This window comes from Argiope bruennichi, chromosome 3 (genome assembly GCF_947563725.1).
Source record: "Argiope bruennichi chromosome 3, qqArgBrue1.1, whole genome shotgun sequence".
Taxonomy (NCBI): Eukaryota; Metazoa; Arthropoda; class Arachnida; order Araneae; family Araneidae; genus Argiope; species Argiope bruennichi.
Window position 1 is genome coordinate 40,925,660 of NC_079153.1, and position 61,607 is coordinate 40,987,266.

Sequence of the window (61,607 nt, forward strand, 5' to 3'; positions counted from 1 at the left end):
GTATTTTCATCCCTACCTCTGCAGAAAGCGGTTTTAAAAAGAAATAAAAATACCGATGGAGAAACCGTGAATTGTTTAACTATAATATAGTTATAATATTATTAATAATAATTTTACTATCTAATATAATTTTATCGATAATAATATTATTATTATTATAGAAACACAAAATAAATATATACTTTTTTTATATATGAAACACTGTACAAACACCGATTTTCATTATCAAAGAAAGATAGATGGAATTCAGACAGATTTCACCCTAGATTTCAGGCATGATATCAAACGGCTTCATTTGCTTCACCATGCAGCAACCGAAGCTAAATTTTGCCGTAATACATTCGGTCAAAAATATTTTTAATCTAAGATGGACTTGCACCACTTTTAAAATAAGCATATTTTCAATACTATTAAGAGCTAAAATTTCCATCTCCAAAATACTAGATGATTTTATTTACTTTAAATTGTATACGCATAAAAAAGATCATAACAAGAGTTACTAATCTGTACTAACATTATCTCCCTTTTTTTCAAAAATGGACTTGCCCCACTTTCAAAATAAACAGCTCATATGCAGTTCTACTTATTTGCAGATCTAAATAGAGCTAGTTACATGCAGTTCTAATTAGATGCAGATCTAATAATATGCTGGTCTGATTCGGGCCTAATCATATGCAGAACCTATTCAGATGTGACTAAATGTAATTCTATATAGATGCGGATCTAATTAGATGCAGGCCTAATTCAGATCTGATTAGGTTCGAACCTAATTAGATGCAGTTCAATTTAGATGCAGGTCTAAGGAGAGCCTAATTAGATGCAGAACTGATTCAAATCTAATAAGATGCAGATCTATTTACAGACGGGCCTTATTAGATGCAGTTCAATTTAGATGCAGGTCTGAGGAGACTCTAATTAGATGCAGTTCAATTTAGATGCAGGTCTGAGGAGAGTCTAATTAGATGCAGTTCAATTTAGATGCAGGTCTGAGGAGAGTCTAATTAGATGCAGTTCAATTTAGATGCAGGTCGGAGGAGAGTCTAATTAGATGCAGTTCAATTTAGATGCAGATCTGAGGAGAGTCTAATTAGATGCAGAACTGATTCAAATCTAATAAGATGCAGATCTATTTAGAGACGGGCCTTATTAGATGCGGATCTGATGCCTGCCTAATTAGATGCAGGTCTGATTAGGGCCTAATTAGATGCACACCTGATGCTGATATATTTAGATATGGATCATATTAGATGCAGACCTCATTCAGGCCTAATAAGATGCAGACTTGCTACATTCCTAAATAGATGCAGTTCTATTTAGATACGGATCTAATTAGATGCAGATCTGATACGGTGCTAATTAGATGCAGATCTAATTAGATGTACTTACATGCAGTTCAAATTTAATGCAGATCTAATGAGATGTAGTTATATGCAGTTCAAATTTAATGCAGACCTGATTCAGATGTGATTAGATGCAGCCTGATGCAGACCTATTTAGATATGGATGTAATTAGATGCAGATCTGTTGAATATCTACTTAGATATGTATCTAACTAGATGCAGATCTGATACAGGCCAAATTAGATGCAGTTCTATTTAGAAGCGGATCTAATTTGATGCAGATATGGTGCGAGCCTAATTAGTTGCAATCTAATTTGATCTAATTACATACAGTTCTAATCAGATGCAGGTCTGATGTGGGCTTAATTAGATACATACCTGATTGATATCTAATTAGATGCGGCTCTAATTAGATGCAGTTTTGATGCTGGTCTAAATAGATGCAGCCCTGATTCAGGCTTAATTAAATGCACACCTGATGCAGATCTATTTAGATATGATCTAATCAAATGCAGATCTGAAGCAGGCCTAATTAGATGCATTTCTATTTAGAAGCGGATCTAATTTGATGCAGATTTGATGCGGTACTTCTTAGTCATTTAAATGTAGCTAGTTACTTGCAGGTCTAAATAGATGCAAATGTAATTAGATGCAGGTCTGAGACGGGCTTAATCAGATGCCGACCTGATTGAGATATAATTATATGCAGATATATATAGATGTGGGCCTAACTGGATGAAGTTTTATTTTGGTGCGTATCTGATGCGGGCTTAATTAGATGCAGATCTGATTAGAGATGCGCACATGATGCTGTATTATTATCGAAACACAAAATTCAAATACACTTTTTATTATTTATGAAACACTGTACAACCACCGATTTTCATTATCAAAGATAGATAAATCGAAACACCCTCGGTTTCAGACATGATAGCAAACAGCCACATTTGCTTCACCATACGGCAACCGGAGCTAAATTTTGCTGTATTCGGTCAAAAATAATTTCACTCTAAGATAGATTTGAACCACTTTCAAAATAAACAGATTTTCAATACGGTTAAGAGCTAAAACTTCCATCTCTAAAATACTAGAACGTGATTTTTTTTTTACTTTAAATTGTTTACGCATAAAAAAGGTCATAACAAGTTTTATCTATTCTACCATTATCTCCATTTTTTTTTCAAAAATGGACTTGCTCCACTTTCAAAATAAACGGCTCATATGCTGAATCAGATTTACAAGGGAGGCACCATTCAAAATGTTCTACAAAACTTCGATAGAACGAGATGCTGAATTTAAAATTATCGATTTGCCACCACAATGAGGAAGACCAAGTGATTTTAGAAATATAAAATTATCTTTTATGTATGAAAAAAGGAGGTCTATTGCATTTGAAAAATGCAAGAAAAGGATGGATTTATTACCATATATAACTCCTGTTCATCACGGACATTTTAAAATGTTAAATCTTGAATAAAATTCAATTTAATTATACCGACATATAAACTGAAAATGTATAATTTCATTGAAATTCTTAATAAACTTGAATTGTTTTTTGTTATGTTATATTTTCTACAAGAATACTCTTTGTTTTGTTTCACTTTTTATCAAATGAATAAATAATTGTAAATTTTTGAATAGTATTTGGTTTTTATTATTAAAAAAAAACAGACTGATGTAACTGAAATATTTCCCATTTAAATGAACGTTTACAATAATTTATTAAATTTGAAAGTGAGGCAAGTCCATTTAGTTGTAATAAAACTCTTATTTTTTTAATCAGCACTGTAAACTATATTGAATTATAAACTTACATTATCTGGTACCACAAAGTACAAAAAATATATCTATTAAAATTAAAAATCTAAAAAATTATTTAAATTTATTGAAATACAAATCTTTAAATATCTCGCAATAATAAAAAATGGACTTGCCCCATTTTCAAAATAAACGGTTCATATGTTAAAACAAATTTAGTGAAGGGTCAATCACAAATTAAAATGCAAATATTTACTGCTTCAGTGCAGATAATGCGACGCAGGAATGCATCATAAGGAAATAAAATATGCTTCATATCTTTAGTTTGAGATACAAATTTTAAAATCTATGCATCCTGAAAAACGCTTTAAAATTTTATATCATGAATTACAGAATATAACTTAAAAATAGCACAGTCAATGAACTTGTAAAAAAATTTATGTAATCTTCCCTTTAAGCAATCTTTCCTTTAAGTAATCTTTGCTTTCAGTTATTATTTTTACAAATTTTTAATTCTTTTGAACCAATAAATAGCAAAATATTATTTATTTATTCAATCATAATTTGTGTACGACCCCTAAAACACGAACATCCAACATGATTTTTCCTCTTTGCGAACTCGTATGCTGGTATCGAAAAGTAGTTCAAGTCAGCATTTATGTAGTTTCATATCTTTGAGACTTTTTGGGATAAATTGCTGAAAATTTCTACATGGCATTTCTACATTAGAGGATGGGGTGCATTTTACTGACTGGGAATTTTTTTGTTCGGAGTCAAATAAAAATTAAATTTTGTATTTTTTTTTTTTTTTTTTTTTGAAATGTAATCCCTTGAAAATTTTAACCGATTTCATAACATTTTACAACTTTTTTTTATGCAACTTTGTAATTACAGTCTATGATCAATATTTAAGGAATAAAAGCCGCATTCAAGGTTTTTGAGATACCCTGTATATAGGCGAGCATCTGGTCTTCGAAGGTGGCTAATCTATATATATAAAACGCTAACGTACGTAGAACTGAAAACGAGCTTATTACTAATTGTCGAATGGCAACAGATATAACAAAACATCATACGAATTTCAGACTGCTTCATTCATTGAACATTTTTATAGCTGCACTGAATCAAACTCTTGGCTTAAGTAATCAACGGAGCTGAAAAAATATTATTAGAAATATTCTGGATATAATTTCTTATGTCACCAGAGAGAACATTCAATCAGAGGAAAGAAGATATAAAAGAAATCTAGAAATAGATTTAAAACGAAGAGTTCAATGGAGCGCAAATATAGGCTTGACTGCTGCCAGACTTTTAATCGTGCTAATGTAAGACTTAAGATGAATGTACCGTTTCTGACCAAGCATGTCAAAATAGTGCCAATCATCGAAAAACTCTTTAAAAGTCTGCAATCCTGGGTATGTACAAAAAATGCTAACGAAAGGCTTTTAAAGTCGCAAGAAAAAACTATCACGATTATATTCGACGTGAAATCGCTCCTAAATTTTTCAGTTTTGGCGTCCATATATGTGGGTGTGATGGGTTTTAATGCATCAGTCCACTTGAATTAGCTTAATCTTTTTATTCTTGATTAACAATTGATGATTCTGATGAGCTTTACAAATGAGAATTCAATGATGAAGGAATTTATATTACATGAAGATGGACAGTTGATGTCGTTCAAAGGATCTTTCCCACCTACGCGTGGTGCACCAGCATTTTCAGAGGAATCCTTCAACGCAAGAATTCCAGTTTCGGCCCTTTCTCAGAGTATCACGGCTTCTCGGTTTCCGGTCGCACCCTTCTCGGCGGACGTCCGTTCTCTCCCCTCGTCTAGTGAACTCTGAACTCTGCCCTCCGACTGCTGGCTATCACCGGAAGAACGCAGAGCGCCCTCTCGTGAAGTTAATTTACCACATCGCTCGGCCATCGACATGTGAGGTCCTCCGAACTCTGAAACACACAAATGAAGGGAAAAAAAAAAACAGAGACGACATTGAAGACAAAGGATAGAAATAAAAAAACAAAACAAAAAAGGGTGATGATGAAAAAAAGAAATGTATTGATCTCAAGTTGCAACTGCATCAGTCCAGGGCTTCATGTGATCAGCTGAAGTGGAAGTTGTCTCGGGCCCTTCATGAGATCCTACTTTTGCTACGTCGTAACAATCATGTGGCTTTATCTTGACCACTTTGTAAGGTCCAAGGAACTTAGGTCTTAGCTTCAGACCTTCTCCTAGCTGGGTTCTTTTAATTGCTACCAAGTCGTTTATTTTAGAGGGTGGGGCAATTCTACGATGTTTGTTATATTGCCGTCGGTTCTCTTCTTGAATTTTGAAGATATTTGCTTTGGCCTCCTCACGAATTGTTTCTTTTTCTTGAATCATGGAGTGCAAGAATTCTTGATCTAGGATTTCTTTGATTCCTAGGTCCGTTTTGTTTTGCATCTTCACACCTGTCCCGCGAATGACCTCTAGTTCCATCGTTTCCGGTACAACGATGAGTTCACGTCCACCCACCTGTACGTACAAGACATCCTCTTTTATATGGTAATCATCTTTGAGTTCTTTCTCGACCAGAGTTTTCAGCAATTGCATACGTTCGTCAGCTTCTTGTGCAGTTGAGATCTTAGATGTAATTTTGCTTTGGGAACGGGTGACCATGCACACTGCATTCCTGCTCAATGCATCTACCTGTTTATTTTCGGTGCTTACCAATTCATTATTCTGAATAAGACTCAGACATTTTGGCGAGAAAATTCCCTCCATTACTAATTGATCACTTATAACTGCCTCAATCTCAACGGGTTTACATTCCTCATTAAAAGCAAATGAAAAGGTTGCAGTTTGAGCAGAAACTTCATTTCCAAAACAAGTTTTAATTTTTATATTTCCCGTTATTTTTTTGATAGGAAAAAATGATTTGTTCACAATTATAAGTTCACTTCCAGAATCTTTTAGAAATTTTACTTTTTTTCCATCCACAAAAATATCAATATATTCTAGCATATTTTTTGGCTTAGTTCCAATTCCCGATATAACAAATTTGTTTTCTGTCTCACTTTCATTTGTAGATTTTTCAAATCGTTTTGGACAATTACGGGCGAAATGAAAGCTTTCCCCCTTTTTCCCGCATACATAACAAATCCTTTCCGGTTTAACATTTTGATATTTGTTTCGACGGAACGATTCACTTTCCATTGCCTGTTTTTGAAACCTTGATGCTTTCGTTTCACTACTATGTACATTAGAATTACTGACTTCAGATAACGATTTACCCCGAGATGAAAAAAATAAATCACATTCGCGACCCAACTGAGTTGGCGGAAACCATGTTTTTCCTTCGCGAATACCTATGTATTCTTTAGTTCGGAAATCTAAAGTTTCGTACAACTTATCTGCAACAATTAAATCACATAATTTTTTAAAATCTCTTTTTACTTCTCTTACCTGACAATAGTAATCAAATGTTGCCGTTAATCGCGATGCAAATTGTACATGCGATTCGCTTGGTAAACGTTGAGCATTTTTAAAATTGCTAAGACATTCTCGAGGTGTCGGCTGAAATTCAGCTAAAAATAACTCTTTTAATTTCTCATAATCCGACAAATCCTGCTCAGTTGCATACGTTAAAACATTATTAGCTTTAACCCCCAGCAAATTAATTAATATCACAGCTTGGAAGTCTTTAGGAACTTCTTTAGTAATAAATGCCTTTTCTAAGGAAGTAAAAAACAAATGCAATGCCTCGGGTTTATCAGGAACAGAAATTGTTAGTGTTTTAATACTTCTTATTAAATTTTCAACACTAAAAGGCACATTTGATCGCTCACTAGGCAATGATTGTTTTTTCAATTTTTCTAGCTCAATCTCCTTCTCGAGTCGGGCCAATTTCATTCTTTCAATCTCTAACTTGGATTGTTCGGTAACTGCCTTAGCCGTACGATCCTCAACGATCGATTTGATGACGCCACGGACAAATTCTTGATCCGTTTTAAAAACATCGGAATTCTCAATTAATTTCTTAAGTTCCAAAATTTTAGCATTTTCTGACACAGTTTCACCGAGTTCTTCGGCAAGCATTTTTAAATCACACTTCTTTAAATTATTTAAGATACTCATTTTCAGAAATATGAAAGACTAAATATAGAACAGAAGTAGCACAGTACCTTTTAAAATTTGTTGTTCACCGGCTTCGAGCCCCCATGGTTGTGGGTGTGATGGGTTTTAATGCATCAGTCCACTTGAATTAGCTTAATCTTTTTATTCTTGATTAACAATTGATGATTCTGATGAGCTTTACAAATGAGAATTCAATGATGAAGGAATTTATATTACATGAAGATGGACAGTTGATGTCGTTCAAAGGATCTTTCCCACCTACGCGTGGTGCACCAGCATTTTCAGAGGAATCCTTCAACGCAAGAATTCCAGTTTCGGCCCTTTCTCAGAGTATCACGGCTTCTCGGTTTCCGGTCGCACCCTTCTCGGCGGACGTCCGTTCTCTCCCCTCGTCTAGTGAACTCTGAACTCTGCCCTCCGACTGCTGGCTATCACCGGAAGAACGCAGAGCGCCCTCTCGTGAAGTTAATTTACCACATATATTACTCTTAAATCTAACTGTAATCGTTATGATTTACCTACGGAAATTGATACTCATATCTTTTAAAACAATTATCTTATAAAAAATTTTTGGACAAAAAAATATACCTTTTTAATTATATCAGTCTCATTTTCGTACAGTTTTTCATTTAATTTTGTACAGTTTTTCAATTTGATATACTAACTGAATGAAAGTTTTCAATTTGATTCAAACTCTCCGTCAAAACATTCAAGCACATACTTTTGCCAATCATTCAATCCGTAGTAGCATATTCACTTTCGCTTTTATTTAATACTAGCCGCCTTTGGCGACCAGCCGGTTCGCCAATCTTAATGTTCGTTTAAATTTTAATAATTAAATAGCTTGGACCGGAGTTTAACCCCCTTCTTCGCAATCTTTATTATGCACTATAATTGAACATCTGCTCCTTTGCTTTTGAACATTTCGCAAGGCCGTTGTTGGCGATTTTTAAAGAATATCTTTCTTAATTTATGTAATATCTCAAGAATTTGTTAACAAAATTTTCTCAGATTCATCATGAACAGATCGATTCATTAACAATGTTTAATTTTAAATGCATCAAACACTAAGAAAATAAAATGAATCGTTTAAAATAATCGGTCGAAAACAGATTTTAAAAAAACTACTTAAAAAACGATGTACTTAAAACTATAAGCATATACAAAAAAATATATAGCTGACATAAATACAATTTAATTACAAAAGCATGCAACTAACCTAAAAATAATTTGAATCATTGAAAACAGGTTAAAAAAAATACTTAAAAAACGATGTACTTAAAACTATAAGCATATTTAAAAAATATATAACTAACATAAATACAATTTACTTACAAAAGCATGCAACTAACCTAAAAATAATTTAAATCATCCGTTGATAACGGTTGTCATGGCAACAAACAGAATGCGCATGCGTGAATTTTCTTCGCCACTTACGGTAACTCAAATGCGTGAATTTTTCTACGCCAGTTGGGGTAACGCTATGCAGATTAGACATTTTTAATTTCCTTTATTCTGTGTTATTTTAATTCAAAAGTACTTCAGAATGAATCTGAAACATGGATTAATTAACAATGTTTAATTTTAAATGCATAAAACATTAAGAAAATAAACAGAATCGTTTGAAAAAATCGGCCGAAAAATGTTAACCCTAGCCTCATTACTGTTGGGAGAAAGAAAAAAAACGGAAGCCTTACTCATTTGGCGGTGGGGAAAATAGAAGATTTTTTTTGGCGAAAAAGTTGGCGGTGGGGAAAATGGAAGATTTTTTTTGGCGGGAAAGTTAGTTTTTAAATGATAATTAAAATTCTAATTAAAATTTCAAAAAAAGGGACCTCAGGTGCACATTCCCGACCTCTAAGGTATACATGTACCAAATTTGATAGCTGTATGTCAAATGACCTGGCCTGTAGAGCGCCAACACACACACACATTGAGCTTTATTATAAGTATAGATTACACTTTCCTTTTTGCAGCAAACTGTTCTAATCGAATTCATTTGTTTTGGGCATATGAAATTACAAAATGAAATAATTTTTTTTAAAGAAATGCATCCATATTACTAATTAACAGCCTAAAGAGTCAAGAATCTAGGCGAACAATTTAGTCTCTGAAGGCGGCTAGTATTACTTAATCATGTTTCAGAAAAAATTTTATGAAATGTTTTTTTTTCTGTTTCCAGATGTTGATTTTGTTACAACTAATGCACATACTATGGTGAATATTAAAAAGTACAAATGCTGTTCAGTTAAATTAAAATTTTTAAAGTTTGACCAAAAATTCTCTATGTTTTATGATAAGCATTAAATACTTGGCTTAACATTAAAAAAAAATTGAAAATGAATTGCCAAAATTTTATCTACATACAGGACCACGCAATTCTTTCGAGTACAATGTAGAAACCAAACTGTATTTGTAAGATGTTTAACTCCTAAAATAGGGCCTTTTATTTATTTAGGGCCCTTAATATATTTTTATTCATTTATAGTTAGAGAACATTTTTCACAATAAATTTTTTTAAGACATACAAAATGGCTTCTAATTATAAATGCAAAACCGCAAAGTAAAATAATTTTTCTTTGCTAATTTTTTGAACTTTTGAGCAGTTTAATCAATGAAAAAATAAGCTATGGAGAAAATATAATATATACATATAAATGATTATAATTTTTAAATAGTTTTTAATTATTATTTTAAAATAATTTTGTAAAGGGACAAGATTTTTTATAACTTCATTATAAGATAGATGAAAATAATAGACGCATTTCAGGAATATTTATTTAATTATTTTCTAAGTTCCACATTTCACAAGACAAAACAAACACGAAAATACACGACACTCACTTAGAATACAATCTAATAATGACACCCAAGAAGGATCATGGGAAATATACCTTGATGTTAATAAGGTAACGCCATCTGTTGTATCAAAAGAGAAGGTAGTAGAGTTTTGTAACCGCTACAATTTTTAATATTTAAAGAACCATGTTCATAGATTAGTTTCCGTATTGTGTTAAATTTCGTAACATCATGTTTCATGCATTATTAAAATTATGGGTTGCATGATTCGTGAATCTTTGTTGTTAGTTTTCATACGCAGTATACCATTTAAAAAAAGTTGGTGCACCTCGTGAGACATAAATAAAAAAATAATAAAAACAAAGGCGGATTCCCGACAAGATAGCTGGGTTGAGGAAAGGTGTGTGTGTGCAGGCAGGACGTTTAAAAAGATATAAACTGTCTAATTGCAGAATGAATAAATTTGCAAAGTATGCAAATTCAGCGAATAATGAAATATTAAGGTAATGCTAATATTTTGTCAAGTATAATTGGTTAGGTTCCTATTATATTCTTTGATTTATTCGTGAACGTATTTCATTACGATGACTCAGTTATTAGTACAGTATACTCCTGAATATCCGGTTCGCGATTATTCGTCTGCCATACTATCCGGACTTGTTTTCTTTTATCGTAATTAAATGAGGAAGGCAAGGCGTTGAATTGGCAACATTGCGAAGCATTGGAGGCAGGCGTCTGCTACGAGCTAAAATGCAGAAGCAGTCATCTATTAAGGACTTTTTCAAAAACTAAAAACTGTAAATGTTGACTTTAACCCTAGAGTTATCTTTTCAAATCTGTGTAATCATTTACCGGTAAGGAATAAAATCAGTTTGAATCAATTTTCTTAAAAATTAGACCAACTATTTATATATTTTTTTTAAATGTTTTCAGTATTTAAATGAATCATTACAGAATTTATATTAAAATGTGAACAGTTTATATCCTTTAACTTACTTTTTCTCTAATAAATTCCTGAAGCGTGCAGTACAGTATATAAACATATATAAACGACCAGTATAGAGGCTTCTATACTCGACACGTTGGCGGCAACTGTTTCTATGTTTCATTGGGCCGCGGTCGCATTCACATTCTACGTGGATCAAGATAAATAGAGGGCTTAGTACTCAGAAGAAGTGAGAAAATACGTATTATGACTACGAGTATTTTTTTTATTGAACATTTATAAATCCCCCGTGCACCACAAAGTATCACACGGGACTACGAGTATAGGTATAAAAATTTTGTCTCCTGATATTGGTGCTCAAAAAAATAAGTCATTAGAACTCCGGCCGGCCCTCCACCATATTAGGCCGGATGCTCGGAAGTATACCGCATATTTCTGCTTACCGTCTGATAGATCTGCTTACCGTTTGCTTAAATAATAGTGCGTGCAAACTTGGAGGTCACACGATCATAAATCATAATAAACATTTTTTTTTTTTTTTTTTTTTTTGCAAAATTACTGAAATAAAAAAATGCCCTAAAATAAATCGATAATATGCTATCAAGATAAAAATGTGTTGATAAAAAAATTAAATCGACCAATTTATTAAAAGTGAAATTTTATAGTTGGCCATTGCCCAGAATCGCAAAATGCCTAAATTCGCTGCTTAAAAAGGCTTTATTAACGTCGGAAAAAGAAAAAAAAAATCTTTTTTTTTTTTTTTTTTTTTTTTTTCAGTTTGTTTACCATACGTTTCAGTACTTCATTTTTATAAATTTTCGAAGTTCTGTTTAAGTAAATCATGATGCTAAAACATTATTTTATTTTAGGATAATCAATTGATGTTAAAACGGCAGGGACATATAGAGGGTTTAAACTGTTCCTACAGTGAGCTGCGAAATTTTAGACAATATTTCAGGCTTGGGTTTGACTTAATAACGAATTTTTAATAACCAAGTGAGTTCATGAATCAATTCCAATGTGGTGACTAATATAGAAAATCTTTCTTAATCAAAAAAATTATTTATCTTCTGCAAGCATATTCTTTTTTTTTTTTAAAACCAATTTCATGTAATTGACAAAATGCAACTATTCCATCACTTTCTATTTTAACTGTGATGAATCGTGGCTAACGGTTCTCGGATATACATTATGTAATAGCAGGAAAAAAAATTAATGCGCTAGAAAATGCTATTTAAGCATCATAATTGCGATGTGGTGTACAAACGGTGACGAAATCAGTTCGGTAGGAAAGAATGAGAGAGAGAGAGAGAGAGAGAGTGCTGAAAAGGTCAGTCAGAAACTCTTATCTGACCTTCACCCGTGGTACGCATATTTGCGCGCCTTTGGCAACCCGGACGTCGCCAAACTAAAAATTTCCCCATTAATCGAAATGAAAAAGGAAATAACCATTTAGAAGGTGGTTTTCAGCTGTCAGAAGTCACGCGTAATAAAATGGGGAATTTTCGATCGCAGCTATTGTTTCACTATATTAATTTCCTGAAATCTTCAGAAAAGGGATTTTGTTTTTAGTTCCGGTGCCAAGATATTGGTTTTCTTCTGTGTGTGTTGTGTGTATTTCTTTTGTTTAAGAATTTTTACGTTGCGACAACTCTTCCAGTCTAGAAGAATGACTTCTTTGATAAAGTTTGGAGTATTTTTCGTCCTGTTGATTACCGGAGCTCTTGGAAGTAAGTGGGTTTTTTATATATGTAAAGATTGCTGTATATAAAGTGTCCTGAATGTTCTGGACATTCTCTTATTTCCATTTTTGTACCGAATTGGGATAGTTTCCTGGATTATCATAATTCAGAATCTGAATTATATATGAAGAGTTTTTATTTACAAGCTGGTACCCGGCGCGTTGCTGCCGCAGAAGAAATAATTTTAGAAATATCGTTTGAAGTTTGAAATGTTTAACTAGGAATGATATTTATTTTCTTGTCGACAATGAATACAATCATCGAAATTGAATGATATATAAAGGAGAAATATAAATAATATTTATTATATATATTTTTAACATTATTATTTAAGTATACCTTAGAGTAGACAGTATTTTTTGTTTTTCCGTCTTCGACAAAAACAAACAAATTTCTTAGCTGCCCAACTTGTGAGCATCTAACATACAACTGACAATGTGAAAAACATGGATTTTCTAGGTTCAAAGTAATAAGTTGGTAAAGTTTTATAGCCATCGGGTGATCAGTACGGCAGGGCATAAAATCCGAACAAACAAAAATTCTTTTTTATATATATTAGATATACATATATTTTATATATATAACCTTCGCACAAGGGCTAGCAATGAGTTGAAAAAGTTTTAAGGTACGACATGGTAAAAAATACGAACAAACAAAAATTCCTTTTTATATATTAGCTAAGCAATTCCTATTAAAAATTACGAATTGTATAAGTTGAGTAACTAAGTTAAATGTTGCCTGATATATGCTATTTCTCATCGTTCTGTTTGTCTCTAATACTTTTGGTTTTCAAAAACGAGAATAATACAAAAATAGTGCCTTCACCGTGTTCCCCCTTCCTTTACCAACATCCATCCGATGCGGTTTTATTTCCCTTTTTTTTATTATTCAGCACAAGATTTAAGTTCGAAAAAAATTTACTTTTGAAGAATTCGTTTTCTAAACTTTCAATGTACATAGAATAAAGTCACTCTATCTTAATGAACAATAACGTTTAATACTATCATTTCTATGAGTCATATCAACTTCTGTTAAATGTAATCTCTTGTTATTGTGAGAGTCAACATTAGTGAGATTTTAAAAGAAGAGATCGATCGATGAAAAATGGATGAAATGACAATTATTTATTTATCTTGCATGGTTTAATTCCGTGAAATATCTGAACAGAATTTTATTAAAACATTGAAGACAAATAGGTTAAAAGAGATTTGTAGAATTTTATTAGAAAAAAATGTACGTTTTATTTATTTTTTAAAACAAAATCCAAATTTCTGTTAAGTTTATGTAGAGCTCTCTTATGTGACCCATAAACAATCTTCTTATCGGAATACTATCTGGTCAATTAAAAGTCAGAACAATGATATTGGTTGCCGAAATTAATCGATTTTGGCGATGAATAATGACTCCAAAATTTCATCAAAATCTATTGATATCTTTTAACGAGAAAAATGTCTGTAAACTAATAAATAATTCAGACTAGATTTTGAATAAATGAATAGATAATTTAGAAGTAACGGTAATACAAAAAAATACTGGTTATGCATCTTTATATCTTCTTGTTCTCGTTTTTACATTTGTACTGTTCAATGCCACCGTTATTATTTTTATAAAAGATGTTATTTGGATCTTTCAATCTCTTCTCACCAATGTCTAAAGCATCACGGATAGAATTTTCGAAATAATCTTGTCTCTATAACAATCCTCCCAAGTATCATAAAGATTTTTCGATGTATTTTTCAGTAATTATGTTGTATCATTTCGGAAAATATTTATTGCTTAGAATGGAATGTTTATATTACTTAGTAATTGAATTAAATACGTATAACTCGTTGAAGTGAATAAAGTGATTACTAGCTATTATATAACAGCATAGCAATAAGAAGGATGACATTGTATATTTTAACACATTAGTTCGTACTGTCATTATTTCCATTTATCTGTTATGAACGTGTTTGAGGAAAGAGAAAAAGTTTTTATTAAATTATTTACGGTAGTAGCCAAAGATAACGGTCCACTTATTTTTTTTAAAATATGAAATTATAAATTCAAGTATGGTAAATAATGCTGTTGAAAAGAAAACAGTTTTGATCAGCTAGTTATAGAAATACATGATTACATCAATTTTGTATTGTTGCACATCCTTTAAGTCATTGTGCCAGGTTCGTGGCATTAATATATTATTTCAGTACTACTTCAGTTTTATTATATTCAATCTTTAATATTATAGAACCATATCTTTAAAAATATTAATATATTCTGTTTTTTGCATTTTAATTACTTTATTATTGCAACATCTAAAAAACCCGCGTGGCTAATTGTTGAAATTTAGCCTCGCGGCTAAATCTTAATCGAAATATAAAACAAATTTATAATTTGGCCAAGTCTTTAATCGAAATATAAAACATTCGTAATGTTAAGAAATACTGCAAAAATAGCAGAGTAAAATTTCATTGAACTTGTAATTAATGGTAACATCATAAATTTAGAAGAAGAAAAAAACTGTATATAGCTGTAGCGGATTGAAATGAGCGAGGATAGAACCTGGGACTTTGTGGTTCGCAGTCCAGTAACATAACCATGATACCAAAACAATTGTTCGGGTAGCAGAGCTGTTAACTGGCTTATATGCTATTCATCACAGACTCTCCCTCCAGTGAGTCGGAGGTGAGACGAACGATATGGCTGTTGAGTGGTGATGTATTTATAGCTGTTGTCTAATGGGCCTGTATCCAGTTGAGTAGCGAATGCGTGTGGGTGAGTTTTTGCTGCGTCAAGTGAGTCTGACGATGCTACCCGAGCAATTGTTTTGGTATCATGGTTATGTTACTGAACTGCTAACCACGAAGTCCCAGGTTCTATCCTCGCACATCACATATCGCTGAATAACTATCTATTACCTCTTTTAACCTACAATTTCCTCTTATGAAAGAATTTGCGAAAGTGAATCGAATCTTATGTAAATTATTTTTGGGAAGAAAATAGAATTAAGAGTAGAATTTACTCATATTGGAATTAAAACTAAATGATTTCATTCTTTAAACGTTATAAAACAGCAAGCTTCTGAAAATTGTATCATAATTTACTTTGACTTTTTATTTGAACTTATTTCGCGGTTACGTTAAGCCGGATGTTCATGATTACGCTGTGTCATAACAGTGGAGTGGTGACACTCTAAAATCGATTACCAATGTGAAAATGTGTCAGAATTTACATGACTTGGAGTGGGATTTCGAATTCCGATCCTTATTCTCACTTCGTCTTTGTTCTCAGTATATATCAGTTGAGCGAGAGGCTGTGGGTCCATGAAGGAGAGCTTTATTCAAACTCATCAAGAGAGTTGGAATAAAGCTGGTATGGATAGGTCTTGAATCGTTGCTCAAATGTATGGGTTAAAATAAAAATGGAGCGGTGTGAAGAGTCGCCACTTGAGGGGCATGAAAGACCGGATTTATGTGCAATTGGAAAAACAGTCTTGTAAAATCTGCGTCATATATAGGCCAGTATATAGCACATTCAAATTAATGTAGCCTCTCCTGAAAAAAATAAATGTAATAAATTAATTCTCATTTTCAATTACTGGTCTGTTTCATAAATCGAATTACGGAATTTTTATTTATATTGAAATTTCTGAGTGATTAACTTGAAAGAAAATTAATATGTTTAAATCTATTTGGTGTCCTCTATGATCTTATATGAATTAAAATAGCATTAATTGTTCTAAATAGGATATGTTTTCTAATTAAAATTTTAAAAAAGAATTTTATTAAAGAAAGAAAAGAATTAGAAAAGAAATAATAGGCAAGAATCGAAAATCTTTCCTTTTTTGGTAAGTAGCCGTTTTTGAAATTATATTTACCAAATTAATATTTATGATGTTGCCAGTAAACGAGCTGATTTATGAATTATTTATTTTTGAAAATTTAGAATAAAATTTTAATATAATTAGTATTTATAGTCTGGGATAATTTTTGTAACTTGGGTCCTGTGGTGAAAAAGCCATTCAAGACACTCTACAGACCTAAGGCAGTCAAATTCGGCGTGAAACTATTTCTTGAGTAACAGGTGTTCCTTAATGTAGAGAAATTAAATTTCAAAATTTTAATGAAGAAAATTTTAATCAGATTTTTAACTAAGAATTAATTGAAATTTTAATATTTCTCATCAATAACCCATATCATACTATAGTACAAAGCCTATTTATACACCTCTTATACAACCAACACAATTTTCAATGACACCATCGTACAATTTTTTCCCTTTAATTAAAAATATTTCTAAGTATACTTTTTACAATACTTTTCATTTTTTTATATGTGCGTGACATCTCTGTTATATAATTAAGAGTAGGTTTAAAAAACAAAATAAAATGTAGACGAACCTAGTCTCAAGCAGTATCGTGCTACTGCGTTTCAGATTAAAGGTTCGAATTTCCTTTTTTTTTTTTTTTTTTTGTTAAAATGAATTGACTCTTGCTTTTCATATGGTCAGTGTAATAAAAAAATTGCTATTCAGATATTTACTATCAGCATTACAAAAATCATATCTATAATTATAAAATAAAGTTATTAAAGTAAAAAATAAATAATTTCATCCATTATTAAGTGTAAGTTATAATTTTTTGCATAATAATTATTTATTTTTATTTATATGAAAAAAAATTAAAATGTATATTATTTTATAAAAAACTAAGCGCAATATATTATCAGAAATGTTATTTCTGTTGCTCAAGCAAGTTTAATATAATAAACTTTAATAATCTCGATAGAATTTATTAAATTTCATTTACTATGGCATTACCTATTCTAATAAACGACTATATTCTCCCACTGTTTAACTGATTTTAAATAAAATGTATGTTTTCAAAAATATGTCAAAGCGAAGATTGACAAGCGGTTTTTCCCTCTTTCAGTTTTAAGAGTCAGACTCCAAATTTGTTCAAAATTTCAAAAATATATATGGATTATATAATTTATATAATATTATCCTTATCGTGGTATTTTTCTTTTATTAAAATTTAATTGCTTATTTTATTAAATGTATAATAATTTTTAAAAAGCCGCAAATCGCCAATGCATGCTCTAGCGGTTAAATATGCATGATTCCTTCAAATCAATATAGAAATTAAGTGAATTAGTGAAGTTATCAGTTTAATAAATTACGTTAACGAATTCAGCTAGAATGATCCCAGAATTGTTATCCCACTGTTGCCAAAATATTCTAGGAATTATCCATTCTTTGAGCGTGATGGTCTTTGGTTTAATAAAATATTTACTAGCAGAATTTTTTTAAAATTTCTATGACGTCTGATAAAATCGGGAAGGAAATCATCTGTTCCGAGAGCCCTTCGAGTACTTCTTAGAAGTATTTATTTTCTTTTTCCTGAACCGTGTCATGTCACGACCGGGTTCCATGAAAATTACGCATTACTGACTATTGATAAAAGATCGTTTTGTCTTTTGTCCGTTCTTCCTCAATCAAATATTTCGCTCTGTTTAAGCTGTCATTTTATATAACTTCCTTTACATTTTTTGGTAGTCAATTTATTTAAATACAAATTTTTTATTTTAAAAAATACAAATTTTGATGCCATTCTATTTTTTTTAAATAGTAAAATATTAAATTTTATCGAAGTTTAAGATGGATAATAGTCCCAATTAACCTCTCAAAAATTGGTAATCGACATAGAATTAAATGTCTGTCTTATCAGAATTCTTTTAATGATGGTAATTGGTACAAGGTAGTAAATGATGAGCATTCATGTGATCAAAAAAAGATTCCCAAGGTCGAAATCATTTAAATCAATTGATGAAATGTTCGAAGTACGAGAAGATATGACTGTTTATGGGTTAAAGAACTTCAGTGTAAATATCATAAAAATTGTTTTTAAAAGCATTTGTATTAGTGCACTATAAAGTAATACTTTTTATTCTAATAATTCTTACTTTTTAGTCTTTAGTTTATAATTCATTAATATGGAATCTTGAAATCACAATATCATTAATAGGTGGAGTCACTTATATGGAATCAAAATTCAATTAAGTTAAATCTATTAACTCATATTTAAGTTCTAAAAATATTAAACTTATGTATTGTCATCAAAAATATGTAAATATTCAATATTTAAAAAAAAATTAATGGACCAGTAAGTAAATAAAAAATCGGTTAATGTCCCATTTTTGCTAACACGAGACAAATCAAATTAAATTAAAATGTAAAAATATGGCTTTAGCTAACCGTTCTAGACAGTTAGCTGTGTTAGAATTTTAGTTGATATTTTTTGCTTGTTGACTAAAGTATTAATATGTGATAAATGTTTAAATAAATATTTAATAGTTTGGATTTAAGTAAGACATTCTAGCTATGCTTTAAATAAATAAAAAAAAGGTGGAGTATATAAAAGTTTGTTTTAAATGACATTTTTAATTTCTTACCTCAATTATACTGCGTGACTTTGACGAGCGTGGTGAGTGCAGATCGTTGAGACAAAAAGAGAGTATTTATTTGCAGAGAGGAGAAAAATATAAAAGGAATTATTAGTTGGGGAGAAATAATAGGCTTGTAATAAACACGGTTATACTAAATGTGCTGTATTTTCTCCTTACTTCTCATTATTAATGTATCTTTAATCGCACGTTATGAAGGATCAGAATGCAATCAGATCTGAAAATTACGATTCATTGAGTAAGAAGACTTATCAAAATAGGTTCGTCTGATACCACCTAATTTTTACGTCATACCCGTAACTAATAAAAGCCAGACCATACCGTAATAAGTGAATTAAATGCTATAATGAAGAAAAGTTCTCGCAGTTCTTGCGATGTAATGACAATTAACAATATAATTATTATTAAAAATTAATATCTGAAAAGCCAAACTTCTATTCGAAGTGGGGTTGTTTTTTTTTGTGGTAAAATCGTGTTTTCTTGGAGTAAATTTTTAGATACAAATCACATATTGATTATATATTAATATTTTTCAATCTTACCTACATATGAACTGGAAAATTTAAATTAAAAAAAATCACGAATGCACTTAGTTTAACAGGTTATTCGAAACAATCTGCTAGATTGCAGTATTTATTTTACAGTTTATCTATCATTACTTATTTTGAACTTACATTAAGTTTTATCATGGTGAAATAGGATATATATATATATGTATATATATATATATATATATATATATATATATATATATATATATATATATATATATATATATATATATATATATATATATATATATATATATATATATATATATATATATATATATATATATATATATATATGTTTTTGAAATTTTAAGATATTCTAAAGACATTTGTTTTTATAATCCTAAATACTAGTGGAGAGCTTCAGAATTGGCGCCAAAAGAGAGTACTTCAAAACAAGAAAAAAGAATTTCCATAACTGGATTAGTTTTTGATTTCTTGTTGGTTGTGATAATTTTCATTCATATATGAAAGAAACCTTGATGCAAATTTAAGTTTCCTTTGATTCATGTTTTCATTAAGTATGGCTTGCACGCTTATTGTTACATCTAATGAAATGGAAAAGTTTGTTTCGTTTATTCATGAAGAAAAATACTTTTCATATTTATATCTTCCATATTCACAAAATTTTATAGGTACTTAGTGTATAGGTACTTTTGATGGATAGGTACTATGAAATTTCTTATCAGTTTAAACCTTCGAAGATTATTTAAAAGGGGGAATAGAGAACCGATTAGAATTTAATAATAAGATAATTTAATTTTTAATACAATGAATCATTATTTAAAAACAAAATTTAAATTTAAAACAGTAGAAACCAGGAAAGCTTCCTCGAAATTTTCTCTCATACTCTAATAAATGTATTTGTATATTGTTAGCCACATGTTAGCAAACAATGATTCAGAAAAAGTTAGTAGAGCTCGCTGTTTGGCGATTAATCGTCGGGATGCGGTTAATACAAAAGTACAAAAAAAAAAAAAAAAAACGATTGTGTAATTTGGAAGCTTTTCCTCCTTAATTGATTGAAATCATAATTTAATACAAAATTGCAATCACGTACGAAACAGACGAAATTTAACATATTTAAGTTTAGTTTAGTATATTAATGTTTTAGTTAATAATTTAACACATTATATTAACGTTATTTCTTTTTAATGCAACACTAGGGCTATTTTAGGGAGGACCTCGTCATTTTGAACCGCGGTCAGATGACGAGGACGACACCTGAACTGGTACCCCCCTTCTCTACACCGCACCAGCGGGAGACATTTGACCCTAACGGATTTAACGTGCAATAGACCCTCTTACACGAGGGTTCTTCGATGGAATCGGGTCTCAAACCTGAAGCCCTACTGCTCACGAGTCGAGACCTTACCATCAGGCCACATCGGCCCATATAACATATTTTAAGTTATTGGGTTTTGAGTTATGCGATTACAAGTTTGTAAAAGTATACACGATCAACTCCTTGGCGAATTTGGTTCCAAATTTGTTACATATCTGCACTTTAGATATAAAATATGAGTATTAAATTTCATCCATCTAGCACTTTTCGTTTTTATAGTTATTGTGTTAGCTTATATTTAGACAGCTTGAGAGAGAGACCATCTCTGAGTGAATTTCGTTTAAAATTTGATAGAAATCTATTAATATGGTATGAAGTCCGTATACCAAATTTGATCCTTCTAGCTTTAAACGTTTTTGAGTTATAGTATTTACAGATTAACATAATTTCAAGAAGGATTTTTTCGGAGATCTGAAACGTGGAGATTCGTCAAAATCTCAAGCTCGAATTTTTGGAACGATTACAATATTTTCTCTTTGCATTATTCATGTGCAGAATAGTAAAAAAAAAGTCATAGTTGTTCTTTAATGGATTTGAAATTATGTAGAGATCCATTCTGAATTTTTTTTTCGAACATTATGTAAGACACTAAGATTCCAAAAAAATTTGGTGCTTATTATTTTTAATCGATTGATTGTTTTTTTATGGAGCAAGGGCCAATACCGGCCAAGCTGTGCCAAACTCGAGTTAACTTAAAATACAAAAAGTATACTCATTACAGCAAGGGGGATGTAAAGTTAAAATAACAAAGCGAAAATAGAAATTAGATATTATGCATGAAATTGATGTCAAGTAAAAATGAAAATATATTAATATGGTAAGGTTCACCAATTATATCTTTCAAATTTGGATAATCACTGCCGAAATATTTTATTCTTAGAAAGCGGTATTTAGAGCATTCACATATGATATGCCGAACTGAAATTATTGTGCTACATTTTGCACAATTTGGAGCTGTGTCTAAATGAAGTAAATGTTTGTGAGTGAAATGAGTATGACCTAAGCGAAGCCTTGTTAACACAACACTCATTCTACGGCCGAGAGAGTCATTCTTAAAACCAGAAATAAGTGGTTGGATGGAATGCAATTTATTATCAAGCTGCGAGTCCCAAGTGCTCTGCCATATACGAAGCGAACATTGCTTTAAAATTTGATTTAAGTCTTGAAACGGAATAAAGGTTATGAGCATATTGTTTTTAATGCCGTCCACACATAAATGCTTTACAATGAACATATATATTTTAGATGAACAGATGAAACATAATTCGTAGTAGATAAATGTTTACATTTAAAAAAATTGATTCTCGATTTCAGTTATTGTATTGTTCTGGTTGTTTCCATTCATGTTTTCTGGTTATATTGAACACACTATCGTTAATATCATTCAATAACTTCTTGTAAATTTAATTTAAGAATTCCTGAGTGGTTTTTTTTCCAGACGCACTCACTTTATCAAAGGCTTTCAAAACAAGCGACGTAAAATGTAAACGAACGGAAGCAGATAAGAACAGTTGTAGACAAGCGACACCATTTCACTAACATTACTTTGATAATTAGACAACATTGATGAAACGGTACAGATGTCTGCTGCTGGTATCTGCTTTATTATTAGCACGAGTATTTAGTTTTTGGGGGCACACAGTTTTAGAAAGAAAGCATATTTGTAAAATTTTGACTGTCTTATATTTAACGTGCTTTCCAGTTATCTAATTCATCGGTTGCGGATTGACAGGATACTACGAAATCCGCTTCTGAAGCGCTGAGGAAATCCGCGTGATACGTGGTCCGTTTCATTTCAGAGTAGTGGTCTTTCAGTTTGATAAAAACATCTATAAGACATAACTGTGTTTATGACTTTGATTATCATACTGATAATTAAGTCATCGTGACTGAAGAAAGGAAGGTCAATATTTTCTTTGTTGATTTTAATTTTATGATGACAATCTTTCATAACCAATAATCGCCATAAAATTGAACTATTTTATCACCTTTGACTTGATTACGATGTATGTTTTTTTTTTTTTTTTCAAAATCAAAGATATATCAGAGGTTGTCATCGTTTTAAATTCAAACATTTTATTTTGTAAGTGATTATTTTGAGAAGTTATTTTCTATACCTAAAACGTTCTTTGTAAATAATCAATATTCTTCCTGTAGATACATTCTTTTTGGAATGTCTCCTTTGTTTGTAGGAACTCTTCTTTTTATAAAGGTTGTCCCAAAATTAATTTGAATTTGCCACCATTCGATCAGTAAAGTGCTGGCAACCCTATTAAAAAAACTATTTGACAGCTGATAGTTTAGGGTTAGTAAAGGTGGATCGTTACACGATAGAACAACGTGTTTCCGCAAGATTTGAATTAAATAAAAAACAGTTTTTTCCCTTTAAATTGTTATATTTTTATTGAATCATAAAGTACACAAGATAAGGTTATGTATGGAATAACACATAGGGAAGATGGCCTCTAAGGCTTTACTGGCACATACTCACTTTTTTTGTCGAAATTTTCCATGACCATTTTGCATAAAAGTGACTAAATTTCGTTGACACAATATTGAATTTCTTCCTTCAATGCACGCGTGCTTGTGAATTTGTTCGCATAGACTTTTAACTTCAAACAACCCCATAAAAAAACCAATGGTGTTAAATCACACGATCTAGGGGGCCAGTTCTCAAATTTTTGAACCCACCAGACTTTCATTATTTTTTAGATATTGTTCAGCAATGAAAACACGTTGTTCTATCGCGTAACGCTCCATTTTTACTAAGCCTAAACAATCAGCTGTCAAATAGTTTTTTACATCCTCAACACTTAACTGCCCGAATGATAGCAAATTCAAATCTTGCGTTAATTTTGGGACACCCTTTACTTGATGTTATTAAATTTAATATCATTTAAGGAAATATTCCAACGGAAACATGTAATGTCTCTGGGTTGTTATTATCTAGTTTTGATACTGGTTTATAAATTTGACGGAGCATAAATTAGAATCTTGCACTTTAACGAATCCAATTTCAAATGCAAGTGAAGGTTATAATGAAATTGACCTGCACGGTGCATAGATATGAAGGAATGCATTTTGATATTGCAGCTGTGGATGAAGCTGAGAAATATTATAAAATATTTTTGATAAAATAAATCGATGGAATAACATCTTAGATTATTATATTGTCATTGTACTTTCTCTTTTAAGTTTCAAATGTGTAAATGTCGCATTTAATATTTCCGTATAATTTTCACTTCCATATAAGTCGCAGCGATTGAATTTTTGGGCAAATATTTTGGAACTAGAATTGACTTCAGAAGTGAAACGCGTGCAGAAATCTCCATCGCATATACAAACACAAGTAAAAACATTATATATTATAGCTTCCGAGCCGATACAATAAAATTATGATACTATTATTTGTTCCTAATTGAACAAATTAATAACTTGAATAGTTATGATGTCATTGTGATATGATTTACCTTTTGCATGTTTGTTATCAGTATATCAATATGCAAACCAAGCTCAGAAAAATGTCATTTTTGAAATAATTACAAAGTAATTACAAAATATTCATAGAGCTATGAATTGATATAATTTTAATAATATTGATTCTTAATACTTATTAATGCTATTTGTGAACTGGAGAAAAGTAGAATGCTTAATTTTAATTTTCATATTTTCAGTTTTCCATGTAAATCATTAGATGCAGCACTCTGGCTTTAAGTAGTAAAAAAGAAAGAAGATATTTATGGTATCTAGATACGTTGTATTTTGCCTACAATTTATCTTTTTTTAGGTTCTTCGAAATTCTCCTGTTATACTATATTAATATTTGAGTAGTATATTTTTAATTTCATATTGCATTTAAAAAATATAATTAAGAAATTTTATTATCTCTATTATATTAAATTACAACTAAGGAAAAAGTTGGGAAATGTTCCGACAAAAGAAAAGGTAAGTTTTTGAAATAATCGCGTAAAGTGCTGCTGATATGCAGTTTCAGAAAGCATCCAAACATTTTTTGATACTGGATTACATATTACTATTAAATAAAGCCTTTGATGCTACTTTTTATTGATTAACTGTATTTTCAGTTCTGTACGATCAGTTTAAATGTATCTGGAGATGAATTTAACGTATAAAAGTTATTTTGAATGATTCTTTAATTTAGCCCTCAAATTTTCTGTTTTTACTGTCTGGCAGAAAAGTTAGTTGCCCCAAAAATATTTTATTACAAAAAATATTGTAATGGATTATATTAAATCTATGTAATAAATTGACTGAGTGATTATGAACAGAAACAGAAGTTTAAAAAAAAACATTATCACAGTTTTATAGTTCTTTATGCTGATATATTCTGAAAATATCCTGCCTCCTCCAAAAATTTCACGATAAGCTTTTCCATTTTGAAACCGCTTTTCTTAATAAAAGTTTTTTTCTTTTTGTGTACAATAACTGATTTAAATCCATCGATCGTAATGGATTGTTTGCATAAATATGAAGTTTTAGATAACCTCATAGAAAGTGTCAAGCATTTCTACACCATCGGTGTCATTATTTGATTTGAGGCATTGCCAGTAGCGCAAACATTTAATCTCATCAGATTATTCAGTTCTTGAGCTCAAACTTCTTAAATGCCATATTTGTACTTGATACCTTATCGCGATGACAGCTTACCCTCTTACAAATCGTTCTTGGACATCTTATGGTCATTAGGAATATGCGATATATTCCTGACTTCGTTCACTTAGTCTAAACTCAGAAGAGTCACTTCGCCGTCACATTTTTTAACGTAAATATTTATAGTTTATGAAATCAGTTTACGAAGCGGAAAAGCATTGTCATCTAAAGTTTACACATTTTCAAAATATTTTCAATAAGAAAGTGTTGAAAAGTATTTCTCGATAACAAAAATGTGTTCGATCTGAGAAAGACTCATCTCCATTTTTACAAAGTGAGTTTCTAAAGCTAACAGAATAAATTGTAACTGAAATCTTAAGTGACGTATCATTTGTAACATTTTAATGATAAAACAATTTGTCATTAACACGTATTTTGAAACTCCGTTTTTTTTTTTTTTTTTGTTCTTTTGAATTTGGAATGCGCAATATTTCGACACTGTGTAACATAATAAAATTTTGAAATTTTATGAATAATTTTACTTTTACTATGTTACGCTTATTATCTTTTTTGTTATGATATGAAGACTGTAATAAAGACATGAAAAACAGACAGAAAATAGAATCTTTTGATTTTCATAAAAATTAAAGTAAACCCTTAATGCCGGAAAAGATTTTTTCTTTCTATTTGTTTTTATCAAAACAATTTCCGCATTAGGTTTTTGTTTGGTTTATAAATGATGGGCTTTCAAATGTCTTTTTTAATAAATTATAATACACAATAGTAATGTTTATTCAATGCATAGAACGTTTTTTTTATCTTTAAAAAATCTCATCTGTTTCATATTTATAACTAATTCAAAAACACCTTAAAATTCAAAAAAATTGAGACAATGGAAGATTGCATGAAGAAAAGTGTTTTCAAAATGTCTGAAGTTACATTTACAGATTTAATTATAGCAATACAATACCAGAATCAAAACTGTTACAAGTGCTTTTTCTTTCCTAAATTTAGATAAATTTTTGAATTTTTTATGAAGACAAAATAATCGTAAATAAATAAAAATGAAGGAATAATTCCAGAATTAGAAAAATATGTTTGGACTGATGTATAAATAGAATATTTTGGAAGATAAAATTTTGGTAGTTTTGCAATTTTTGAATATTTGAGAAGTTCGATGTCTTTTTGGGCAAATTGTGTATTGCATTAAATCATTTTTCTTTTAAATTCATAAATATTTAGATTTTTTTTATCTTATAAAATCGTTTGCGTTGCTTAGTTTTTTTAATACTTTAATTTAATTTGCTGTTTAGTTTCATATTAATAACGCTCATTCTCTCAGTATTGAAGCATTATAAAAATTTCATAATAATTGTTTTTTTAAATCTTATTACAGGATTTCTTCCGGGGGAAATATTTCGGAATACATCGAATAGTAAGTTGTATTTTTGAAAATTTTTATTTGTTGAATTTTTTTTCTTTTATATAAAAAATGTTTAATAAAATTTCCTCCGCTGTTTGAAATTTTTAATAATTTATGATATAGATTCTTATATTTTACATTATTGATTTAGAATAGAAAGTGTTATGAAGTTTTCATAATTTTTTTTTTATAAAAAACAAACAAACATAAATCTTTGTTGAATATTTGGAAGAGAGTTGGCATGAAATTGATGAAATATTAATAAATTTTTAAGTTTTATGTTCTTAAAATATTATTTATTCTTTGATTAGTTTTATAATAATATTCAATCGGAAAAATTTCTGCAGTTTACAATGATATTTATCCAATTGCGAAATTAGGTGGATTGTGCAAAAAAGGATAAATTCTGAATATTTTTTTATTTTTTATTTTCCAATATAATTTAATCGGTTGTTTAATGCCAAATAACATCATTTAATTAATCATATATATATATATATATATATGTTTTAATTTACTACATTTTATTACAACTTTATTATTTTAAGAAACTTATAAACGAAGGAGAAATGGAATGATAAAATCGTTTCCTTAAGCTAAATCCAGTTTTATTTTAAAATTGCGAAGATAAGATAGGATCTAAAATTACAATAATGTGTACTGAAAAGTTAACGATTTACATGCAAATTTTTTATACAAGAATCTTTTGAACTCACTTCGGTAAAAGTTTGAATTTCTGATAATTTTAAACTTCATTAATTTGGGAAGCTCTGAAGAAATAAGGGAATTAGTTTATATAAATTAGGAGAAATTTTCAGCACAAAAATCGATTAATTGTGTCAAAAATAGATATTACTTCTTTATAATTTTATAAATGATTTGAAAAGCAAAAATTGATAAAAGGTATAATGGAAACCTATAACTGTCAAGTTCAGCTGCATAAATTAAATTAGGGGAAATTTTCAATTTAATTAAAAAATATTGTAATTAAACATATAATTTTAATAATTAATTATCACAATATTACAATTCTTGATCGAATTATTTGAAATAAGTCGGCTACCTGCAAAGGATGTACTCGAAAGAATCAGCTTTTAATTAGCCAAAACAACAGAAAGTAAGCTTAGGGATTATAGTGGACAAATAACTTGTTATATTTTTAGAAACTGTTTCGTTAAATGGTTACAAAAACTACAAAAGTATTAATTTTAATACCATTAGAAATACTGCTTCTGTTATAATGTAAAGATTGTATTATATTTCCATATAATTGGATTTCATATTGTACTGTTTCCAATTTAAAAGTTTCTTTCTTTAACTCTATAGATGATCAATTTGGCAAAATGTATAGCTTATTTTTACATAACAAACATCCATTTTAAGCTCCATCTCATGAATTTTAACAAAACTCCATTTCTCATGAATAATGAAAAATTCTATACAAAAAGTATATATTATGAAACGTGGATAAATTGTTTATATTTCATGTTACACACAATTGTGAGAAGTTAAATATTAATACGATTTTTTTTTTGTTTGTCACGTGAAACATTTATGTTTGAAATATCTAAAAGTCCTATTTACTGAAGATGTTTTGTATTAATGGAGGATACCACGAATATTTGGATAAGAAGCCATTTAATAAGTGATCAGATTTTCTCTTCTCTTAACCGTTTAATGATGGTTTCGGAGTTGAGTTATCCCTACTCCGATGATAAAGCGTAATCTCCTACAGGAGAAATTAGGCCGTGGTCGATTATAGTACTTAATGCTCTCTTCTCAATTTCCGTGTAACTATCGAGACAACAATTTTTCAATTAAATCCTGGTTGCCTAGGCATGTGGGGGTCACTCTTTATCGAGTACTAGTCATTCTTCATTGAAAACCAGTCGCCATTTTTTACTTGTTTATTTAACTGTAGTTGCTATAACTTTTCAATCTTGGAAACAGTTTAATTGTTTTAATTAAGTACTTTAAAATATTATATAAGCATACTTGCGTACTGTTTATAGTATATTTTCTAATGAAAACGAAATTCATCAATTCCATTTTTTTCTGTCTTCGTATGAATATATTAAGATGCATTTTGCCGATTTGTTAAAATTTTCTATTAGTTTATTAATTTAAATAGGCATATATCGATGTGATATAATACAACTTTTGAAGCACCGCATGACTCGCTAGAATCTTGTACTTTTCCTGATTATTATCTTATAGAATTTAAATTAAATTTTTATGTTTTACAGCTGAATTATAAAGTTTAGTTAGCATTAAAACAGTTTCCTGTAAAGAGGTCTTTGCTGAAATTAAAAAGAGTTCAAGAAATACAAGTGATTATATAAAAACACGAATTAAAATTCAATAAAAATATATTCTTTGTTCTCAAAAATTTGGTAAATATTAATTTAGAGCATTTAATTATTAATTTATTTTTAAAAAAACACAATATTGTAATAGCAATATTTATGTGCCCAAAATATTGCAAGATGTGTTAAATTGTTTAGAAAAATTTACTACAGGGCTATTAAGAAAAGAAGCAGATTAAAAATATTTATTTCTAATGAAACACAATATAGATACGTACGATACATCATTGAATGGAGAAAAGTTCAAAGTTTCAATTTTTTTTTTAATTCGGATAATCCCAATAAAAGCGGTACTGTTTATTTACGAGAAATGGAACATTGCAACGTCTCAGGAAAAGTTGTTTTATGTGTTGCATTACGCAAAGAATGAATTCATTGCTGCATTGCAACTTGTATTTCGCTGTAAATTCAGCTAAGAACCACCTCGTCATACATAAATTTACAGTTGGTACAAGAAATTCATAGCAGGTGTTGCATGTATAGGGAAAAAAAAAAAAAAAAGCACTAGCCGTCATCGTACATTAGATGAAAATGTTGAGCGTATTTGCATTGCTTTCAAACGTAACCATAGAAAACGACAAGGAAAGGAAACGGACAGCTTGGAATCTCGCAACCAGTTGTATAGCGCATACTTAGAATCTAAGCCTGCTACTCTTTAAGGTCTGAAAGATCAAATCCTTACAGCAGTGAATTCAATAACCGGGGTCCAGTTGCTTCGCGTGTGTCAAGAAATGGCTTTCCGATTCGATGAACTTATGTTAAATGCTTAGAATAAAACTCTGAGCTTTTCTCTATCCAATGTGACATATTCATCTCTATCTATTGTTATTCATTAGAAATTAAAATTTTAAACCTTTTTCATTTCTTTTTTTTAATTGCCTTGTATATATAATAAATATTGTCACGAAGATGTAAAGAACTATGCCGTTAGCTTAAACAAATAATTAGATTTATTAGAACGAAGCAACTCAAAACACTGAGAACTTATGTATTATTGATGGGACTCAGCTGTTACACATATATAAATGTTTGATGACAATCCAAATCGAATATTTAAAAAAGATGTAGAACCTCTAGATCTTAAATCAACAATAGATAAATTAAAGAATTCCATTCTTTGGATAAAACATCGTGGTTGGGATTCGAACCATGGACCAACCAATCAGAATGCTCTTTGAAACTCATATGTTGTTACTTATTTTTCCTTAACGCTATCTACTGTTTTTTAAAAAAAACACCAGATTATAAGAAGCGGCGGATTAGCGCAATGCCGGATTATCGAAAGTTTGCTGTATAATGCAGTTTTGAAGTATTTCCTTCAATCTTCCTTCTAGATAGTTTCAAACAACGAAGAACAATCTCCAGGAGTAAAATGGAGTTTTTTTGAATCGAAACATTTCTTTTACTCAGAGGACACTCGAGGTCTTTTCTATTTCTACCTCCTTTTTTCTAGAAACCTTTAATTCATAAATTGCTTCCTGTATCAGCTTTTTTCCAAGAAACGCCTACGGTTTATATAAGAAAGGGTTCTTTAACGAAGTAGATTAAATTAAGTTGCAGTTGGTCACTCATATAAAATCTTGTCATAACCTATAATAATAATAATGGATATGGAATAATTTCTAATAGAAATTTCATTTTAGCTATTTTCTCTTTGGAAATATGTCGATGCTGTTCATGCTTTAGAGAACATAAAAGAAAATTTTAAAACATACCTATATGCATAGAATGTTGACAAGTGTGAACCTTCACGGGAAAAAAAAATCAGAATATGAGATTTTTAACTCGTATTTTAGGTGAATGAGTGTTTCATTAATTTCTGTTTTCAGATTAAAATAAGGAGATTTTAAAAGAGGAATACATTTCAAAAATAAGAAGTAAATCGAAAAATCCATTTTGAGACAAAGGATTCTTTTTAATATCCTTCCGAAACTGATGTATTAAATTACTTTTCCGTGTGACGCAATTAAAATGAAATGCTCTATTCGATTAGATTAAAATAAATAAGTAAGTGATAGCGTAATAATGACCTAATGTATTATGGCATGGCATAGTTGAAAAATTTGAAATGAAGGAAGAGTATTATGTGTGTTGTCTTTTAACTGTATTTTTAATTAACAGTATTCAAAAATTGGCTCATTATTAGTGCTTATTACAAATTATTTTCTAAAGTTGAATTGGTTACTGGAGATTTCCTCGCAAGCGAAACACAAATGTAGTCCAGTTTCTTCTGAAAGACTGCCTATAATCCTACATCAAAATTTGCAAAGAATTACAATTGTAGTCACAAAATCACATATCAAATTTTGTATATTTAAGACATTGCATTTTCGAGTTATCCCGTTTATTTGACTATGAAAGTAAAGACCGACAGACAATCGACTCGTTGACAGATTTTATTTTAAATATGATAGGTATCTACGTGTTAAATTGTGTTCCAAATGGCATTCATCTAGTTCTTTTCGTTTCGTATTTATTTTTTGATGTAAAGATCACATACCAATTTCATGGTTCTAGCTCAAAGCATCTTTAAGTTATCTGTATAACAGACAGATATAATTCTAAATAATGCATCATACCATACGTTTGGCGCAGCATAATCAATAATGGTTTTTGCGATAGAAAACTCCACTAAATCAAATCAAATCAAATCTAAATGATGCAAAAATAAGTAAAAGTATTTTTTGGCATGAATCTAATTATTTATTTTCAAAGAATAATAATAAAGAGTGACCAGAAGATAAGAAATAATCTTCTGTAAGATACTTTTGGGGGTACTATTTTATATAGAAAGTAGTTTTATCTGCAAAATGCAATTTTTTTTCCAGGAATTAGTAATGAAGCGAGTCAGGAGGACTGTAACTGTGAGTGGAGGTTCTATCAACATTATGAAGCTAAGGGCTGTCAGATCGTGCAGACAAACTCTTGTGGATGTCCCACAAATTATTTATGTTCCTCTGTGAAGCAACCAGCTTCACAGTCAAAAGGTATTCACAAATTAAAGTATCCACTAATTTGAAAAAAGTTAAAATCAAAATAAATTTGCTTCTTTTTAACATGGCATTATTTTTTTGAGAAATTTAAGCTATTGATTTTAATCTTTTTATAATTTTCTACTGCCGAGGAATATAAAAAAACGTATTCATTCTTTAGAACAGATGAAGTATTGAGAATGAAATCTCACATTCATCTATTTATCCATTTAAATTAAAACAAAAACTAATAAAATATATATTTATAAACGTAACTGATGCTTCAGATAAAATAATTTTTTTAAATTTTGGTTTGGTTTTTTTTTTTAGCACAAAAGCCAATTTTTTGAAAGTTAATTGTTTTTGTTGAAAACGATTATATTATTGGGTTTATTTTTGCGTGTGGACAATATATTCTATATTTTATTTATTTTTAGTTATATTATTTTAACACCTAAGTTGTGGTGACAGTTGCCCTGTTTAGAGATAATACTTCAATCCTCTGTCAGCTTGGTTTAAAAACCATGTAAGTCGAAAAGTTGAAATTTTTCAGGAGACTCTAATAACTATTTAAAATATCCATTAGGAGCATTCATTAAAATTTTTAAAATGTCTATTAGTTGCACTAATTTGGCGAATTGATTTGCGAGAGTTCTAAAGTAGTATTTTTTACTTTTTCTTTCCCTGTTAAAATTCCAGCTGCAGTAAATTGCATTTTCTTAAAAATTTTGTTTTGCGGTTTTGAAAACAAATCGATAAATTACGCATTTATAGAATAATATTAAATTCTTTGACATAAACTTCTAAAAAAATTAAAACTTATTCATACTTAGAAATCTCAAAAACAGAAAATTTCAAAAAAAGAATTAAAATTTAATCATACTCAGAAATCTCAAAAATAAGACATTTAATAAATGAATAATCTTATGATGCTGTTTCAAAAAATCAAGCCATAACCATCTTATCAAAATTGCAAATAATAGCATTTAAGTATATTTTACTATAGCTGCTACATCGTTAACAAATTTCGGACACTCAATTCAAAGTTTGCAAAATTGTTTAAACTGTGGCTTTAAGAATTTGTTAGAGCTATCTTGCTTGAGTTATGATTATGAATTATTTTTCTTTTTAAAGAACAAAATTCACAGCTGAGTAATGAATTATTCTTCTTTTTAAAAGTTGCTTCGTTAAATTTCTTTCAAATTTTAAAATGGGTAAGAATAGTTTTTGTACAATAATTTAATTTGAAGTAATGGAGGGAAAAAGTTAAAATTTCGATTAAGTTTTTAATTAAAATTCTAATTAAAGTTTTGAAAATCTTGTAAATCTAACAATTTGCAGCTAGTATTCAGCCTGTAAATATTACCATGTTAGGATTCGTATAAGCATAAAACTATAAGAAATGCATAGCATTTATATAAATTACAGCAATACATAAAAAATTCGTAAAAAAATAAATGCTTAAAAGAATTTTATATCAAATGAGTTTTTTACATAATTAATACTCGTTGGATTTGTAAAACGCCATCTTAAAATTTATGAATTAACGTAAGCATAAAAAAAATGAACAAACGATTTTTATAAACTGAATAATGCCAAACATTAAAATATGGTATGTTTTTTTTTTTCCATAGTAATTTTAATAAAAAAAAATAATAATTTGTTCTTATTAATTATAAATAATATTGTCTATTCTTGCTGTTAATAAAAATAATTGAATTGAATAAGAACAAACGATCTTTAAAAAACGATTATTTGCAAATGCACCCAAATATTTTTAAAAAATAAATGTTTTTCAGATTTTCTCTTCTTTTTATGCGAAGTTCTAAGGCCAACAAGTAAAATAATAATATAATTAATGAAAAATACTATTTTGTAGTAAATAGTAATGTTTATTCTTATTAATAGCAAATAATTCTTATTAATAACTTTTTTATCTATACGAATAATGAACATTTTTATCAACCTCCGAGTTATGTTGACGTATTCACTTGAAATATAATTCATTTTACTAAAATTAGTAGCTTAGCAGTAGTAATCAGATATTAAGTATATGTGAAAAACATACTAATGCGCTTAATTTTTTACTTCTGTCAGTTGGAAAAACTAGTTAAAAATATTTTTTTTACCCTCTACCATGAATACCGCTCTCGCTTATCACTATCTCAGTTACATTATGTTTGCAGATTATATGTTGACCTAATTTAGAGCTTATTCCATTGATTTATTAAATTGAATAGTATTTTGCAGTTTGCTTGTATCAAAACGTGGAATACAAAGTAGGAGAAAAGATCAAACTTGCAGATAATTGTCAAGTGTGCAGATGCGTGGACGGAATAACACCCCAAGTCGTATGCAGACAGAGAGAATGCCCTCAGCTCGATCTTGTTGAAGGAGAAAACTGTCATTTGGTATATGAAGAAAATAAATGTTGCCCTTCAAGATATGAATGCAGTAAGTTTTTAAATCAGAAGTATCTACGTTTCAGTCTTTATCTTCTGTTATTGTTTTTAAAGTTTACAAATGGGAAAGTGAAGTGAATTGGACGAATTAATAAAAAGCCACCAAAGATACAAATTAATACATGTAACAAATATTAAAGTGTTGTATATAATAATAAGATGATGACAATTTTTATATATTTGAAATACAATCAACTCACATGACATCACAATCACATAATAAATATAACTGCTATATCATTCTAACTACATGCTGTTGTATACTGCGCTGTCGCATCTAATTTTATCCTGTAAGAGTCACAATGGATTCCGAATTTAGGTCAACGTGGCGTATTTGTTGTTTATTACACGAGCAAGATTTGATTCCATTTGTAATTAAAGTTTAGAAAGGAAATACTTGAAATGTATTATCACATAATGTGCATTGACTTGAAAAAAGTACGTTTGTGAAGAAGATATACAGAAATTCTTAGTTCTCATTATCGAGTACGAAAATGAGAATTTTCCATACAAGTAAGATTTTTGACTACCTTAATGACCCTGTAACTGCACTGTTGCTAGGTGATACCATCATTTTCTTGTGAGGACTTCATAGACAAATATTTGTAATGGGATATATTTTGCATGGCATAATTGATATGTTGTGGTTCTTGGCGGGCAGCTTTATCGTATTTCCTGATGCAGCATCATTAGTCAGTAATGATTCTATGGTGCACAAGCGTTTGCTTTTTTTCTTTTCCACTTCTTTTTTTTTTCAGTATAACAAAGTTTTTTATCTGCACAAATTTGAGAAAATATTGATAAATTGAAAAAAAAACAAAAAAACTTGATACTTAAAAGTACGATATTCAGTTAAATTCGAAAGATTTATGATTCCATCTTTAAATATCTTTAAGAAAATTCTCTGTAGTGTTCTGTCTTTCAAATGGGGACATGCTCGTTTTCTTTATCTTCACATAACCATACTATTTCTAAGATTGTAAAATTATTTGTTTCTCTGCAGCATCTTTTGGAGGATTAGCTTATAAGAGAAATTAATTGGAATCTTATTTGCAGAAACCCTTAAAAAATATTCTTGTGCCAAATAAGATCTGTCTATATATTTATTTACTTGTCTATAAACAATGAGTTAACGTAAAAACTATTTATTTTAGCTGTGGTCAAATTTTTGTCAGACTTATTCAAGAAGATGAATTGCAAGCCCGAAAGTTATTCGCAATTTATTTTTAAACAATAGGTAAACAAAACTAATGATTGAATAGGAACGCCATTTCTCACTACGTTCCATTGTCTTTACAATGCATTTTATGCAATGATCCATAAACTCGCGCTTACCTATAAATAAGAATGTGTTCAAATGGAAAACAAATCTCTGATATATATTTACTTTCTCGTATACGTAATGCAGAGAAAATATAATGGTCTTTAAAAAATTCGAACTCGAGATTTCGACGAATCTACACGTTTTAGATCCTCCTGAGCTCGAAAAACACATACATTATTTATTATATTATAGTATTATTATAGTATGCGAGAACGTTTTAGGAAAACCACAACAGCAGGTTGTTCATGCTATTCTATAAGAAAAGCAGCGTCTACATTATGGATCTACTTTAAAGGATCTAAATAATTAGTTGGTATGAAATCCGGGCTTTAGAAAGGATTCTTAATGTTTTCGACACTCAAACAACTATTGGTCGCAAGACTGAATATAGCAGTGTGGGTTCAAGCACCTTCTGCTGCAATAGGGCTCGGCATTTAGTGTAGATTTGAAATGTCAACGTTTTGTGTGAAGAGTCGCCGACTAATCTTGATTCATTCTACAACCTTCAACAAAGGAAACGGATGACGCTCGTTGTTTGTTCTTGGTCAACATTGCTAGTGGGAGGACTATGTTTACTTTTCAATTGAACGAAGATAAATTACCCTAATGCAATCAAATTTCGGTTGTGCGACAACGATGAACTACATAATGCATACTCAGCAAGTTGCCAATGTCCTATTAGAATAGTTTTTTTCTGACTAAAATGAGAATAATTTTTCATCTACCTTTGTAAATGCAATAAATATAGGATATATTCCATTCAGTTCGTATATAAAATTATAATTTTAAACATGCATGCATTATAAGTAAAGTTTTGTCATTACAGTTATTATTATTATTATTATTGCTAAATTGGCTTGAAAAATGTTCTAATGATCTAGTTATATTTTTTATTTAATAAACTTTAATTATCTTCATCAAAAATATCAATAACTTATCTTTTTTTTTCAGTTGGTTATGCGTCTGATAATACCGCTGAAACATCAGGTAATTGATTTTAAATATGACATGGTACTTTTTCTTTTTGTCAGAGAGATTCTATTTCGCTGATTTCTTTTTCTTGGTAACTATTCTATTAAATAATAATTTTAAATTAGTTTTAAGCGGATATCTCTCAAAATATTATTTGCTAAAGTTTAAAGCAAAATAATATAGATTTTTTTTTCCTATTATGGAGAGAAAAATTTAACTGCTCTTTAAAATTTAAAGAATTATAATTCAATGAAATAAAAAATTCAGAGACTTTCTAAACTTGAACACCGATAGTTTTTTCAACGAAAAAAAAATTCATGTTTTCTTAGTATTTAATTCTTGAAAATGGAGATTTTATATTTGAAATATAAAATTGAGAAAATTTATATTTTTTTAAGTGACATATTTCACATCTTTGAATACCTGCATTTCTTTTATAAAAATCTCGTTAATATTAAAATTTCTCTGAATTATGAAATATCGAAAAGAATAGTAACATAAAATGCTTTAGAAAATTTTCTTATTCTGAAAACCTAAATTGATTAATAATACATTCTTTAAAAATAATAAATAATCTCGAAACTTCATCTTCGGAAGCATTTGTCAATTATGTTAGAATAGATTAACGTCCTATTTGAATCTATACAAAAACTATTTTAGGAACGACTTCGGCATTTTTATCTGTAGTCACAAAACGAGGTTGAGACCAGAGTTAGCAGCCACTTTCTAGACTTTCCATACCAAATAACGTCTTCACATTATTTGGTGTGGAAGTCAGGAAAGTAAACACAAGGACATATTTAATCCCCATCAAGTCTACATACGCGATACAATTTTATGGAATTGTACACGAGGCACGATCAACAAAGCCTTGGCATTGCCATTATGTTATTGTGGCCTTCTTTTAACCTTCAGTATGGTTTCCGCTTCTTAACACATTATGTGCCACGGTCAAGTAGGTAATATTTCTCAGCTGGACTCGACATGTTTTCTTTTCTTTTCTTTCTTTTTCTTTTTTTCTTTTCTTTTTTCTTTTTTGTAATTTACGTTACGTTAAACGTTAAATATATTGTGTTCTCTATGATTTGATTAATTTGTTTTGGTTTCTTCAGTTTTTTTTATTTATTTAGACAACAAAAGAGCGACGCGATATTCACATGTTTCATTATTTTGCATTTGTGAAAACCACGCTTAGAATGTATTTCCCTACAGACCAGAATATCAGAAACCCATATAAAAAGAGGTGTTTCAAAAGTCCGCTAAAATTTACAAATTCAATAATTCATGGAATGGTGTTGGTAGAAAGGTAAAAATTGACACACATGCTTGAAATAACATGGGGTGTTTTTAAAACCAAAAAAAAAGTGTAAAAAAATAGCCAATATACTAAACTTCATTTAATAACAAAAGCAGTAATTGGCATATAATTTTTTTGCAAAAACTATATTCTTTGTAACAAATGCTCAACATGTCGACCATCATTCGCCAAAAATACCTGTTGTCAAGGAGCAATATTGTGAAAAGTATTGTACAGCATATCTGTATTTGTGATGAGAAATTGTCATCCGATGTTGTCTTCTAGCATCCCTAATGAGGTCAACTTCGATGAAATAGCAGTAGACTTGCGATTTTCGGTTACCTCACAACCAACATCATGCAATGGAGTTTCCACAACAGTTTTAGGACTTTCGTTAGCCCAAATTCTGCAGTTGGGGGAATTGACATATGTTAAGGCCGGTCCACAACACGTTAGATGAATAACCGTCATCTCCCATTTTTTTGCATTCTTTTTTATTTCAGTTAAACCCCATTTCATTTCAAGCATATGTGTCCATTTTTACCTCTCTACCTACATTACTCCGTAAATTATTGAATTTTCAAATGCTAATGGACTTTTGAATTACCCGGTACATTATAATGTCGCGCAGTTCAATGCGGCGTGACCATGAAGATGTAAATACCCGTTGCATATATGTATGTGTACGACACGGCCTTCTGAGAATACTTACTACTGGCACGCAATGTGCTAGATATGCAGTGTGTTAATATACTTCCCAAAATCTATAATAAGCCCAAAATAAATATAATATAAGCTTAGAATAGGAAAAATACTAAAATGAAGTCGGAATTTCTGTTAGCCTATCATTCTCAATTACTCTCTGCCAATGCCGATCGCCTTGCGAAAAATATGGCGAAAATATGCGAAAATTACTGAAATGAAGTCGGAATTTCTGTTAGCCGGTCATTCTCAATCACTCTCTGCCAATGCCGATCGCCTTGCGAAAAATATGGCGAAAATATGCGAAAAATACTAAAATGAAGTCGGAATTTCTGTTAGCCGGTCATTCTCAATTACTCTCTGCCAATGCCGATCGCCTTGCGAAAAATATGGCGAAAATATGCGAAAATTACTGAAATGAAGTCGGAATTTCTGTTAGCCGGTCATTCTCAATCACTCTCTGCCAAGGCCGATCGCCTTGCGAAAAATATGGCGAAAATATGCGAAAAATACTAAAATGAAGTCGGAATTTCTGTTAGCCGGTCATTCTCAATCACTCTCTGCCAATGCCGATCGCCTTGCGAAAAATATGGCGAAAATATGCGAAAAATACTAAAATGAAGTCGGAATTTCTGTTAGCCGGTCATTCTCAATCACTCTCTGCCAATGCCGATCGCCTTGCGAAAAATATGGCGAAAATATGCGAAAAATACTAAAATGAAGTCGGAATTTCTGTTAGCCGGTCATTCTCAATCACTCTCTGCCAAGGCCGATCGCCTTGCGAAAAATATGGCGATTGACAATTGATATGGCGTGGAGTGGGAGGTTGATATTTAGCTATTAATATTTTTTATCATAACATTTGAAATGAGGCTCTGTGAAGAGAGCGCCGTGGGTCAGACGAAGAGAGTTTGGTATGTGAAGGTAAAGAGCTTGCAGTGTATTCTAACAAGGGCGTTTAGAAAAGGGATGGAGTGAAACTGTCATAGAATGTTCATGATTGAGTGGTCTAAATGAATAGTCTAAAAACAGAATGGAGAAGAGTAATGAGCTTTTGACTTGTTAAAAAATTGCTATGAATTCCTGATGTTCAATAGATCATCGTCTAAAGATCACTGCTATATCATAACCTTTATTGTGATTAAATTAATTAAAAAATTAACATAGTTTTAAATTTGTATTATTCTTTCAGGCATTACCTGTGTGTACAATAACATTACATATCCTCTGGGTGCAAAGATCTACTCATCTGATGACCCCTGTCTTGTCTGTGAATGTAAGGAGGACTGGAATGGAATAGACAACTCGACTTGCTACCAGCAAGAATGCGTGTTTGAAAGGAAGAAGCACCTGTTGGATGCAGGTTGCATCCCTATATATCATGAAAGGAAATGTTGTCCGATAGAATATTATTGTCGTAAGTTGTCCAATTCCTCCTTCCATTTCTTTTACATGTGTTGCCATCAATGAAAAGAGCTTTACTGTTTTATTTATAAAATAACGCCTGTATATTTCATTTTTAAATTCTAACTTACAAGATAGTTTAAAAACTAAAACACAAACTGTCAGGAAATGAAAAAGAAACACAAAAGAAGCCAAAATTATATTGAAAAGTATGATCATAAACACCAATCGCATATACATAAAAGCACATCTTCGCCAACGCTCGAGTTGGATTTCAATACTGTTTCAGTGGCGCAAAGAGAAAATGCAACAATTTATGAATTCTGTTATAGAAAATGCTGTCCTCGGTACAAGAATCTCCATTGTCACTCTGAATGGCTATGAAATATCAGATATTTTTTAAAGGGTTCATCAATCCATGCTTCTCTGAAATCCAAGTGTTACGAAATTAGACGCGCTCATATGCTGTGGAAATGCAGTTTTATCAAATAAAGAATTTTCTGTAGTTAATTACGTAGTTACTGCATGTGTCCCCTAGCTCATCCTGATAGCGTTACTGGCCAAAATGATTCTGACTTGTTTTTCTCTTTCCTCTGAGAAAATTTTTGCCAAATTTTGAATGGCAGGAGATTGATTGTCACTAGGAATGCTGCGACTTTTATTACATATGATTGCATTAAATGATCAATAAATATATATTGATATGAATTAATATTAAAAGTAAATATTTAGAATTACTTCAATGATTGAATTTTCCATTAAATATCTTCAAAGAGTGATTTTTATACACATTGCTTGTGTGTGCGCAGAATATTCAAGTGCCTACCGAAAGCCGAAAGTAGATTTAAAAAAAAAAATCTAACTGCTTACTATATCTGGATTTAAAAACAGTATAAAGATTCAAAAAACATTTTATTTTCTCTACACCAACAAAGCATGCTACAAGAGGTTCTAAAATTAGAAATTAATTTACGGCTAATTTTGATTTATCACTCAGATCGCACTTTTCTGCTTTTTCTTTCTTTCTTTTTCTTTTTTTTCAAATTTATGAAATATATTGTGTCAAGGTATTTTTTTATCCTCTTTTGCCTCCACAAAGTTACCAGAATATATCATAATCAAGAGAGAGTGTTTTTTTTTTTTTTAAATTTTTAAAAAAGCAATGTTTTATTTTTTTCAGGATCATTTTCGAAGCTTAAACATTTCAGAAATTTTTTTCCCCTTTCTTTGACAGATATAATAAATATCGGTGTATTTTCTGCTGCAAAATATTTTCAATAAAATCTAGAGAAAGAATACTGTTTATATTTTAATGTCTGCTTTTATGAATTTTAATTCAAATTCACTCCGTTTTGTGTTTTATAACTTACTTTTTAAAGTAATAATTTTTTAATTGCTAAGACCTATAGTTTAGTTTGTCTGCTGAATAAATAATCTGTTTAAGAAGAATTTTAATTAATTCATTTATATTTTTGGTCAAAATTATATTACTTATTTAAAATGGAACAACTGTATTATTTTCATACCATCTTTAAGAAAATATCTACAAAAATTATCTAACATTCCGTCAACTAATGTATTTAATTTTTCAAACATTTTTCTTACCTTAACATAAGTACTTACTCTTTAAAAGACCTTTTATGCCTGCAAGTAAAATATTTCTGAAATAATTATTTCAATCATGTATTTGTACTTGAAACAAATGTATATACTCCGCATTAATAATTTCTTGGACCTTTCAGCTGAAGACCTTCATTACAATAACATGGAACTTAGAGAGCTGGAAACGGAAAATTCGACAGAAACTGGTATGTGCTTATTCTTACCCGCATAATTAATAATTCACTTTTGTTAAAAACTTTCGATGTTACCGTTTATATTCATTAAAAGCGTTGAGATTATTTTTTATTTTTATTTTATTTAAAATCCAATAATTTTACGTTCACTAATTATTAAAAGAAACTAATCTGATTTATCTTTAAAATTAAATTCCTTCCATATGTTTGATCCATCCTATCCATATAACATAATATCAAATAATAAATCTATATAATATTGAAATTAAAAAAAAAACATAAAACCCATGTCTTTTTGAGACTCTCATTATTTTAAAATTCAATACATAAAATAAGATATTTATTTTGTTTCAATATACAGAAGAAGGTAACAGTTGCATTTTCGGTGGAAATTCTTACGAAATTGGAGCAGAGCTCTCGCTGAACAAGTCTTGCGTGAAATGCATTTGCCAAGTGCCACCCGATTTCACTTGTGTGCACCAATCGTGCTCTCTTCCACCAAGTGCTGAAAACTGCATCGAAATCCGTTCAGTTGATCAGTGCTGTCCAACTTATGATTGTCTTTTGGGAGACAGCGCTGCAACTGAAACTTCTGAAACAGAGGAGAGTGACAACGAAATTTCTACAACTGAAGAAGGTGAGTAATATTTAAATAGGTACTTGTCGGTTGTAACGGCGATCAAAAGCGCCAAGAAAAAATTTCGCCAATTTGGCGATTTTAATCGTCAGTCTATATAGCATGTGATTCGCACGTTGAAAACTTTTCATGCACATGAGTATATTTTTATAATTTGGCGAAATTTTTTCTTGGCGCTTTTTGGTGCCGTTAATTTCCGCGTGCGTGATGCGCCATGCGTGATTGAAAATCGTGCAAAATGTTCGCTTGGACAGATCATAGGTCCTAGAGTTGCCAAATTTGTCACATAAGCATTTCTTATGCTGTAGATGATGATTAAAAATAATTTTTCAAAATTTATTAAAAATTAATAGAAAATTTAAATTCTTCGATGATTTTGGAGTATATTAATACACCAAAATCATTTTCCCACCATTTTAAAAGTTAAAAAAAAAATCATTTCCATTTTTTCAATTTCATTTCCGTATAATTTTTTTGTGTGCATCTTATTGCAACTTTATATTCGCAATAAAATAAAGATAGACGAATTAATTATCATGCTGAAGTTTCAGATTAGAGATCTGATTTTTAATTTTATATATATACTAGCCGCCTTTGGCGACCAGCCGGTTCGCCAATCTTAATGTTTGTTAAAATTTTAATAATTAAATATTTTATGCAATTCCAACTTTAATAGATTCTTCAGCAAAATATTTTAAAACTTCAAATTTTTATAGTCATATAATTTACTCATAATATTATAAAGGTTTTCTGTCATAACGTGATATGTATCTCTCTAATTTTCTGTTACACCTCGTAGAATTTATGCTTTAAATTAAAGTGTAAATGATTAATCTGCAATTAATATAATAATATTTTTTACTGAAACAAAGCATTTTTTTAATAATATGATTACTGATAATAGAGTCACTGAGCGTTCAAACTTTATGGGCACTAAAGAATATCTTTATTAATTTATGTAATATCTCAAGAATTTGTCAACAAAATTTCTCAGATTCATCATGAACAGATCGGTTAATTAACAATGTTTAATTTTAAATGCATCAAACACTAAGAAAATAAAATGACTCGTTTAAAATAATCGGTCGAAAACAGGTTTAAAAAAACTACTTAAAAAACGATGTACTTAAAACTATAAGCATATACAAAAAATATATATAACTAACATAAATACAATTTAATTACAAAAGCATGCAACTAACTTAAAAATAATTTAAATCATTGAAAACAGGTTAAAAAAACTACTTAAAAAACGGTGTAATTAAAACTATAAGCATATACAAAAAATATATAACTAACATAAATACAATTTACTTACAAAGGCATGCAACTAACTTAAAAATAATTTAAATCATCCGTTGATAGTGGTTGTCATGACAACAATCAGAACAATGCGCATGCGTGAATTTTCTTCGCCAGTTAGGTAACGCAAATGCGTGAATTTTTCTGCGCCAGTTGGAGTAACGCTATGCAGATTATACATTTTTAATTTCCTTTATTCTGTGTTATTTTAATTCAAAAGTACTTCAGAATGAATCTGAAACATGGATTAATTAACAATGTTTAATTTTAAATGCATCAAACATTAAGAAAATAAACAGGATCGTTTGAAATAATCCGCCGAAAAATATTAATCCTAGCCTCATTACTGTTGGGAGAAAAAAACAACTGAGCCTTATTCATTTGGCGGTGGGGAAAATGGAAGATTATTTTAGCGGAAAATTTGGCGGTGGGGAAAATGGAAGATTTTTTGGCGGGAAAGTTAGTTTTTAATTAATAATTAAAATTCTAATTAAAATTTCAAAAAAAGGGACCCCAGGTGCACATTCCCGACCTCTAAGGTATACATGTACCAAATTTGATAGCTGTATGTCAAATGACCTGGCCTGTAGAGCGCCAACACACACACACACACACACACACACACACACACACACACACACACACACACATTGAGCTTTATTATAAGTATAGATATATATATACGACGTACAGAAGAAGTGTTATAATCGTCTAAAAATTTGAACTCTAGATTTTGAAGAATCTTCTCGTTTCAGAGCTTCCTCAGTTCGAAAAACACATTTTTAGAAAATTTCCGTCTATCTTTCTGTGACAAAGATAACTCAGAAACGCTTCGAGCTAAACGGATGAAATGTGGTATCGAATCTCAAAACTAAATTTGTAGATTTCAGTCAAAATTTGAGTAAAATATGTTCAGAGGAAGTCCGTGTGTTTCGTTGCTTAGATGAAATTTGGCCATTAGGCACATCCAAAATACAGATTCTTAATTATTATTCAATTTGGAACCAAATCGGCCAAAGTTTGGATCATCTGTTGATTGGTATTTTCGCATGCATTAAAGCAATATCTCATAAATTCGATGATTTTAATCAGTGAAATTCAGTACGTTATCTTGTGATTACAACTATAATTCCATGTCAAATTTTAACTTTAATTGGTTTAAAAAAAGCAAGTATTCGCACGATAGATTCAGTAAAAATACTAGATTCACTGCCAAGATTTAAATTTCGTAATTATTGTGCGTCGATGCCATGCAAGGAATTTGTGGAGTATAAGCTAAACAATTTTATGGGCGGGAGGTATTAAATTACAGAAGAAGGTAAGTTTCGTGGAGACCATATTCGCTGGTTTTTAAGGTATATGAATGGGGTGAATTTTCTTCAAAAAACCTCGAAAATAGTTATATTTTTGGATATTTGTATAAAAAAAGACTGATAAAACATCTATAAAACCAAAATACCAGTTAAATGGCAATTAAAAAAAATTGGAAAAAAAAGGCCTTTTTGTTTGTTAAAAAGAGATGTGAAGCTCGTTTAGAGGTTTATCAAATGATTTGCTTAAAATTTTGCAGATAACTTCAGAAATATATAATCTAGTTCCTGAACTAAGAAATAAGCAGTATTTTTATGCGTTCTTTAAATATTTGGTTCAAATGATAAATGACACGAAATTTCTTATTTTTTTCACATTGCGAAGCGCGAAACACAATTATCAAATATTTCTAAATGAATAGATTTCTTATTTTCTAGTGCTGGAACTACAGAACATATTGAAAAATTATGACACCAAATTTGAATAAAAAATATGCTTTAGATTTTAATTTATGAGGTTTTTCGTAAGTAAATTCTATCAAAGATTAGAATTTGAGAAAATTGCATCTTAATATAAAAAATAGCATAAAAATCAGTGTAACTTTTAAAGAAATAGACTTAAAAACAATACTCTAACTGTTTATAAATTAAAAAAAAATCTGTTCAAATATTAAGAATATTAAATAAAAAATTCATAGTTTCGCAAAAAAGTCGGCTTTTTAGTCATCTGCTTTAAATGGAATATTCCGTTTCTTAATGCAAAATTCTTGAGCATTCAGACTGCAATCGAATAACATGATAATAAGTGATAATAACATGATTATCTAAAACAATAATTATTTCACTGTAACTATTTTCTTTCCTCACATGAATGAAGAAAAAGGCGAAGTGAGCTAATTCTAAGAAAGAAATTTTTTACGAACATAATTACAAAACTGTTCCATTGCGTTTTTGAAAGCTCAGACAGATATTTTGAAAGACAAAAACAAAGATTCAAGAGACAGATGAAATACTAAATAAAACTACAAAAGTATATCAAGGAAAATATTTTAATAAATAAAGCTTGTTTTATTTTATAATTGGCATCGGTGGGAAAAATAATAAATGTTACTTCCGTGTTTATCTCATCTCCTAGAAATTTCATTCAATAGTATGCAGGAAATAAAACGAAAGGTCGGATTTCCGCTTAATGTATTCGAACAGAACTAATTCAATAGCTGAATTCTTATTCTCACGGGTTCTTATTCTCGTTTACATTCTTATTCTCGTTCTTTTTAATTGACATCACTAAGATCAATTAAATTGTGGATTCTGACGGTATATGTTTTTCTAGGTATACTATAAGTGATCTGAGCTTCGAAAATTCGATTGGTTGAAGGATAGAAATAGGATGGTAAATGGCTTATATATGATCATGTTGCGGCAGTCGAAAATTTAGAAAATAATGAAAAATCTGGAAAAAGGCTTAACTTAAATAAAAATGTATAAAAATATATAGTTCGACGTAACTGTCATCTTCATGTTTAATAATATTTTTATAATTAATTTCTTTCTTTGATATGTAAAAAAAAAATGGAAAAATATTTTGATTACTCTCTCGTATATGAAGTATGCAGAGAGAAAGTATTGTAATAATCGAATATCCACGTTTGATTTGAATTAACGAATATTCACGCTTTAAACCTTATTGCGTTCGAAAAATATCAGCATTAGTTAGATTTAATTTAAATTTGAAACTCCATTTGAAAATTTTATTTAATTTACAACGCATTGTCGAATTTTTTAAAAGTGCAGCATCGAATTTTAAGCCTTTTGTTCGTTTTCAGGTGTTTGCCCGACTCCTCTGTGCGCTGATGACTCTTGTCGTATTGAAGTTCCACCAGGACACGAATGCCCGACCTGCGTGTGTGGAGGTACTTGCTTCCTATTACTTCAATTAATTTATTACTATTTTACTCGTTTTTTCATCCTTTTTTTTAATGTTTTCAACATTATATCGCCCTTTCAGATCGGCCATTTCTATAAAGATAAACGGTTGCTAAAAGAATATGGCGGGGTTCTAAAATATTTTTTTAAATATTAAAAGGAGGAGTCAAGATAAAATATTAAACACATTTAATGAAAAAAATGTATTTTTAAGCATGCTTGTTTTCTGTTGGGTGACTAGCGTAGCATCATAATTAGAAAAGTTTAATACTACATTGCTTTTAAAACTGTTGAATATGGGTTCCCAGTAAGAGAGCCTACCTTTAAAGATGCTTCCATTCCCCCCCCCCTAAAATATGGTCACCAAAATCTTTTCCCACTCTTAGAGTGATAATCCAGCATGGTCATTCCAAAGTGTGTGAAGGAATTGCCATAGAAGTTTGATAATTATTACTGAAATCTGTCATCTTGATCAGCAACACTAACCGTATGTGAAGGTCGTCGGGGGCACTACGCCTTTGTCGTATCTTCTCACTGTAACTTTATCTTACATTCCTTTACGTACTGAAATTTGTTTTATCGGTTCGCCTAAAAAATTTCGTGAACGCCAATAAATAAATCGGTGTTAAATCATTTTTCTCTTCTTAAATTGTAAAATAAGAAAAGAAGAAAGAGATGCATTTTAATTCTTGATAGCTATTGAAGCCACCCTCAGATTATACGATTATACTACATTCACCACTCCCCCTCCAAATGGTCAGACCTATCCCCTTCCCTTTCTTCTTATGAGAATATTACAGTAGCACTACCAGTTCAAATCTTCTAACATATTTTATCAAAAAATAGCATGAATATTGTCATATGGCACCGTAAAAAAGAAGTGTGTTTTAAAGTTATTTAATTTTATTACATTTCTGAACGTATATTTTATATTTGTCTCAATTTACTGACTTTCAATTTATGCATAATTTACAGAATCTCGGGAGAAAAATGATTTTGAGCCCGTGGACTCTCCTTTGGAACAATATTACATGGAAAATAGCAGTGAAAATGAGGGCGCGAACGAAGGGAACCAAACATTTTCCTCATTTGATGATAGTGACAACGAACTTTTATCAAAGATATTTGTAGAAAAACTATCTCAGCAGAGCGCTAACTTTCAGAATTTAGAAGAAATGGAGCCTCCGATAGAGAATTCTGAAGCAGGTAAGCAAAAATTATTGAATTATGAACTGTGTTACTGATTCTATAAGATAAGAAATTAAAAATGAAGACATATTGACAGGTTGTATATCGACAATTGTTGCTATACCATGGGAAATAATTGAAGAAGATAAAACTTGTGGAAATTTTTATTTCGATTTATTTTACCACGGGAGGCATAATTTTCATACGAAGAATAAGCGTCAGTCTACATCGGGACACAAGAGCAAAAGAAAGGTTATTCCTTTCAGTAATTTTAATATCAGATTTTGATAGGGATTTCTTTGCCACTTGTCGATTTAGGAAAGGGAATTTAGATATCTTTACATATATATATATATAATGATATCTCTTAATCTAATATAAATCCTAATTCATTTCTTAAATTTTATCATAATTTAGCCCTATTAACTTCATTCTAAAATGTTCTCTTAATTTCTGATCCAATTCCCATTTTTTTTTTAATTCATTAATTCTACACTCACTCTATAAAACTACTGAATTCATCATGTTCTCATGTCTAATGCTTACAACATTCTTTTAAAGATATCTAAAATTCCCTTTCCTAAATCGACACGTGGCAATGAAATCCCTACCAGAATCTGATATTAAAATTACTGAAAGGAATAACTTCTCTCTTTTGCTCTTGTGTTCCGATGTAGACTGACGCTTATTCTTCGTATGAGAATTATGCCTCCCGTGGTGAAATAAATCGAATTAAAAATTTCTAAAAGTGTTATCTTCTTGACCATGCATCTGCTAAAATATGTTCACAAACACACACAAACAAACAAAATTTTCATCATTATTTTGGTTTTTATATATTTGATTTTTGTATGCTATTATAAGCATGCAATGGATTTATTTTTGTTCTTTGTTTTTCCAAAAAAATTTCTGTATCTGACGATTATTTTACTTTATTAATTCTAAATCACGAAGGATTGCAGAGCGAGGATAGCACTTTACCCGAAACCGAAGAATATTTTATACAGTTTCGATCTCACGATGTTGAAGATGTTGAAAACCATTTGGCTCCTAAAGAACTTCGTCAGAAACGATCAGTAAATACGCAGACAGGTGATTTCTTCTTCTTTATTACTTGCTGATTGCTTTTGACTAATGAATGGATGTATTTTGATTGCTGCTTAATTATTTTTTTAATTTTAAAATTATTGGGGACGTAAACTTTTGACTTGAAATATTTCATAAACAATCTGTAAATTATAAATGTTGTTATCAGCGCGCCTTTTTGATAATTATGAATCTTTAACTACTCTAAAATGTTTGACAGAACGGGAAAGATAAAATACAAAGAAAGAGGATCGAATTCGGCAAATTTTTCAGTATAAGGGTGGATCAAAGGGAAACGAAATAGTGGTTATAATTTGGTGTATTATTGTGTAAATGTGATGAAAGCGGTGTTAAAGATAGATCAGGGGATAAGAGAGGCAACCCCTACTGTGGAATGGAATTGCCCTTTGTACATGAAACTACATAACATGCCCTTGTTGGTTTTTGATCGCACAAGTGACGTTACAGGACCATACAAATGTAACGACATTGTATGGTCCTGTGTACAATGTACACTTGTAACGAGTTAAAAAGTGAATAATAAATAAGAAGATAATTAGTAAAGTTCGAACATTATTGAAGTAAAGGCCTAAATCTTTATAAGCATTAAAAAAATAAAAAAAGTGAACATGAGAAATTTTTCAACTCTTAGAATATAAAATTAAAGGGATTTGAAAAATAAATAAATGCTGTATTTTGCAATTCGGCCTTTTTGGCAGGATATGATGAAGACATCATCATCATGCCTGCTAGCATGGATGCTCCATTAGGACAAAATATCCAATAACATTATTACGATATCTGTATGATGTTGTCCGGCATTCAGAAAGTCGGACAACATCCTGGAGATATCGTACAATATCTTGTGCTAATAAGATGTATAATATGCTTGCATCTTGAGCGCAATGATGTTTGGTGTTCGAGCAACAACCTGTGTCCTTCATGCAAGGAGGTTATTAGAGTACTAAACTTCTCAATTTTTTAGAAAAATCCAGAGTTTTACAATAGATTTAATTGCTTTGTCTGTGGATGTGATGGATTTTTAATGTATCAATGGATAGCTTAATTCATTTTATTTCTTGACTAACAAAGATGACTATGATGATTTTTACAAATGAGAATTCAATGATGAAGAAGAAATTTATATTACATTAAGATGGACATGTGATGTTGTACAAAATGATCTTTTCCACCTACGCGTGGTACATTGGATATTTACAGAGAAATTCTTCTATGCAAGAATTCAATTTTCTGCTTTTTCTATTGATTATAAGTTTATTTATATTTTTGTGTCTCACTCATTTATCATTCTGAATAAAGTAGCAATTTAATGATTATTATTTTAAATCTTTTGTAGGACTATGACCATGATGTGGCGCTTAAACTATATGTGGAAGTTATTTTTTTGCTGCTTTTTTTTCAGATGAAATCCAAGATCAGCAATCTCAACAGCAATGGAATGTCTTGCAGCAAGATGAGGATGAGATGGAAACAAGCGAAACTATTGGAAGAGAGCGAGAATTCTCAGACGAGAGCAACGAAGGTTTTGACGAAATAAAAGCATTTCGATCCAAGGGAACCGGCGTACCACCTGCTGTGACAGTGGAGCTGGAAGACACAGATTTAGATAAAGTTATATGGGTATCAATTGGTAATTTATTTTCTTTATAATCATACTCGTCTTGACTAGCTTTCCTTTTTGAATAAACAAAAAAGGTTTTGCATTTTCATTTCAAAATTTATGATAATTTAGCTAGTACCAGAATAGTCATTTTTTTTTTAACTGGTGAAAAATAAATGTGGAATTAAAAGAACTACGTGACGCTCATAATATTTTTCTAATAGCACACAAATATTGCATAATATTGTTTGTCATGTTGTGTTGTCTGGATTATTACAAAATCTTGGCCCGCAATATTTTCTTTTAGGATGAAATGCTCAACATTATGACTAGGATTTTGTGATATTATATGGCATTCAGAATACTGAACAACACTATGAAGCTATATATTGTGCTAATAAGGATTACTAAGAACAGAATGAAAAATTTGTAATATTGCGCAATCTTGTTTCTCTCTTTTTGTATTATTGAACGGTTTGGTTTAGTTATATTAACGTCCCGTTTGAAGCAACACTAGGGCTATTTTGGGATGGACCTCGTCATTTTGAACCACGGTCAGATGACGAGGACGACACCTGGGCTGGCACCCCCCTCTCCACAACAGCGGGAGGACGTTTGGTCATGACGGATTTAACGTGCAACAGACCCCCTTACACGACGGTTCTTCAGTGGAATCGGGCCTCGAACCTGAAACCCTCCGGTTCCGAAGCCGAGACCTTACCACCAGGCCACCGTGGCCCGTATCGTTGAACGGATAATACGACTAATCTATAAACATGAACTGCGAATAGTGAAACTTTCTTGCTTATTCTGTAATAAATTTCTTATGTATAATTAACTTTCTGTTGGCGATCAATAATTACTAAAGAATCTATTAGCGTGCTATTTTTGGCATTTTTCATCTTTTTTTTTACCCATTAATCCCTGGGATGCGATTAATACACAAATACACCACATACACATTCAGACGCTTTTTTTCCGAGTGGTTAAAGCCAAAATTAGCATAGAACTTCAATTGTAATTGTAAATTGAAAAGTTATCACACAATTCTCATATATATAAAATTGATTTGTGAGTTTATATATATAAAATTGGCAATCATATGCCAGTTTTCATTTTTTAATTGCCGCTTTAATATGCCTGTGAAAGTATAAACTGACAGATGATTAATCTTTACAGAGTTGCATATCTACATTTTAGATGTTGTTTCTGTGTATTAAATATTTGGGTGGATCCTAGCACAGGCCACCTCTTGGCGTCTTTTTGAATTCTCGCCAAACGAGTGGCGATAACGTCGTCAATGTGGCAACCTAGATGGATTTCTTAAAATTTATTTATTTTTATATTATATATATATATATATATATATATATATATATATAAAATTTTTATTTTTTTAATTCTTATTTTTGTTTATTTATTATTTTATTTTATTATTTACTTATTATATTTATCTTTTATTATATTTATTATTATTTCTGGCCTACGAGTATCGTTTTTTAATTGAAAAATAATAATAATAACAAATATTCAATTAGTAGTCAACTTGGCGAGATTTCAAATAAGTCGCCAAGAGGTGGGCCCATCTAGGATTTTACCAAATATTTTATTCGTCTAGCTTTCTTCGTTTTGTAGTTAGCGTGTTAACTTATATTCGAACAATCAGACAGTCATACTTCCTCTGAATGAATTTCTTAAAATATTTGATGCAAAATTTGTAGTAGAAATCACAGTCTAAATTTCATCCGTTTGGCTCAGAGTATTTGTGAGCTTTTGTGATAGACAGACATAATTCTACAAATATGATTTTCTGTTTCAAGGAAGTCTGAAATGTGGAAATTTGTCAAAATCTCAAGTTTGATTTTTTTTTTTTTTTACGTTTACCATACTTTCTCTTTGCATACGACGAGAAAATAAAAAGTTTCTCTTTCAGTGTAATGGCAGAGAAGCCCGCAGAATCCTGTCTTTATGCTAAAAGATATTTTGCAATGTCTCCAGGGTATTCTTCTGTGTTCTGAATGCCGGACATTATCTTATGAATGTTAGCGAGCCCTTTAAGCTTGTGGTGAATAGCATATAAGCCAGTTAACAACTACGCTACCTGAGCAATTGCTTTTGTATCCTGGTCATGTTACTGGATTGCGAACCATAAGGTCCCAGGTTCTATCCTCGCGCATCGCAAACCCGCTACAAGCTAATAGGCGAGGACAAAATACTGCCATGTGGGCTCCCCTATTTTACCAATAATTTATTCCTGCCTTACATCGGACCGGCGGGCCCGGATCTCCCCCCCCCCTCCTTCTCTACACATGCATTGCTTAACGCTTTCGATGTTTTGGGAAGCGAAATACGATGCATTTTGTACTTCTATAAGATCATTCAGGTATAAAAGTTAAACTAATAATTTGAAAATTTTAAAGAGAGTAGTAATTATGGTGATCTTCCAAGAAGTACTACTGGAATGAAGGATGCAAAGGGGGAACTCGTTTCATTAGTCATTTAGGTCCTGCAAGCAAACGTTACTAACTTTAAGGAATTTGTAATTAGGATACCAACAGAATAAATGACATTAAAGGTTATGTAAATCGAGGCTTTTTCTGTGATAATCAATCTATCGTGTTTTTTGGAAGAAATAAAAAAGCAAAATGCTCATATCTGGGAGCGGGGAATCTACATGTTGCTTCACAGATAAATAAAGACAGCTTTGACTTTCCTCAAGCCACCAAGAGAGTGCGCGAAGAAATTATTTAAATGCTGCTGTTATGAACTCGCTTACGTATTTTATAATTTAGAAAAAAAAAAAAAAAAAAGAAAAGAAAGAAAGAAAGAAAAGAAAAGAAAAAAAAAAAAGCATATATTTCTAAGTATAAAACTTCAGCGCAATAAATATTTTAGCCAGCGAAAGACTTTATTCTTTACCTTTACATTCAGGATATTGTGATTCTTATGAAATGCAAACGAAAAATAAATTGAATTGAAAAGAATAAATTAATAAAAAAAATTAATAGCTCAAATAATAAAATTATTAAAAAAAAATAATTAGCCAAGAGTTTCTCGGGTCACCTACGATTCGTGTCATCAATATGAACTTTCAGCATCGTATTGCATTGTCAGTACAATAGAACGTGAATATGTATTTGGGCAGATACACACACGAAAAAATCCAAGCTGGAATGTTCCTTACTTCTACGGCATTTCTTCATTTAACTCGATGTTCAGCAATTCAACTCGTTTGAAGGACGGAAATCGGGAGAAAGAATGTTCAGGCGCTGGGAACATAGTCGCTTTGACCTTTTTACGATGGATTTCCTGCTATGAAGCAATAACAAGATAATGTAAAATTGTTTCTCTTGAATTTAGTTTTCTGCGGTTTTGAAGCAGGTAAAATGAAAGAAAAGAATAAGCATTACAGTTTATTTTTGATCCTACGCTGCGTGGTATTTTATAACATTTTTAGTCTTTTCAATTAATAAAAGGATATTTTAATAATTGATGAATTAATAAAATAGCTTATTTATTACCTTTTTTATTTCCAAGTTGAAAAGATTTTTAACAAAGAAAATTCGATTAGAGAATAAAGCTTTTAAGTAATTAATTTTAACCTATTCTAGCTAGTTAAATTGATTTAAATTAATTTAAATTAATTTTAATCTATCCTAGAATAAATAATTATTATTTATTCATAAAAAAGACAGAAAAAGCATTAAAAATATTTCGTAGTTAGCATTTTTTATTTATTATAGATTAATAATTTTCTGGATTGACGAATTAAAATTATTCATTCATGATTAAATTCTATACAGATCATGTTTCTATTTGAGTTCTATTAATCTTCTCCAAGCCCAAACTAAAAGCGAACATATGCAGAATAATATATTACTCCTCTATGCCAAGTAGAAAAACAGGCTAGGAAAGGGGTCTCTGAAAATTAATTCGTGAAAATATTTTTTCTTGTATTCTTTATACATAATTTATTCAGAAATATACATATACAGTTGAGAACTTAAAAAAAAAATGATAATGTAGTGTTGCCTCATTTTTAAAATCACTGAATATTACTGCCATGCCCTATTTAAGAAACAATTTTAAAAAACGTGTCTTTAGTTCCAGGATGTCCGACACCACTCTGTGCAGATTCATCATGCAGAATAGGAATTCCTCAAGGGCACAAGTGCCCTACTTGCATTTGTAAAAGTAAGTACTGGAATTATGTATATTATATATTGTGGTAAAAGAAGTAGAAAATAAGTTCTTTAAATGAGCCTTATTCTTATGATTATTAAGTACAAAGTTCAATTTTCAGCAGAAATTGATTGTTAGCAGCAGTTTCATTGTTAAATCCATGATGAAGGAGCAACACACTATTAAAGAAAAACGAAAGCAAGCAGGAAAAGAAAGGCGTGAGAACTCATTCTTAGCTTATATGGCTTCAGAAGGGAATTTTCCCGGATTTCAACTGCGACAGCATTTATTTCATGTGCGTCTGGATCTAATCGAGGCAAAGAAAAAAAAAACGCGTATTTAATGCGTTTAAACGTTAGTTTAAATGCATGCTTGAATTCACGTGATTAGAATATAATTATGTTAAGAATGTAGTTAAATTAATATATACAAGGTAGTCAGAATTAAAACGCCCCTACTCTGAGCTCTCTATACAGCGAACTACTCAATGTAATTCTCCAAAATTGTTGAACCTACTATTCAAGACACGGGGAAGAAGATTACGCAAAAAAAAAAAACAAGAAAAAAAAAAACCTACCGACAGATAGCGTTGTACAACAGAATATATACTGAAAAGACACAAAATACGCGTTTGTAACACATTATTTGTATAAAAGTGACGTCTTTAACTTTACTTTTAATATATTCAGACATATATTTTACCATTTTTGAAACTTAACCTCTTCGATTGCGCTATAGCCGTTCTTATACTGACCGCATGCTGTATACTTAATAAAATATTGTTTTCATTTCATGTGACAGAAATCTCAAAAATGAATTCAAAAAACAAATTATGCAGTTTTTAGTTTAAAAAAAAGATATGAATATAAATATATTTCGACATCTTTAATGAAATTAATTAAAGAAAATCTTTAATGTTTTTCAGCAACTAATATCTTTGCAAATTATGCTTCTAGTTTGTATTAATTAGAGATGAACAGCTGGCACACAGTTGTAATTTAATACTGATATCTCTTAAAATTAATGGATATAAAACTGACATAGAGATATTGGTTGCAATGAAATAGACCCATTCATTCCATTCCATTAAAAAAAAAAACACCCTAAGTTGCTTGACACCAAAACAAATAAATATTTGCGCATCCCATGATGACTCAGATTAATGAGGCTTGGATATTGTTAAACTTCGCCTATTGTTACAGTTATAAACGTTTTCAATCAGCATTACAAAACTCGGCCTTTGGTCTGGTCTCAGCTTTACAGGTCTTTGGATAATTTTTCATGCAAAGATTCTCTGCAATTTGTCCAGTAGTGTTTGAGTATCATGTATAATATGAATTCAATTATAAATACAAATTCAATTATGAACCCTCATGCTCATGATTTTTGTTTTTTCAGAAGCGAGGCAGCCGTGAGGTGAAATGATGCTCTGATGTCCCACTTAAGTATATTTTGTATATGAAAAATAAACTTATTAATGTATAATGTGTGTGTGGAATAAAAGGAAATGAATTGGTATTTATTATACATTTCATCCATTCCTAATGCATATAACTCTGTCTTTTAACAATTGCATCAAAAATAAATTTTATATTGCTAGATTTGAGAAAATAAACATCCTTAAATTTTGTTTCAGAAAACATAGGTAATATGCATATTTGCAAATTTTATACTCATTTACATAAATTTATTCTAATGATTTTTTTTTTTTTTTTTTTTTTGTCTATCGCAAAATTTAAGAGTATGCAGGCAATATTTATTATATATATTTTTTAATTCCATAAAACGTCTCGAAAGAACTGAAGACAAAATTATAATTATTTACATAAAAATATGTTAATATGTCAAGTTTTTAGAACAGTCTAATACGTATTAAATAATTCTTCCTTTGTGAATTAAGGGGAAAAAAAAAAACATTTACAAATTTTCTAAGACGATCTATACGGGCCTAGGAGAAATTATTTTATACTTTTTTGTCCATTTTAGAAACGTGGTATGTTATTTTTATTTAAATAATTATTTTCTGCTTTTTCATCATATATATGTAAAATTACAATCGGTTTTAAATTTTAAAATAACCACCCAAAGAGCTAACGATTTGGCGTGCCACCTTTTTCAATTGATTGCAAAATTTCTACTGAACAGACAAAGCAAGTTAATGTTTGCAATGTCATTCAATTCTGAACTATGCTTAAATTTCCAAGTTACTATTTCACCGGGAAGTTTAAAATCGAATGTAAATTTTTCTCCAAACAGACAGAGTTAATAAAAACGACTTTTTTTACTTATATTTAGAACCGATATAAAAAACACCGATCAGAAAATTTTAAGAACGGTAAACCGTATTCCAGTCAACTGACAGTCTTGCATCTTGTTACATTTGTTTCTTAATTTAGAAGTTATAGAATATTTTTGTAATGCTATTAATATAATTTAAATTTATTTTAAATAATTCAGATAAACAGTGAACTCAAATAAATGAGATTTTGTCAACTATCATTAACCTAATATTTAATCATCAATAAACTTTACTACTGCGATCAAAAAGTACTTGGAACGGTAAAATGAAACAAAAGTTATCAATTAATTGCTTCCTCTTCAAATCTCCAATTGCAATACAATTCTGCCAACGTTTTTAAAAATATACCTTAAAAGAACCTTTTAAACCATATGTGAAACCTCTTCAGAGTTCGTGGTGAATTTTCTTTTCATGGTTTCAAAAGCCAATTTCAACCGATGGGGGAGGGAAGAATGTTACATGGTGTCATATCAGGTGAATACGAAATTTGCGACTCGTATTTGGTGAATATATGATTAAAAACTTGCGAATAACAATTACACTGTGAAAAGGCACATTATCGAGTGCAAAACCTGCGTTTTCTTGCTATATTTTAGGTGGCTTATGACGAGCAACTTCACGCTAATGGCGCAAAACATTCAAATCAATAATCTTTAACTGTTAGGCCAATGCATAGGAATTAATAATGAACATGATTACGACAAAAAAAAATTACCTTGAATTTTGAACGACTTTGATTTTTTTTTTTTTTTTTTTTTTTTTAACTTTCCTCTGTCTTTACACCACCTTCATTTACTTGAATGCTTAACTGTTTCCTATATCCAAATTTTATCACCAGTATTAATGAATTTTAGAAAATAATCACCTTCAGAAAGCCTCTCTTGAGCACGTTGTTGTTTTTGGAATAAATTTAAAGTTCTTAGAACAACTGGAGAATCGAAGCGTTGTAAGCCTAAATAAACGATCTTTTAAAATTGCTTAACAGGAACTTGTTAATTATGTCTCTTATTGTCCAATAAATGAATTCTCTGATCTTATTGAAACTTTGGTCATGTATTGGAATTGATGGTCTGCTAGATCGTGGATTCTTTACCCTTTTTAAACGAATCAATTACTATTAATTTTGACAAGCAGTTGTCGTTAAAAACTTACTGCAAAATTTAAAATGCTTTAGAAGCAAAAATTTTATTATGAAAATAAAATTTAATACACAGTGTCTTTGCTCAATAACATTTGCCAGTTAATTTTTAGTTGGAAATTATTATGCACTAAAAACAAATTTAAATGTCAGACGATAAAATGAAATCCTGACTGTGGCCAAATGTTTATGGAATAATAAAAATGTTTCATGAAAGTTTACAAATAATATCTGTTATAGATGTAATTTAAATTAAGCATTCTGGACTCATTTTATTCATTATTATTACATTTTTTATTTTTATTTTTTAAAAAAAAAACCCTATTTCAACATAACTTTTTAGACCTATTAATAAAGAGAGACAAGGAGCATTTCAAAACAGAATTCAAAAAGGTTTTTGGGTAGAGAACAATGCTTTTTAGATTTTTTTTTTAATTTTACTGATATAAAAACAAATTAAAGGAAAATTATTATTTTTTTTCAAAGATGAAAATTAATAAAGATGTCAAAACCTAAAGGATACTTCATTTAAAAATTCAGTATCAGAATTATTTTCAACTTTTATTTATTCAATTCATATGCTGCTCACATTTTTAAAACTTAAATAAGATGTGGTATATTAATAATAATACAAAAACGCTTCAAAGAATTGAATTTATTTCTTAAGGAACTTTTACATTAAAAATTTTTTGTTTAAAATTTATACAGAATTTTCATTTAAATAATTAACAAATGCTTTATATATTAACAATCAATAGATGTTTTCTTTTTCAATAATTCATACAAATAAATGGTTCATTCAAATGTAAAATGTAAGGCACACAGCTTGTTTCACAGGTAAATGTAACTTTACTATTAATGAATATTATGAAATTGTTAAATATTTATAAAGATTCACATTTAAATAAAATGGTTTCATAGTTCAGCAATGAAAAATATTTATATTTCCTCTCATATCAAAACATAATAAGTTTGGCAATAAGTCAAAACTACTACAATAAATTGTGAATGAATTAATACAAATAAAGAGAAACAACTGATATTCTCTTTGTAGATTACAGAATCGGTAATTTCAAAACTAGATCAAACAAAATATAGACAAAAGTTATATATAAAATAAATCTGCTGTCATAGTTTCATTAATTCTATAATTAAAATTTGATACACATTGATTTTTTTAAAAAAATGTATAACATTTCTACTTTATAAATTATTTCATTGCAAACAAACAATTTATGACCACAATGCTTGAAGTTTTTAGTAAAAAAACATTCTTAAATTAATTAATACTTCTAAGAAGATTAAACGTTATATTTATTAAAGAAAATTCAGATTTAATTAGAAAACTAAATTATGACAGAATTAATACAACAGAAATTCATTTTTCAAATTATCTTTTCTGTAATAGAAATTACCGACACATATTCATAAAATATTTATATAATGTAAACATTTTAAACATACAATATAACTTGGCACTAGGTAATGTAAAAAATATAAACACATATACTGCACTTCTATACAACCATTAATACTGTAACATAAAAATAATAAAAACATGACTGTGAATTTGGCATATCGGAACTGATAAGCATGAACACATACCACTGTAATAGGAAATGCTTAAGAGGCATAATCTACCATTTAATGCCTCCAAATATGTAAATGTTATATATATCTACATAAACTGAAAACTATCACAGACCAGTAACAAAGAATATACAAATTACAATGCCTATGTTATACTAAATGCTATGATTATCTGTATTATTGGCATTTTAAAACCTTAAACCAATACATAGTAATCACAGAAAAAAAATCTAAATTAGAAGAAACAGCCTTCTCCAAACAGAAACATCTAAACAGTATATTCTTGATTAACCAGCATTTATAATCAGACATAGCAAACTTGTTTTTCTTTAACAGTTTACTTATTTTTAACAAATCACAAAAATGTTGATCACTTTAAGTCATGGATAATATTATTTAATTTACACATACAATGCCTCTCAGTCTTATATTCTTCATATATATACACATAAAAATAAATGCACATACATATTTTTTTTATATAAAACTTACTGTTTAATTGTTTATTTGAAGGGCTTTTATTCAGGTAATCTAATTTTAAAATGTTAAAAAAATGAGTGGCCACTTAATTATAGCAATTTTATAATTACTATATTATAATTCATTTTTATACTCATAACATTATTTACTAATGCTTGTATGGTAAATTTTTTTTTATAAAAATATAGCATATTTTTTTTTCTCCCTTTTTGTACTTTGTTTTTATTCAAATACAATATACTTTGATTTTAAAAAGAATATTGCTTTAGTACATTTTAAATTCCATATCAGAAAATAATTTTTTTTTATCTCGAAAAAAGTACAGTCAAGATATAGTTTTCAATGGCTATCTATATAAAACTAAAAACAAACAGTATAATACACAAGCCATTTTGAAGTATAAAAGCACTTAAGAAGATTTAAAATCAGATTAAAAACAATATTTGGAAATAGGCAAACATACATTGTACTTCCGTAT

At 29.9% G+C, this 61,607-nt stretch overlaps 1 protein-coding gene across 1 annotated transcript; it reads left to right on the top strand.

Annotated features, from left to right (window-relative positions):
* Positions 1-12,338: 12,338 nt before the first annotated feature.
* On the top strand, positions 12,339-57,140 carry LOC129963079 (uncharacterized). Its single transcript, XM_056077115.1, has 14 exons — positions 12,339-12,690; positions 27,049-27,087; positions 32,270-32,428; positions 34,664-34,867; positions 37,151-37,186; positions 40,363-40,587; positions 42,317-42,382; positions 42,732-43,007; positions 47,446-47,532; positions 48,521-48,751; positions 49,688-49,825; positions 51,243-51,470; positions 55,545-55,634; positions 57,021-57,140. The coding sequence occupies exons 1-14, from the start codon at positions 12,630-12,632 to the stop codon at positions 57,035-57,037; spliced, it is 1,857 nt and encodes a 618-aa protein (XP_055933090.1). The 5' UTR covers positions 12,339-12,629; the 3' UTR covers positions 57,038-57,140.
* The last annotated feature ends 4,467 nt before the right edge of the window (positions 57,141-61,607 follow it).

Coding starts and splice junctions, on each gene's coding strand:
- LOC129963079 (XM_056077115.1), top strand. CDS start 12,630: ATGACTTCTTTGATAAAGTTTGGAGTATTTTTCGTCCTGTTGATTACC. Junction 12,691..27,048: donor GATTACCGGAGCTCTTGGAA/GTAAGTGGGTTT, acceptor ATCTTATTACAG/GATTTCTTCCGGGGGAAATA. Junction 27,088..32,269: donor ATTTCGGAATACATCGAATA/GTAAGTTGTATT, acceptor TTTTTTTTCCAG/GAATTAGTAATGAAGCGAGT.